This window comes from Gastrolobium bilobum, unplaced genomic scaffold (assembly GCF_033153095.1).
Source record: "Gastrolobium bilobum isolate Gb01-03AN ecotype WA unplaced genomic scaffold, APGP_CSIRO_Gbil_v1 utg162542, whole genome shotgun sequence".
Taxonomy (NCBI): Eukaryota; Viridiplantae; Streptophyta; class Magnoliopsida; order Fabales; family Fabaceae; genus Gastrolobium; species Gastrolobium bilobum.
The window spans coordinates 1-54372 of record NW_026898474.1 but is presented as its reverse complement, the minus strand read 5'-3'; the positions used below and the strand labels follow the sequence as shown (position 1 = coordinate 54372).

Here is a 54372-nt window from a genome sequence, read left to right as displayed (position 1 = left end):
TCAAACCCACTAAACTCCCACCACATAGACCAACAAACCACCATATCCACATTCTCCCCAACACAAAACCAATACAGGTACGGCCTTACTGGTATCCACATTACCAAAAAAATGAGATTGAGAAGCTGGTCACAGAGATGATGAAAGAAGGAATAATACGCCCAAGTAATTCCGCCTATAGCTCACCGGTCATACTAGTAAAAAAGAAAGATGGAACGTGGCGCTTTTGCGTTGATTATAGAGCCTTAAATGCAATCACGGTGCAGGACAAGTTCCCAATTCCTACCATAGACGAATTATTGGACGAACTACATGGAGCATCAATTTTTTCCAAACTCGATCTACGGTCAGGCTACCACCAAATATTCATGGATGCATCTGACGTTCACAAGACAGCCTTCCGCACACACCATGGGCACTACGAATTCCTCGTGATGCCATTTGGGCTATCCAATGCACCATCTACCTTCCAAGCTACTATGAATGAGGTTTTCTCAGCATTTTTAAGGAAATTTGTGGTAATTTTCTTTGATGATATCTTAATATACAGCGCAACACTGAATGCACACAAGGAACACCTACTGACGGTCTTATCCACTCTACGGAAACACTCATTTTTTGCTAAACAGTCTAAATATTTGTTTGCCAAAGAGAAAATCCAGTTTTTAGGCCACATTATATCTGGGAAAGGTTTGTCACCAGACCCGGAAAAAATTAGTTCAATCACAAATTGGACACAACCTAAGAACGTGACTCAGGTACGGGCTTTCCTAGGCTTGGCTGGATATTACAGGCGATTTATAAAACATTTTGCCGCCATAGCTGCTCCTCTATCAGACTTAACCTCTAAAACAGAATTCAAATGGGGAGACAAGGAGTCTGCGGCTTTTGACAAGTTGAAGCTATTACTCACCACAGCACCTATTCTGATTCTACCCGATTTCTCAATTCCATTTATCTTAGAGACAGATGCATCAGGTGTTGGAATCAGAGCAGTATTAATGCAGCATGACAGACCTATTGCGTTCTACAACAGGAAACTATCCCCGGCAATGCAGAAGAAATCAACCTACATACGCGAAATGTTTGCTATTACTAGTGGCGTTGCCAAATGGAGACAATATTTATTAGGAGATACCTTCATCATTCGAACTGACCATAAGAGCTTGTTCCACCTGATGAACCAAGTCGTTCAAACCCCAGAACAGCAACAGTTCCTGTCATAACTTCTGGGTTTCTCATACACCATTGTCTACAAACCGGGAAAAGCCAATGCAGCTGCAGATGCTTTGTCTCGATTTCCAGAAGGAGGCACTGAGTTACCTCACCCCCAATTTGCCACAATCACAGGGCCAACATGCAACATCACACACATTCTGCAGCAGGAATTAAAGCAAGTCACCTACGCTATTACAGTCATCCAGGGCCTTATTACAGAACCAACCAAATGGGAAGCATGGAAAATAAAAAACGATCTGCTTTTTCACAAGTCCAGAATTTATATTCCGGAACAATCCACTCTGAAGGAGAAGCTGCTCCACGAGTTCCATAGCTCCTTGCAAGGGGGACATTCAGAACACGTTCCTACGCATCAACACAGTTTTCACCTGGAAGGGATTGAAGAGAGATGTTAAGAATTTTGTCACACATTGTGAGATCTGCCAGAAAGTGAAACCACAAAACCATTCCCCGTACGGGCTACTGCAACCCATAACACCACCCAACACTATCTGGACCGACCTCAGCATGTAATTTATCACCCATTTGCCTAACTCTAATGGTTTTAGTGTCATTTTTGTTACTGTGGACAGGTTATCGAAAGGAGGACACTTTGTACCCTTACCAGCCAACTTCACAGCAGTACGGGTTGCAAAAGCATTCTGGGAATCTACCGGGAAGCTCCATGGGTTTCCAAAAACCATCATCTCTTATCGGGACCCGGTCTTTCTCAGCAACTTTTGGCGAGCACTGTTTGAACTTCAAGGCACAAACCTGCGTTACAGTTCAGCATATCACCCGCAAACCGACGGTCAAACTGAACGCGTAAACAGGTGTCTAGAGCAGTACCTTAGAGCCTTCGTACACAAGAACCCGAACCACTGGTCACGAATCTTGAGCTTTGCCGAGTTTCATTTCAACACCTCCTTCAACAGATCGACGAGTTATACACCATTCGAAGTCACATTTGGTGTTCCCCCTCCGAACTTGTTAACGTACTGTCTCGGATCAAGCACCTTAGAAGCCATAGACACAGATCTGTCACACAGAAACAAAATAATGGAAAACTTGAAGCAAAATCTAAATCAGACTCAGATAGCAATGAAGGCTTACAGCGACAAAAAACGAAAGCAATGGGAGTTCAAGGAAGGAGATCTGGTTCTACTTAAACTACAACCTTACCGACAGCTCACCGTCCAGAAACGAACCTCTCAGAAGCTCGCACTCCGGTACTACGGTCCATTTGAGGTGCTGCAGCGAATCGGTTCCGTAGCCTACAAACTTCAATTACCAGAGTCTTCAAGGATACACCCGGTGTTTCACGTTTCCCTACTCCGACTGTTTGCTTCGCCAACCTCGTTCAAAGTCCACCCACTTCCACCACACACGAAGGATAACAAACCACTTCATCGTGCGGTAGCTATACTCGGCGAAAGAAAGGTTTGGAAAAAGGGGAAGCTAGTTAAGGAGGTCCTAGTCCAGTGGACCGACGGTGCACCAGAAGATTCATCGTGGGAAGAAGAAATGGCACAAGATAGCGACAAAGACGAAAAGACGAGACAGAGAACGGCTGAGGAAACAAGGCAAAATGACGATGAGTCTTCTTCGTCCAAACTTTTAACGCACGCCTCGGACACAGCAACCAAGGCAATTATGACAAAGCAAGGTCATCATGACACTACACCTGGAGACGCAGCCCAACGGGCAGAAGATAAGCTTGGCTTCCCCACGCGGCACGCTCCCAGTGGACGGCAATCCAATGCAATTCCCATCCATGCGGACATGGATAATTCAAAAGGGGAAAGTGATGTTGTGACCCAGCTCACCAGGACACAACCCAAACGCACGCGGATCAGCCCAAAACACTTGGATGACTACCTCACATGATCCAAGCCCAGCATTGCAAATTGTTCTGGTTTAAATTCCAATAAACATGCAGCTTAACTGTAATTAGGAGATTAGTTATTTCTATCCCTATTTTTAGGATTTGTTATTTCCCTTCGTAATTTTAGGATTGGTTGTTTCAACAACTTTCGTTATTTGAATTCTAGATTAGGATGTGCACTTTCTTTAAATATTGCAAATCAAACCTCAATAAAGATATAGAGTTGTTTGACAATTTTCTTATCTCCCTCTCTTCCCAATCCTCCCGATTCGTTCTTTCTCCTACTACCCCTTCATCCTCCTACAGCAACCTATGTTTGCATGTCATTTGGAACAAAATAGCCTGCCAACATAAACCCACTTCACATGTGGTATTGTGCTTTATCTACTTAAATGGTAAGATTGTCTACTAACCAGAAGACCAGCGTACCCCCTGTTTACGGGTAAAAGGTACCATGCCTTATTCAAAATATTTTAAAAATAGGGTTATTTTTGTAATAGCAACTTTTTTTTCCATCTATATTTTACATACACCTAAACATAGACTTATAAAAGTTACCTAATTTCTCCGTCAAAATTTTATTCAACCAAACAATTTTTTTTACATTTTCTTACCAAACTCACTTTCCAACCATTTTCTTATGTATAACATTTTCCTATTATTAATAAAAATTTTCCTCAACCAAACGCCCCCTTAGATTTTTCTTATTCTCTTTAATAATTTAATGAAAATTCTTAAAATACATTTTTAGTCTATCAAAATAAATCACTATATTTGGTTTTACTCCCTCATTTTTTAAATTTTAGGAAATAATTCTTTTATCTTCTTAAAAAAAAAAAAAATCCTTGCCAGTTAGGAACTTTGGTTGAGAAATTCTTGTGTGAAAACCCTTGTTCTTAGGATTTGTGTCTCAAACCTATAATACTACCTAAGGCACACTGATACCCATTCTCGCTACCTCCACTCCAATATTTCCGTGTAAAGTAAAGACTCAATAATGTCCCATTTCATTCTTCTACACTGTATTGATGTTTTGTTTTTCTTTAAGGGTTGTATAATGTATGTATCCAATATGGGAATTACTTGCGTTATTTATAAGAATTAAATTGGTATGTTACTATGTTATATATGATCATAGAATACCAAAGATATCAAGATATGTTATGTACCTATGGGATCAAGATTGTATTGAGTGATTTCCTTGAAGGATTAGATATTTCTTGCATTCTTTAAGGCCAACTATTAATGAGGCAAATTCAAGAGTTGCAATATATATAAAAGTTAATGGAATACAGAAGGGACTTAGTCATACATAAACATAATTTAATGGTTCTTTTCACTAATTATGAGTACGAGATTAAGGTTTACATTAATTTTAGTAAACCATGCTAATCAAGTCTTAGGTAACATACACCGGTTAAAAATTATATATATAACACATGGTAGGTTTCACTTTGATGCACTAGACATGGTACATGACCTAGAACATTGTTCCTGACCTACCTCGTACTCCGAATTAGTTCACTAGTTAAAGTTTATGGAAATATCGGAGAGAGCAAACTTACTTCAAAGAAATAATTAAAATTGAATTAACTTAAAAAAAAAACTAAACAATGAAGGCTATAGAAACGGTAAAATGACTTCATTTGCTATACTTCAGTCACTCTCTATGGTGTTATTGGGCCCTATACGGAGTTGCGCTCGAACATATCTTAGACTCTTGCTATAAAAATAGATAATATGCATTGCGTAATTAAATAACTAAATATTATTAAATTAGTTATTGAATACTATGTTGGATTTTTCTTCGTCGAGTTATTGAATTTCTTTTTGAAAGGGAATATATCTTCTTGGTGGCGGCTTCAACTTTGGTTGGCCCCTTTTTTCCCGTATATTTTATTGTATAATGTAGAGTCTGTGATAACTAAAAGTTTTGTCATGATGTTGACAAGTTGATCATAAATTCTTTTTCATTTATCGGATTTGATTTTTTATGTTATATAAAAATTGAATTCTCATTTTGTGACTCAATTAGTGGTAGGTTCTACAATTATTAACAAATGAAAAAAAAAAAAAAAACTTTGCACACAAATCAAAGATTCACAATATGAGAATTGAAATTTCATACAATATAAAAAAATGTTTTTCCTTCATTTAATATATAAAATAATTGGTCAATATTTTTTTAACATAAGTTTCTCATGAATCTCTTTGAATAATTAAACAAAAAAGACATGTAGTCATTCACCACTCTCGTTTTGACCAAAACTTTTACGCTCTCACACATTTACAGATGCCGGAGAAGCTTGATTTTTGACGATTTATACTATTAGTTAGACTTCATTGTCAAAAAAAATTTGGGACCGATATTTCGATGAAATTTTCCAAAACTCCCTCATGTTGCTAAAGTAAGTTTTATGTGATTTCCAACAGAATGCAAATCAATAGGATTTGACACATGTTAGTGATGTGAAGGTGATTTTCAATGCTCACATTCGGTATAAGTTATACTTTAATTTTTTAATTATCTGAGTAATTTAATATAAATTAATTAATAATTAAGAATAAATATAAGATTTGTTAAATTTATAACCATGTAATAATAATTTATTCCTATTTATATATATTGTTTTCCTAAAGGTTTTTAGTAACATTTGTCTATAAAATATTTAATATTTTATGCTAGTTTGAAATTCATATCACCAATGAAGATAATCTATGAAGCACCGACACTTCAAAAATCCTGACGTGTCGTGTCCGACACTCTCGGACACTCCGACACTCTCCGACACTCCAACACGCGTTATAGAAATTCAAAAAAAAGTTCAAAGGTTACGTTGCGTTGAGTTTTTAGTTCCAACTATTAGATTCGTTGGATTATTTATTGAGTTTATTGTAAATATTTGGGATATCTTATGTTTCTTTGCAAAATTTATGAATATTATAAATTTAGATTCATTTTTTTGTTAAATTATTGAATATTAAATATAATATATACTACATAAATTAAAAATATTATTTAATATCAAGACATATCCTAACGTGTCAAAATTTAATATTTTTTAGAATTAACGTGTCGAAGTATCATGTCATATCGTGTCACGTATTCTGTGTCAATATCAGACGTATTCTGTGTCAGTATCGGTACTGCATAGGAAATAATGTGTGCCAGTTGTACAAATTTGACTATAGTTGTATAAATTAGACTTTCTGTCTTTTTTTCAAGGCGCCAACGCCCACTGCGTCCTGCCACAGCAAAACTACTTTTCAAAATGTGACACTTGGTCATGTGTAGCATTTCCCCCCTATTATTTTATGTGAGCTCAGTGGGTGGGAGGTTGGCATCATGTAAGGGTTCCAAAACAACAATGTTTGACTGAAAGAAGAGTCTAATTTATAATAGGGAAATATCTTCTCTTGTAATCTTTATTTCGATTTTCGATGTTCTGTCAATTAATTTTTTTTTAAGATGGATTTCATTCCATTTTCTCTCAATAAAAAACTCTAACTTCTCACGTAACATGAAAAGTCACATGTCCTTTATAGTAATTCAAAAATATTATCTTAGAGAGTGTTTGATAGGAGGTGAATTTTTTTTCTAAGAAAATGGGATGAGAAAATTATTTGTCTATGTTTGGTAGAAAATAAAGTAAAAATATGGCTGAAATTTTTTTCGTATCATTTGTTTTTCTATGTAAAATAGTTGGAGAAGATTATCATTAAAGGGGTCGAATTGTTATTTTTTCATATGGTAGGAAAATTTACACACAATATCAGTAAAATTAACTCAACATTCCCGAAAAAAATTTGGCCCTGCCAAACACCTTTTAGTAACTTATCTAGGAAAAAAAAATTCCTCATCATATTTGTTGAGATATATAGACTATAGTCCCACATTGGTTGTGTGGTCAACTAAAGTAGCCTTTATAAGGCCTTGGACACTCTCATCCTATGAGCTAGCTTTTGGGGTATTGTATCCTAAAGTTCTTTACATAGTATTAGAGTCTCACCGTCCACCACTTTAAAGTGGAATTAAAATAAAAAGCACAAAAAGGTAAACCAAAAATTGGGCCTGTGCAATTTTCACGCTTCTAGCCTAAAGGGCTCTTGCGTGAGGGGGCGTGTTGAGATATATAGTCCCACATTGGTTGTGTAGTCAACTAAAGTGGCCTTTATAAGGCCTTGGACACTCTCACCCTTTGAGCTAGCTTTTGGGGTGGTGTATCCCAAGGTTCTTTACAATATTCTCAAAAATTATTTTTTTTGATAAAAAAAATTTCTCCTCTCCCAAATACACCTACAAATAATAGCGAAAGCAACCAACCAATATATCAATAGTTTCTTTTTTCTGATGTGATATAAGATTTTTTTCTCATACTATAGATAACATATAACAATATCATACAATGTCAAATCTTGACTTTTTTTTTATTTTTAAATAAAAAACTAGTGGATTTTATTTTCTGTGTCTATTAAATCAAAAAAAAAAATCTGGAGTCACTACATAAAAAACAAACCCTTTGTGTGTATGTATATATAAAATATTTTTATAGCCATATAAGATAAAGTTATTTACAACTATCTTTTATAATTATGTACTACCGATAGTATTATAATTATAATTATATACTATTGGTAGTACATAGTTATAAAGAGTAGTTGTAAATAACTTTATCTAAAGTGTATATATATATATATATATATATATATATGGCTTTAATATTTTTACCGTAAATGTAGTTAAATTATTACATTCGTTCAAAAAACGATGTTATTTTGGGTTGAAAAATTTAAAAATAATAATGAAAAAGACTATTATAATCCTGAAATAAAATATAATTACAAAAATACATTGATTTTCACCTCAAAACGAAATTATTTTGGGCTCAATGTAGATAACTTATCTACATTGACGATAGAAAAAGTGAACTATATATATATATATACATGTGATATTCTTACTACCAAAAAAAACTTACAACCAACCCAGTACCTATCTAATTACCCATGTATCAATATTTTCTCTCTCTTTATAAACTTTTCAGCATTCTTTATATATAATCCAATGGTGATTATATAAGTAGTAGATTGATAGTGAATTTTTTTGGTAATAAAAATATCCCAGAAATATATATATATATATATATATATATATATATATATATATATATATATATATGGCATGTTATCTTTTCTTTTTTTCTTTTTTTTTTTTGTAAATAAAGAGGGGCTAAGCCCCAGAAACAGAAAGAAATTACAAATCAGAAACTAACAAGCTAGACATATTTCTAGCATCAGCAACTATAAGTTCCATCAACTGAGGAGGAGAATCTTTAAAAATCTTGAAATAGAGATTATTAGTCTGCCCAGCTTTAGCTAACCAATGAGCACATTTGTTGTTTTCTCTCTTGGTATGAACAAGATGAATAGAAATATATGGCATGTTATCTTTACACCAGTATAAGACTAACCGTTGATGGACAGAAATCATCGATTCGTATTTGTAATGTAATTAATGATTAATTAATTTGTATGACTTCTTAAATTATAACCGTTGGATGCACAAAATCAACGGTTGAGATATGGTGTAAGACTTATTAGTCTTGCATCGGTGTAAAATGATCCTGATTATATATATATATATATATATATATATGGTAAAACCTGCAACTGCTTTGCATACAATAATGACACATATATATAGTTATGATTTTTCACATTTAATACTTTCGTCTTTTTGTATGGTTACAATTTCCGTGCTTTTTTGAAGTGTATATATATATATATATAAAAGCATACCAAACTTAGTAGAAGTTCAAGACAGGAACACTAGCACAGGAAGAGTGTCCAAATGGCAGAGGAGAAAGGTAGAGTTTGTGTAACTGGAGGTACAGGATTTCTTGGTTCATGGATAATCAAGAGACTCCTTGAGGATGGATACGCTGTTAATACCACTATTAGATCTGATCCAGGTAACTAAGTATTTTTATTATAAACTTTTTACAAATTTGTATATCTATGACTGTACCAATGTTTAACAAGCTTATTCTTGTGCTCTGCATATTTTGACTTTATCAGAACGTAAGAGAGATGTTAGCTTCCTCACAAATCTACCAGGTGCCTCTCAAAAGCTTCAAATATTCAACGCTGATCTCAGCAACCCAGAAAGTTTCAGTTCAGCAATTGAAGGGTGTGTTGGGATATTCCATACTGCTTCTCCAATTGATTTTGCAGTTAGTGAACCTGAGGAAATAGTGACCAAAAGAACCATTGATGGGGCATTAGGCATTTTAAAAGCATGCCTAAATTCAAAGACAGTTAAGAGAGTTGTTTACACTTCTAGTGCCTCTGCTGTTTGCTGGAATGGCAAAGAAGAAGAAGTATTGGATGAGAGTAGTTGGAGTGATGTAGATATGCTTAGAAGTGTGAAACCATTTGGTTGGTCATATGCAGTTTCCAAGACCTTGGCAGAGAAAGCTGTTCTTGAATTTGGAGAAAAACATGGGTTGGATGTTGTGACTCTAATACCCCCTTTTGTTGTTGGACCCTTCATTTGCCCTAAGCTTCCTGACTCAGTTGAGAAAGCATTGGTTTTGGTATTAGGTAAAAATGCTGCAGCTTATTCTACTTCTTAAATTGAGTTTGATTTGAATCATTCCCTTATACTTTATAATCTGGTAAACTTATTGTTGCTTGTTAGTTATATTTAATAAGTTTATGAACATTTATGATAAAAACAAACAACTATGTATTTAATAATTCATTTTGGGGTACAGTATCCTTGTAGGTGCCATAGCTAGTTCTATATTGTAATTGCGAGATCATGTCATTTTTTGCTAGTCCATTTCAATATAGTCAGTCACCAACATTGTTTTTCAACATTTCAACCGTATTTTGAAGATTAAAACCACAAAAATGTAACCATTGAATTGAAATATTTTGCTCACTAGATCAGTATAGCAGTTTTGCACTTCAAAGTCAGCTTTTATGGACTAGTAATTAATGTATGTCTTCTCATTATATGGACTCTACTGAATGTGGACTACATACCAAACAGCAACATATTCAGATTTATCAATAGTTCAAGTTCCTTTTTAAGTTCTTAGAAAATGAAATTGATGCTGCAGGCAAAAAGGATCAAATTGGTGTCACCCGTTTCCATATGGTACATGGGGATGATGTGGCTAGAGCACATATATTCCTACTTGAGCATCCTAATCCCAAAGGGAGATATAATTGTTCACCATTCATTGTACCTATTGAAGAGATATCTGAACTTCTTTCAGCCAAATACCCAGAATTTCAGATACCAACAGCAGAGTGAGTGCCATTGTCCTTCTACATGTCAAATGCAATATATATATATATATATATATATATATATATATATATATATATATATGATCTTTCTTTGATCTCATTTTATAACTAATATTTGATTTGTTTACTTCTTCTAGTGAGCTGAAGGAAATTAAAGGTGTCAAGTTACCACATTTAAACTCGAAGAAACTGGTGGATGCTGGATTTGAGTTCAAGTATAGCATTGAGGAAATGTTCGACGATGCAATTCAATCCTGCAAGGAAAAGGGTTATCTTTAATCTATCTATGTCATGAAGTTATCAAAACAATAATTTGCCAAAGATGATTGATAGTTTGAACTATTTCATATCGCTAGCAATGGTGGCTCATGACATGTACGCCAGTGTATGTATTAAATTATTCGTAATAAATCAATCATAGAAATATGTTTTTTTTTTCGTTTTCCTGAATACCAAGCCATTTAATATTCAGGATATTTATGAAAATCAAAACAAAGTTGATTTTGCAAATGCCACGTAGATCAGGGGTGGAGTCAGTGAGAAATAATTCTATGGTTCAGGTCCATAGAATTATTAGATGCTCCCACTCATATAGAAAGGGATAAAAAAGGAAAATCAAAATTAGAACAAGGGTAAAATAGAAAAAAAAAAGTTTGATTGTGAGAGGGAACACAAAAAACAACGATGGGACAGAGTCACGGGGTGCTAAGGTGGGCCACCCCTCCCCTTCTAAGATTTGTGCATCAAATAATATGCAGGCAGTGCTTAGAGAGTTAACCGGGTCACTGAGTTGGCCGGATCTCGGCCGGGTCAATTGATCTAAACCGGATTGATTGCAGAATTGATTCAAATGATTGCTCAGATCAGAAATTGCACTGAGTCATCGAAACCAGGATCAATCCCGTCGGTCCGAGCCGATTTTTAAAACACTGATTAATAGGTTTCTAAAATATTCCGATTTACTTCGCATCTTTCTGTGTATTTAATTTGACATGCCTTCTTCTGTAGATTGATCCAATAGCAGAATCATCAAATTTACTTTTGCAATAAAGACCTAAATCAAATTACTTTGGCATACCTTTTTTTTATATTTGATTTTTCTTCATTCATAAAAAAAAAAAAAAATCATGGCTCCGCTGCACTGGTATAAATGCAGAAGTTTATATGCCTTCAGTGACAACGCGAAATTATCAATTTAAGAAAATAACGTACAATTTGTATTAAATTAGTTTGAATCCTTTGCTGCCATATGCCAAATTAATAAATCAAAACTCTGGCGATATCCTCCGGACGACTCCTTTTTGTTGTGTTTTTTATTTTTGTCTTTGACTAAAGCATTTTATATAGGCATATTTTGACAATTGACGGTGATAACAATTAAAAAATCTTCTTAATAAAGTTTCAACACGGTAATAAATGAAATTTAATCTAAAACCATAAAGATTAAAGTTTAAATTAAAAAAGGCAAATATTTTATTACAAAAAAAAAAAAAGGCAAATATTTTAAAAGGACAAACGTACTAAAAGACATTTAATTTCAAGAACTATATTATGGGTTTAAATTATGAGTTTTATTAATCTCATGTTAAAGGAGATAGTTATCTCATGTCATAGAGATAAATTTGTGGGCTCTACCACTTGAAAAGAAAAAGAAAAAGGTGGCACAGTTATCGAAGGGTGTGTAAGAGAGAAAACTTGTCTCATGTAACATGAGAATAGTTTTTCCCTTAAATTATCTCATCTGATCTCAAAATAACGTTCTTAGTAAGGGTTTAATTTCAAGAACTTCAATACTATCGAAGTATAGATGAAATTTTTCTTTATGTGATAGAGGAAATACTTAACCCTCAATTTAAATAAATAAAAACTTTTAAGGATTGAAATAATAAAAATAATAATTTTTTTGATAAATTAACCATAATTATTTTTCGAGACAAGTCGACTCCATAAATTTCAATGTTTGAGCCGGCTATGAGTTAATAACATATTTTATTCGGTAATGGTTTATAAATGTGTTAAAAAATACGGAAGATAACGTATAAATTTTAATTTTATGTTCATTACAATATTTAATTTTGCTAAAAGAAAAGTGAAATTAGAAAGAAAAAACAAAGCAAAAGCAAAAACTCAACAAAACCAGGCCATTTAGTCTATTAAAATAGGGCCTTTTGAGACTATTCGGCCCATGGAGTCAGTAACCTTCACCTTTCTTCTACTGGTTGGCTGTTGAAATTCCCTTTATTATATGGTTTCGTATTCTAAAACCAGTTTTGCCAACACCCAAGGGTAGCTCAGTTGGCAGCTGAGCTTCCAAAGGATTGCTTGGTGCAGAGATCAAATCATGCCTCAAGTAATTTCTTGGAAAATTTTTGGGGCCAGAGGATAAGCCAAAAAATCTTCGGTTGAGGGATTAGTCTCGTCCTTTCTCCGGTTGCGAAGCTTAGTGCACCCACCCTTACAATGAAGGGCTAGCCCAAACGGGCCGTACCCCGAGGGCATGGTGCCCGGAGAAGGTTGGATGGGGATACCTCCTGGCAATGTACCAAAAAAAAAAAAAAAACCAGTTTTGCCATTTTCATCACATTCTAATGAAGCTCAACCCCAAAACTCTGCACAATAACTCTCATAAATTCCATTTTTAATATTATAACTATGTATTTTTTGAAGCACATAGTTATAATGTGATAAATGGACAAAATATTATATCTGGTATATATATATATATATATATATATATATATATATATATATATATATATGGGGCAGGGTTCTTTGACACCGGTGTCAAATTTAAAGTTTGACACCTCATCTGAGAGCCGTTAGATCAAAAAATATCAACGACTTTGATTTGTAAGCATGTGGCACCATTGATCTTTTTTGATCTAACGACTCACAGGTGAGGTGTCAAACTTTAGATTTGACACTGGTGCCAAAGGATCTTATCCATATATATATATATATATATATATATATATATATAGAGAGAGAGTTTTATGTCTCTCCTTTCATAGGAGAGACTGTTCATTTTCTGGTTAATAGAAAAAACAGTGGGTCCGTTATTTGTAAAAAAGAAAAAAAAAATTCGTATATATATATAGAGTTTTATGTCTCTCCTTTCATAGGAGAGACTGTTCATTTTTCTGTTAATAGAAAAAACAGTGGGCCCATTATTTGTAAAAAAGAAAAAAAAAGCAAACACAAAATTCAAAGTGTCAATGGGAGAGTTAAAAAATTTCTGTAGCAGAAAAGAATTTAAACCCATATATATATATATATATAAATATATATATATATATATATATTGTTGTTGTGTGTATAATTTAATGGCAATTCATTTTTGGGAAAAATGTTTGTTCTTTTCAAGGATGATCATTTTAGTTAAAATTAGTATTTTTTTATTTAAAATTTAAATTAAAAAAATCTAACTTTCACCCTCTCCTTCTCTCACTTAAAATACCACATATTTATATGTCATTTAAAAGGACAAACACCAATCTCTTTATTTTTATTTTATTTTTTCATTCCCCTTTATTCATATTTTACTTTTTGGTTTTAATGTTTCTAAAGTGAATGTAGATAAGTTATCTACATTTGCTTCCAAAATGACGTCGTTTTGGGTTAAAAAATTATAATGAAAAAGACTATTATACCCCTGAAATAAAATATAATTATAAAAATACCTTGATTTCTATCTCAAAACGACGTCGTTTTGAGCTCAACGTAGATAACTTATCTACATTGATGGTAGAAAAAACGAACCTTTACTTTTTTTTTTTCAATAAGGTGTTCGGTAACGTGAGCCCAAAAGTTCGAGGCCCAATCTCTATCTTCTTCTCTTTGTATAAAGGTGAACTCTCTATCTCTCTTTGCCGCAAAGGTTACAAACCCTAAAAGAACATTCTTCTTCTCCCGCTTTTTGAGTTGCTCCTTCAAATTTGTTGTCGACAAGGAGCATTACGCATGAAGTTCAAGAGGTGTTATCGCACAACACCTTAGGTATCTATCATTCTCTCTCATTCTGCTACAACTTTCTAGTATCGTCCTTGTATCTCTCGCACTAAAATTTTATTTTTGATGTTGATTTTCTTTCAATGGTAAATGATAATTGATGCTGATATATTTGTTGAAGAGTTTAGAATTATGGGCTTATTACATTATTGTAACATATCATTCGCGTATTTTACTATTAAGAAGTTGATTGTTGTAGCCCTAAATTTGGTAAACAAATCAGTGTCTCAACGATTTTGAAGAACTCAAAATATACCAAATTGTAAAATAAGTGTTTCATGTTATTATTTTCTTTGGTATCTTTACATTCCTTGTTCAAGTTTTGTCTATAATTTTTAATATTTTTATTTCTTGATTGTATATTACAGGATTTGTGTGTTTGTGAAAAGAATTAAGGTTTAAGGTGGATTTTATCATCATTGAAATACTAAAAAAAAGATCCATTTATTATATCACGAACTCTCACAAAAGTGATAATTAATCCAAACATACAAGAAGCTATTATTTTTAGGGAATATGCTTGTGTGCAATATGAGTTTTCAAATATATTGCAAAATATAATGTAGTTTTTGCTTGAGATTTATTTTGTTTATAACCACGTAAAAATTTTATTGTTGTCTAGAATAAATCTTATTTACTTTTGGATGAGATACTATCCAACTATTTGCATTGGGTGAAGTGGTTGGAATTGTAAACAAGGCCTTTTGATTGATATTATTGCATATTTGCCTTCGTTCAACCACATTCAACAATGATTAATATGTACAAATTCTATAACTTATAGCCTTATTTGTTGATCATGATAAATCTTAGTGCTTGATTTTCATGGCCTTGTTTCAGGTGTTTCATTATTGTTCAAACTATGGGGATGATGAGTCATTGGTAGTTTTTTCTCGCAAACATTTGTACCATCCTGAGTGCATCAATATTTAACGAAGCAATTATAGTTGTCTTGAAGCCTGGACCAGCACTCCATTATATATGGGTGTTGCTTTGCCATTTGATCTTGAATATTCTTTGTTTTCAAGATTGTTTGATTCTAAAGTTGGCATTGTGCTAATATTTTTTTTCCTCAGAGACAAGTTGGGGGACAAGTCTGAGCCTCCAATTAACTAAGAGGTTGCTGAGTCTAAATGATGTAGAAAGTTAATTCACACAAAGGGTGCAGTACATCATATCTCTTGCTAGTGACACTTGATCAAATTCTTAGCTGATCCGTAAGAGAATACAGAGAATCGTGAAGTGGCAATAAGACTCTTACGTTCTTGTCGTTTCTACCAAAGTCGTTTCTACCAAAGTCACAGGGATATTTGGACAAGACGCAAGAATTATTGTCTATATTCAACATGGTACCTGAAGATATAACAAATATCACATTCTTGCGTCTTTCCCCAATATCATTGTGATAATGATAGAAATGTGAACTTAAGAGTCTTATTGTCATTGCTTGGTTCTGTGCATTCTCTTGCGAATCAACTAGAAATTTGATCAAGTGGCGTGAACCGGAGATATGATACAGTGTGCCGTTTGTGTGAACTGACTTTCTAACCTATTTAGATTCAACAATCTCTTGAGGTAATTGGGGGCTTAGACTTGTCCAACAACCAGTCTCTCAAAAAAATAGGAGCACGATGCCAACTTTAGGGACAAATAAATTTGAAAAATAAAGGTTTTCAAGATTATATACCAAAGCAGCATATATAATGGACTACTTGGTCCAGGCTTTAACACAACCACACACTTCTTGGTCCATGAGAGGTTTTCATTCTTCCCAATTTATCATAAATGGTTGTATAATTTCCTATGATTGGCTCGTTTAACATGGTAAGATTCAATCTAGACAACCATACCAAATTTGTATTTATCTTTTTTTCACATGATATTCTTTTTTAGATAAAATTATGTGCTAAATTATTTATGTGCTTCACTTGAAGAGAAATAAAGTAAGATATTCAAATTTTATGTTCATTCAGTTAATGTCTTATAGATATAATTACTCACTCATTGTTCCTATGGGAGAGATATATGAACTTTTTTCAGCCAAATATCCAGAATTTCCCATACTAACAGTAAAATGAGTTCTTTTGTCCTTCTCCATGTAAAATGCATATTATCTCCTTTTAATCTCATTGTATAATTAATATTTAAATTGTTTTCTTCTTTTATTTTATTTTTGGTATCCTGGTTGTGGTCAAGCCCCAAGCCAGGCTAAGAAGAAGCAATACAACGAGAAATCGGTGGATGCTCTGGAATTATGTTCAAATTTCTCCATGTAAAATAGCCTTGAGAAAATGTTCGAGGATGCAATTCAATGCTGCAAGGAAAAAGATTATCTTTTAATTTATTTATGTCATGAAGTTATCAAAACTATAATTTGTCAAATATGATTGATAGTTTAAACTATTTCCATATTTCTAGCAATGATGAAATGCATCCAGAGGTGAATGAGCACAAAAAGAAGATTAATGACCACTATATAAAGATTTAAGACCTATCAATGAAGATGCAGACAGAGTTTGAAAGGGTTGAGAAGGAAATTATGCATGTCTATAGGTGTGCTAGGGTGTTTGCTGGATCCATTGTTGTTGTGTAATATGTATTTATCTTGCTAGTTGGCTGGAGTGAAATAAAAAATGTGGTTCTGCTGAGAATTGCCTAAACCTTTAACCATTACATGTTGTATTTTTTTGGACTGTAAAGATTTCTAATGGAAGGACCAATGTTGTAATGTAATGAGATGTTATTCATGCAATGTAATAATATGATTTATGTACTTGAACTTTAGTTTTTTTGGCACAATGCATAGTATAAAGTTGAATGACATGAAAAAAAAAATGCAAAACACTTTATGAACACTAAACTGAGACTATGATGGAGGGAATTATGCAGAAGGGGAAATGACCAGTTGGTTTGCTAACACCTTTTGTGGCATTGGTGTAACCTCATGGTTAACAGAGACTAAAATGGACCCTGATAAATTTGCTAAGGACTAATATGGCTCAAAGTTGAAGTAATCAAGGACTAAAAAGGTCCTCGATAAAAAATGTTGAGGACCTATAAGGGATATTATGTACTGATGGAGCCTAAGTTCAGTTATGCTACACATGACCCCAAAGTGACACAGCAAACAAAATTATGGTAACCAGTATTGACAGAAACAAGAAAGTGCATCAGTACAAGTACTAATGACAAATGATATGTTTCCCAATTTAAAAAATCCACATCCAAAAAAGAGCAATGACATCAAACATATAGTAACAAGACATTTTCCATTAATTTCATCACATCGTAGATACAATTCCAAAAAATCCAACTGACATAATTCCATTAAGACCAACACAATAGTGCTCCAAAAAAACAAAGTGTTCCTACTTAATATGGCCATAACCAGAGGCATACAAAAAAAAGCCAACTGACACATTTCAACAGGGCCATAACCAAACTATTTCCAAAAAAGTGATCTAATTACAATTCCAATCACTTCCTATATCAGAGCCATAAAAAAAAGGCCTAATGTCAGTGATTACAGAGTATTTCAATCATTCATGTGGGGCTAGTCTTGGTGGCCTGAACCCTGGTGTAGACATGAAGGTCATGAATCTAGCCCTGGTGCCAGTACTTGTTGCAGTTGCTGTCTCATTGGTCACAACCTCAGCAGGATTGCATGGAGGTGGGCTGCTGCCTCTTGATGCTCTTGAACTTGGTTCAGCTTCAATTGTTGCATGCTGCTGCTTGTCTCTGGTACAGGGCATCCTTGAGTCATGAATATTTCTTCAACTGTCCTTGACTGAACTTCAACATTAACCGGTTTAGTCTTTGAATTTGAACGACCAGCAGGTCCCTTACATGTCTTGGGGTAATGATCAGTCTCACCACACTTGGAACATTAAACTGTGTAAGTCTTTCTAAGCTTCTTATTAGTCTTCATAAGCTCTTCAGTGGGATCCTTCTTGCGATGCTTTTTTGGATGTCCAATAGGCCATTTCAAGCGTGGAGGAAGTGGTTTTGGGGCATCACAAGCATGCCAATACTGTTGGGAATTGACTGGGTTGAGTGTGTGTTCATAAGTGGCATGCAAAGCATCCACTGTCAGCCATTGGTGAACATGATTTTCTACAGGTTCATTCTTTGTGCAATGGCAGCAATAGCATGTTCACATGGCAATCCAATCAGCTGCCAAACATCACAACTACAAGATTGTTGAGTTAAATTCACCCCAACACGTTGACCTTTTCCAGAGACTTCATACACATCTTGGACCAAGTTTCCAGTCCATGTTGGTGTCCAAGAATTGCTTGCAACCTTCAACTGGTCCAGCCTCTTCTGCTGTGCAGGTGCAATCTTGCCCCTAAATGTTTGCAGAATCCTCTTGTGTGCTGCCATCCTTCGCATTATGTAACACCTCAATTCCTCACATAAAGTCATTATAGGTTTGGACCTATAATTCACCATCTTTGAATTCCACACCTCAGCCATGTTATTTGTAATATTGTCACATTTAGGCCAGTGATTGTAGTATGCCTTAACCCAACAAGAAGGATATATGTTGTCAAGATACTTCCAAGCTGGTTCGCTCACCTTCTCAAATTAGGGAACAATGGTGCATCTAGCACATTCCCACATAATTCCTCTTGTCTCTTTATCCTTCCATTGCTTGATGAAGTTCTTCCAGACATGTGTGACACAGAACCTGTGATGTAAACCTAGCATAATTTCCTTCAAAGCTGGGACAAGTCCCTGTATGCGAATATGAAACAGATTGTTATAATACAATCCGGACACAACAATTTCAAATAAATAAATGAATTCATAAGCCATAAAGTGATACCTTTTGTTGATCTGATATGAAGTTCCAACCATAAACCCCTTGATCCCCTAAGTCTTCCTGTAATAAGGTAAAAAACCACTTCCAATTATCCTTTGTCTCATTATCAACCACGGTATAGGCAATCACATAAAATTGCTTGTTTGCATCCTCACCCACAACACTCAATAATTGACCCCCATAGTAGCCCTTCAAAAAGCAATCGTCCAACCCAATTAAAGGCCTGCAACTAGCTTTGAAGCCCTTCTTACAAGCACCAAGGCAAATGTACATTCTGTCAAATATTGGCAGTGCTTGTGGAATAGGTTGAGGGGTCACTTGCATTGTGCAAGTGGATCCAGGGTTGCTCCTTAATAGCTCTGCAAGATATTCCCTTAGTCCTCCATATTGTTCCTTCTCACAACCTTCAATGGTTCCTTTTGCTTTTTTCAAAGCCTTGCTTACTTTCTTTAGATTCAAGTGAACATTGTATTTCTCCTTCATGTGCTCAAATGCCTCTGACTTGGACATATTGGGCTGTGACAATATCCTCTTCTCTAATTTCTTGGCCACCCAATCTCGAGTAGCCCTTTTATTTTGGAAGACTCTGCAACATGTATGAGTCTCATTACATGTTTTTATTTGGAATGTGCTTAGCTTGGTGTTCCCAGCGTAATACACCATCCATTCACAGTCTTCAATGCAGAAAAATGTTTTTGAAGAATGTTTAAAGTGCAGAAAATTAAAACGTTCAATCTAAAAGTTAATTAGTTACTTTTAATGTTGAAGAATTCGATCCCCGACAACGAAGCCAAAAACTTGTTGCGACTTGGCAAGTGCAGCGGTCGTAAAGTAATAAAGTGTACCGGAGTACGAGATCGTTCCCATGAGGATCAGAATCTTCAAGCACTAGTTCGCTAATTGCGTTTTAGTTGGAAAATCAAAAATTTAGATGAAGAGAGTTGTAATTGAAGAACTTGAAAATTAAAGAAAAGTAATAGCATTCAATCAAAGAAAATTCAAAATTAAAAAGAATGAATGAAAAGATAATGATCGATTAAAGAATTTAAAAACAAGCATAGTTAAGGTTTCTACTTCCCCCAATATCCTCAATAAGTTATGAATCAAACAGTCAAGAATCTGTTTCTTAATATATTGCTAATCAATTCTTTCTAAGTTAATTATGGCTCAATTCCTTGTTACCCTAAATCTAAGTGATCTTGAAAGAACTCTAGTTCCCCGATTATTCCCCAAGAAAACATGCATTAAGATCAAGAATTTCAAGATTGCATAATTACCCTATGTCTATCCCTAGATCACAAGGATTATGATAAATTATCAAGTCAGGGTTCATGCACCAACATCCCTATTGTCATACAATTCCCCAAAATCATTCTATAAGGAACAAACTCATAGAAAGCAATAAATACAGATAATTTATTCAATTATAAAAAGAACAGGATTCAGAGACAATTTAATTCATAAACATAAAGATTTAATTAAGTTCCATATATCCCTAACTACATAAAAGACTACTCTAGCATACTGAATTGAAAAACAACAATAAATAAAAAAGAACCCCAAGCCTCCATTGGTGTGATGTTGACTTGGTTCCTCAGTGTTCCAGCGCTCCGCAATAGGATTCCTCCTTCAGTCTTGGTGTAATGCTCTGGACTTGTGAATTCTTGGGTGCTTGAGAGTGCTGTTGTGCGCTTGAGTGCCCTGATGTGCCCAGTTTGGCTGTTTTTCCTGCTTCCAAATGCTTGAGCGTCCTTGTGTGCGCTTGAGCGTGCTATTCTGGTCCTTAACTTGTAAGATTTTGGCTTCCCTTGGTCCATATTGAGCCGCTACTTCTTCGTCATGATATCTTTAGCACTTTTAGCACCATTTCTTGTGATTTTACCTTCAAAACGCAAATATTATCAAAACGTCAGCTCAATTTCCTATCTTATGCTTTATATGTTGTAAAACCTTGAATTTCATGTATTCTACTACATAACTCTTGTATAATTTAGCCTAAAAACATGGTAAACCAAAGGTTCATCAAACATTCCCAGATTTGAATATTGCTGTCCTCAACAATCAATCAAAATAAAACTAAGGGATTAGGGAGTAGGAATCTCAAAAGCATGGAATTTGACAGGAAGGATTCATCAGAGACATGATTACAGAGCATTCAGACTCTAGAAATTAATGCATCAATCAACAAGATTCATAATTCATCAGTTAAAAGCTGTAACAAAATTTCATAAGATCAAGAATAAAGAGAATTTACTGAAACACTCCTTCACTAGGAATTCATTTCATTCACACTCAACTGTTTAGAGGGTTGGTGTTTCACTCGTTTCCCACTGAATCAACACTACCATAGGCTTGATTATATTCTCGCTCTCTATAGTATTGTGACATATCTCATAGATCAAGAGGTTTCTCTTAGGGTTATAACTTGGCCTGGCTAAAGGAAGGAAAATTTTGAGAAGGAGCTGCAAGATTAAAATTCAGATTTCTAAGAGGAACTTATGCACTTGTTTACTTTTTGTAAACACTTTCTTTCTTCTTTTCGGTCTATTCTTTTTCTTTTTCTTTTGAACTTTCTCTTGTTTGTCGTTCTCTTCCTCAGAACAATTTTTCTTTCTTTCTTTCTTTCTTTTCACTTTGCTTCCTGAGGATTTTTTCCTTTTCTTTATTTCTTTCTTTCTCATTCCACTCAACCTTACTTCCTTGACTTTTGCCTTTTTCCCTGTTCTTTCACAATTTATATCATTAACAACTAACATTTTTTCTCAATTTAATCTGAAATTTCAATCTCAATTAAGGTGAGGAGAGTATGTGGAAAGTGGCTTAATCATCTTTATGGGTTTTCAAAGAATAAACAGGTCTAGGCTCAAAGGGGTTAAACTAAGGAATATCAGCAAGAGTTGGCTATTTGGCCATCTAGTTTAAAGGAAGAACATGCCCCAATCATATCTATAAAATATATCACATACTAATTCAAGCAAGAAACAAAGCAAGTTCTAGAGTCTTTCATACAGTGGGATGCACACTCAATAAAATTTTTCTGTATAGGCTCAAAACCTCACGACTATGAATGCACAGTAATTCCCCTATTTTTTATCTTAAAAAAAATTCATCACTAAAGAGAGAATATTGAATGAATCATGAAAATCATTACATTGATGCTCATTATGAAAATATTCAAATAAGTGCATCATCATGCTCTGAATCAATTATTGATAAAAAATTTCCACCATTTTTCCATTTAAAAGCACCGAGAAAAGTTTAAAATTTTCACAAAAATAGTGGCTTGGGGTTTTTCAAAACAAACTAAATATTAAAAAATCAATTCAAAAAGAATTAAGCTAAAGAAAAGGAGAAAAGATTTGAGATAGTTCCCTGTTTTAGCCGGATGTTCTGTGTATGCTCATGAAGTTCCTCCAGCTTACTCAATTGTGCTTAGATAAATTGCGCGTTCCCCATTCCCAGATTTAAATGTTGCTGTCCTCAGCAACAAATTTAAATCTAAAAAGAAAATGCGTTAAGAAATAAAAACAACCAGTCGCTCTCTTGTTGTTTGTTCTATTTTCTTCACCTGTAAAATTCACTTAATGATAGCAATTAGTCTCAACACCTTCTCCTATCTTTTTGTATTTTTCTTAATTGAAAATTTTTTAATTAAAACTAAAAATAGTAAAATGGTGGGTTGCCTCCCCTTAACTCTCTTTTTACGTCACGAGCCTGACGTACCTGATCTACTTCATGGTGGCTCAAAGCATGATCTTGGTGATGACCAAGCTCCATCATTCAGAAATTATGTCCTACCATAATGCTCTTATGCATATGGATGAGGTAAAGTAGTCTCAGGACTTTTGAATTTGGTATTTATATGCTTTCCCTTGCTCCTCGGCTTTTCCATCTTAACTTTTGGCTTAATTTCTTGAGAAGACTCCTCATTGTGTTTTTCTTCACCTTTCTTTTCACTAATAAAGTAGACTTAATCTTCCGGTTGAGCTACGGATGAGGGGACTTCTTTGTCAAAGAACTTGAAAGTTGCCTGCTCTCCGTCTACCCGTAATATCAGCTCGCCCTTAAGTACATCAATTAGTGCTCCTGAAGTTGCCAAGAAGGGTCTTCCGAAGATCATTGGAATTGTGGCATCTTCCTCAATTTCAAGGATGAAAAAATCAACAGGAATGAAGAACTTGTCAACCTTAACCAATATATCTTCAATGATGCCATAAGCTTGCTTTGAAGAACGGTCAGCTAGTTGCACTATCGTCTTTGTAGGCTTCACTTCAGTAATCCCCAGCTTCTTCATCATGGAGAGTGGCATGACATTGATGCTAGCTCCAAGATCATATAAAACATTGTCCACTTCCACTTTGCCTATAATGCATGGAATGCTGAAGCTCCCTGGATCCTTGACTTTGATAGGTAACTTCTTTTGGATGATAGCATTACATTCCTCCGTCAGATTCACCGTCTCACATTCCTGCAACTTACGCTTCCTTGATAATAGATCATTCATGAACCTTGCATAGTTGGGCATGTTCTCTAAGGCTTCAGCAAAAGGAATGTTGATCTGCAACCTCCTGAATATGTCTAGAAACTGTGAATACTGCTGCTTCTGAATCTCTTTCTTTAATCTCTGAGGATAAGGGATTCAAGCATATGGGGAGAGATCCAATGGCTTGTTCTGTCTTTCTAGAGTTTTCTTCTTCTCCTACTTGAATAGTTTCTTTTCAGCTTTTTCAGGATTGCTTTTGTCAACTTCAATTGTATCATGTTCCTTTTCTTCCTTCTCTTCTTCAACTGATGCTTCTCCATCCTTCTTCTTTTCTTCGGGCTGCTCCTCTATAGGATGAATCACTGTCCCACTCCTAGTGGCGATAGCATTGCAATGCTCCCTTGGATTGACAACTGTGTTGCTTGGAAAAGTACCCGGAGCTCTCTCGGAAAATTGCTTCGACAACTGGCCAATCTGAATTTCCAAATTTCTTATGGAAGCTTCTTGATTTCATGAAAGCAGATGTGTCCTCTCTGAAAGCATTTGCACCTTGAATATAATTAGAAGTGGTCTTGCATAGTTGTGCAAAAGCTTTCTCTCACTCAGAAGTGTCACTTTGTTGTGGGGCATGTGGTTGCACTGGAAGGGGAAGATTGAGCTGATGGTTGGATTTATGACTCAACCCTGGATGTTGATTCTGATCCTTCCACCATTGATTGTAGTCATTCCCATACTGGTTCCTCCCTAGATCATTCTGGTTCTTCTGATCATACCAGAGTCCGTTTACTTCAGCAGTTTCAGGTGCTCTCATGAAGTCGCAGTCTTCAGTAGCATGAGCTTCTGCACAAATACCACATTAAATATTAGAATTATTAACAGAAGAAACTTGAGAAAGATTAAATTTTTTATTAAGAGCATCTAATTGTTCTTGTTGTTTCTTGTGCATTTGTAGCATTTGTTCATTTTGGACTAAGAGTGCATCATAGCCTTCAAGCTTCATAATTCCTGCTCTTCTTGGTGCAACTGGGACAGGGGCATTGTCACATTCTTGAGACGCTAAGGATTCCAACAATTCTAGTGCTTCCTCTGGAGTTTTTATTTTCAAGGAGCCCCCTGCAGCAACATTTACCAGTGTTCTTGTGTTGGGTGTCATTCCTTGGAAAAAGATTCTTGCTTTCTCCCATGCTTCAATTCCATGTTGAGGACACTTCCTGAGTAATCTTTTGAATTGTTCCCAAGCCTCGTACAGAGATTCGCTTTCTTTTTGTTCAAAAGAGGTGATTTCCGCTTTGAGTCTTGCCATCTTTGAAACTGAGAAAAATCTGGCCAGGAATTTTCTTGCTAAGTCATCCCAACTAGTTATGCTTCCTTCAGGTTGAGACTGCAGCCAAGCTCTTGCATCATCCTTCAATGAGCATGGAAATAATCTGAGCAAGATAGCGTCACGAGAAACTCCATTCACTTTTAATGTGTCACAGTAAAGTAAGAAATCTTCAAGATGACTATAGGGGTTCTCTGCGCTTCCTCCAGCAAACTGATCTTTTTGAATCAGTTGCAACAATGCCGACTTTAGCTCGAAGTTGTTAGCTTCTATGGTCGGTCTAACAATGCTCGCTGTCTGTGGAACTCGGGCCGGAGTCATATAATCTCCTAAGGTCCTTGGAGCGAGTTGATTGTTTTCTGCCATCGGTTCCTCCTTAGATTCCGTTGAACTTGAGGTTTCTTTTGCTTCCTTTGCTTTCTTTGCCTTTGCGTCCTTTCTAAGTTTCCTTTCGATCTTTTCTATCTCAGGATCAAACTTGCAAGATTTGCGGGTTAAGAGTACCTCGCATAAACTAAGATTGAAAAAATGTGCAGAAAATTAAAAACAGGAAAATAAAAATAAAAATAAACAAAGAATGCAGAAAATTTAAATATGCAGAAAATTGATGCAGAATTTTTAATGCAGAAAAATGTTTTTGAAGAATGTTTAAAGTACAGAAAATTAAAATGTCCAATCTAAAAGTTAATTAGTTACTTCTAATGTTGAAGAATTCGAACCCCGGCAACGGCGCCAAAAACTTGTTGCGACTCGGCAAGTGCACTGGTCGTAAAGTAATAAAGTGTACCGGAGTACGAGATCGTTCCCACGAGGATCATAATCTTCAAGCACTAGTTCGCTAATTGCGTTTTAGTTGGACAATCAAGAATTTAGATGAAGAGAGTTGTAATTGAAGAACTTGAAAATTAAAGAAAAGTAATAGCATTCAATCAAAGAAAATTCAGAATTAAAAAGAATGAATGAAAAGATAATGATTGATTAAAGAATTTAAAAACAAGCGTAGTTACGGTTTCGACTTCCTCCAACATCCTCAATATGTTATGAATTGAACAGTCAAGAATCCGTTTCTTAATATATTGCCAATCAATTCTTTATAAGTTAATTAGGGCTCAATTCCTTGTTACCCTAAATCTACGTGATCTTGAAAGAACTCTAGTTTCCCGATTATTCCCCAAGAAAACATGCATTAAGATCAAGAATTTCAAGATTGCATAATTACTCTATGTCTATCCCTAGATCACAAGGATTATGATAAATTATCAAGTCAGGGTTCATGCACCAGCATCCCTATTGTCATACAATTCCCCAAAATCATTCTATAAGGAACAAACTCATAGAAAGCAATAAATATAGATAATTTATTCAATTATAAAAAGAACAGGATTCAGAGATAATTTAATTCATAAACATAAAGATTCAATTGGGTTCCATCTATCCCTAACTACATAAAAGACTACTCTAGCATACTGAATTGAAAAACAACAATAAATAAAAGAGAACCCCAAGCCTCCATTGGTGTGATGTTGACTTGGTTCCTCAGTGTTCCAGCGCTCTGCAACAGGATTCCTCCTTCAGTCTTGGTGTAATGCTCTGGACTTGTGAATTCTTGGGCGCTTGAGCGTGCTGTTGTGCGCTTGAGCGCCCTGATGTGCCCAGTTTGGCTTTTTTTCCTGCTTCCAAACGCTCGAGCGTCCTTGTGTGCGCTTGAGCGTGCTATTCTGGTCCTTAACTTGTAAGATTTTGGCTTCCCTTGGTCCATATTGAGCCGCTACTTCTTCGTCATGATTTCTTTAACACTTTTAGCACCATTTCTTGTGGTTTTACCTTCAATACGCAAATATTATCAAAACGTCAGCTCAATTTCCTATCTTATGCTTTATATGTCGTAAAACCTTGAATTTCATGCATTCTACTACACAACTTTTGTATAATGGGATATGATATTATGACACTCAAGTTATGTTACACCCATATGACACCCAGTCAATCTCACCGTTAGATCGCTTATGTTGATCCAACAGTTATATTTATTTCCATCTTTGTATGGTCATGATTTCCCAAATTTAATATTTTATATTTATTTCTACCTTTGTATGGTTATGATTTCTCATATTTAATGCTTTCACTTTAAATTTGGGAAATCATGACCATACAAAGATGGAAATAAATATAACCGTTGGATCAACATAAGCGATCTAACGGTGAGATTGACTGGGTGTCACATGGATGTAACATAACTTGCGTGTCACAATATCCTATCCCTTGTATAATTTAGCCTAAAAATATGGTAAACCAAAGATTTATCAACGTGTGATCCAGCTATATATGTACCATCATGTGTACCCAAAAATAATAATTGTCTCTATAACATTATATAATAATTGTTATGCAACATAATACTTGTTTTTCTCATAAATGTAACACTAAACAAGTCCAACAAAAAAAAGGAGGATGAAATCATGACCTCTACACAAAGAAACTTTAAGGGAGAAAAATAAGTGATTTTAGAGAAAATTTACAGGATACTCCTTCACAAAAATTCTAAAGGAGTGAAATAATATAGTTTATTTTGAAAATGTTATTTGTATCGGTTAGATGTATAAAAATTTACGTTTATACTAATTAATTTTGAAAAAATAATTTTTTTTAACAAGTTAACAATTTTGAAAGGACATACTTATTAATATGTTGATAATTTCAAAAACTAACTTCCATAAATAAATTTTTTTAATTAAGGATTAAAATAATACAAATAACACATTTTTAAATTAAACATTATATTGTTAATAAATGTGTTAAAAATTAATAAGGAAGTTAAAGTATAAATTTTATTTTATATTTATTACAACTTTTAAATTCGGCAATGGAATGTTGTGACTTGTGAAGATGAAACCACATAATACACGGCCTCAAACGTCCGGATGATTAAACAAGAATGAAATGTTACGAAGGTAAATATGAATGCAGTGAATAAATAATTAATAATTAAATTTGGGAGGAGAAAAAGTCAGGCATTGATAAAGATCAAGGTAAATGAGTTTATGTTTGGAGAAGTATATATTGAAACTTACATCAATATAATGTACATTCAATCTTAAATTCATTATTATATGGTTCAAAAAATTAAATAAAAAAAGAAAAATGATTAGAAAAAGACTTGTTTCCAAGTCAATATACCATATTATTTTGATCACGGTTTCCATTGTAAAATGGTTATATCAACTCATATAATGTTTGGGAGGTAAATAAAATGACTTCAGCATTGGCATGATTCATATAGTAATCAAATAAATACTAATTAAAAAAGTATTAAAATAAAAAGAATAGTAAAATATACTTACGTGATTCCTAGGTTAAAAAATTAATAATTATAAAACTAACAGTGAATAAACATGTCACAATTTAGACTAACTATAACTAGGATAGATACCGATAGCATAATACAACTCCCATGTTGTGTTCAAGTTAGATACATCAATTTACATTAGGTCAAGTCATCCTATCCAAAAAACAAAATACAAGTCAAATAGTTAATAATTTTTTTTTTATATATAAAAATTGATGTCGGTAGGCCAAATAATTGTAAATATTTTTGAATAATTAGATGCAATCAACTTGTAGTAAATTCACCATGAATTGGGTATCGTGAGAAAATTGCACAAGTAGGAAAACAAAAGTTGGAATTTCCACAATTTTCCAATGTCAAATAGGTTGAAATTTCTTGATGGAAAAAACTTAAGTCGCATCACTTCATATTTTTTTTTTAAAAAATAATTAATCTAACACTCCAAATATAAAATACTTATTTAGAAAGGATTGTTTTATCAAAATATATTGATATTGTTATTAACTTATAAATAAAAGATTCTTATTAATTTAAAAGTATTATACTATTAAAAACATAAAATAAGATCGTATAATTAGGGACGTTAACGAGCCGAGCCGAGCCGAACTTTGGTCTTAACGGGTCGAGCCTGTGTTCAAATGTGTCAGACTGGCCTTAGCCTGTTACCTGTTACGAATATAATATCAGCCTGTGGCCTGACTCATTTACAAAAAATAAAAGCCTTGTTTAGTCTGTTTAAAAAAAATAATACAACAAAAATTTATCCAAACAAAATATACAATCAACAGCACTAGTAATTCCATAAATATTCATAAATTTAATGTATATCCAAATAGCATAATATAAAAAAAAATCATTTAAAAAGTCTGTTTAATTAATAAAATGGGATGAAATGAATTGAGAAGAGAGAGAGGGCTATCTCAAGTAGTATAATAAATAAATAAATAAATAAATAAATAATATATTAGGCAAGCCTGAGCTAAGGCCGAGCTTTTGAATTGGAGCCTGTGGTCTTTTTATTAAACGAGCTTTTATACAAGTCCAAACCTGGGTTCAACAATCAATTTTAGACATGTAAGCTCAGGCCTTCACGAGCCGAGCCAAAAGCCCCTGACTCGTTTAGCACCCCTACGTATAATTATATGTCATTACACATTAAACGTAAAAAATTATTAAATTAGATTGAAACTATTGTTTTGAGGGACTATTTGGTGGGTGAGATGATAGTTTTTGACAATGATATATAATCCCTCGTTGAAACTCTTACAAAAGAAGAGCCTCTACGACTCTGTTCACCAAATATAATAGACATGTTTAATCATAAAATAGTCAACTAGTACAAGATGCATGTTACTTCCAGATTCTAAACAAGTATAAATAACACAACAATCAATAAAATTCAAATAAAAAATAAATTACAAAATATTTGATAGGTAATGTTGATCCCTTTGTATCATCTTGTGTGCTACATGTATTGTGACTTATATGCATTAACTAATGCCATTTGGTTAGTTCCTTTTATGTATCTCCCAACTCCAACTTCTATTATCATCACCACCACCATATCCTTGATGGTATTCATCATTCAAAAATCCTCTTATACTTAAACCATGGTATCCATGTTTGAAAAGGGAAAGTCCATCAAGATTCTAGCATGCTGGCATGTTCTCTTCATGTTTCTTTGCTTCCTTCTAACACTGTCTGCCTCAACTGTTACTGTGAATGATCAAGTTACAACTGAAGATAGTGAAGCAAATGCTTTGTTAAAGTGGAAACACAGCCTTGAAAATCACAGCCAAGCTCTCTTATCAACTTGGGCAGGTACTAATAGTCCATGCAAATGGGAAGCAATTCAGTGTGACAAATCCAAGTCAGTCTCAACCATTAATCTTGCAAATTATGGACTGAAAGGTACACTCTTCTCTCTCAGTTTCTCCTCATTCCCCAACCTCCTCAGCCTAAATATCTACAACAACTCATTTTATGGAACCATACCCCCACAAGTTGGTAACATGTCCAAAGTTAATGTTCTGAACTTCTCTATAAATTCTTTTCACGGTTCTATTCCTAAAGAAATATGGACATTGAGGAGTTTGCATAGGCTTGATCTTTCCTTATGCCAACTAAATGGAGATATTCCTAATTCCATAGCAAACTTGTCCAACTTATCATATCTAGATTTGTCAAACAACAAATTTTCTGGCTACATTCCTCCTGAGGTTGGAAAATTGAACAACTTGGAGTATCTAGTTATTGGAGCTAATAAATTTTTTGGTTCCATTCCCCAAGAAATTGGAATGTTGACAAACCTTCAGCTCATTGATTTTTCATTGAACTCTCTCTCTGGTACCATCCCCAAAACAATTGGTAACATGAGCAATTTAAATCAACTTTACCTTCCTAATAACATCTTGTCTGGGCCAATTCCACTCTCCTTATGGAACATGTCTAACTTGTCATTGGCCTACATTAATCATAATAATCTTTCTGGATCAATTCCTGTTTCCATAGAAAACATGATTAATTTGGAACAACTTGCCCTTGATTACAACCAGCTTTCTGGATCCATTCCTTCCTCAGTTGGAAACTTGACAAAGCTCACTGTATTATACTTGGGGTTTAATAATTTTGCTGGATCAATTCCTGCTTCTATAGGAAACCTGAACAATTTGGATGCCCTCAATCTCCCAGGAAACAATCTATGTGGATCCATTCCTGCCAGTATTGGGAATTTGACAAGGCTCACTGTCCTTCAATTGGCCACCAACAAACTTAATGGTAGCATTCCAAAGGAGTTAAATAACTTTACCAACTGGAGTTCTTTTATAATATCTGAGAATGATCTCATTGGCCATTTGCCATCCCAAATCTGCTTTGGTGGGTCACTACAGGTCTTTGCTGCTAATAACAACCATTTAAGGGGTCCTGTACCAAGAAGCTTGAAGAACTGCTCTAGTATTGTTAGACTCAGGCTTGAGGGAAACCAAATGGAAGGAGATATAGCACAAGATTTTGGTGTATATCCAAATTTGAAGTATATTGATCTGAGTGACAACAAATTTTATGGCCACATTTCAACAAACTGGGGGAAGTGCATGAATCTTGATAGCTTCATGATATCCAACAATAATCTATCTGGTGGTATACCAGTAGAACTTGTTGGTGCAACCAAACTAGGAAGGCTTCACCTTTCATCCAATCACTTGACAGGAAAGGTTCCAAAGGAACTCTGGAATTTGAAAAGTTTAGTTGAACTCAAGATCAGCAACAATCATTTTTCAGGAAACATTCCCAGAGAAATAGGATTGCTACAGAATCTTCAACACTTGGATCTAGCAGGAAACCAGTTGAGTGGCACAATACCAAACCAAGTTGTGAGCTTATCCAATTTACTTGAGTTGAATTTGAGCAACAATAAAATAAATGGAAGCATTCCCTCTGAATTTGGCCAATTACAACCTCTTGAATCTGTTGATCTTAGTGGGAATTTATTGAGTGGAACAATACCAACAGTGCTTGGAGATTTGAAGCACTTGCAATGGTTGAATCTCTCACGCAATAATCTTTCTGGCACCATTCCATCCAGTTTTAACAGCATGTCAAGCTTGATTTCTGTCAACATATCATACAACCAGTTAGAAGGGCCACTTCCTGAAAATCAAGCCTTTCTTAAGGCTCCAATTGAATCATTAAAAAATAACAAAGGCTTGTGTGGAAATGTCACAGGCTTGGTTCTTTGCCCAACCAACCACAGTGGAAAGAGCAACAAAGTCATCCTATTGGTATTCCCTATTTTGGGAGCAATAATACTAATGTTTTGTGGGGTGGGAATTTCAATGTATATTCTTTGTAGAAGTAAAAGAAAGGAAGAAAGCCACTCTAGAGAAGTAGTACCCTTTTCCATATGGAGTTATGATGGGAAAATAATGTTTGAAAATATCATTGAAGCTACAGAGAATTTTCATGACAAATATCTAATTGGAATGGGAAGTCAAGGATATGTTTACAAGGCTATGTTACCAGCAGGCCTTGTTGTTGCTGTGAAAAAATTTCATTCGGTGACAGATGAGGAAGAGTCAAATTTCAGTTTAAAGGCTTTTAAAAGTGAGATTCAAACCTTGACAGAAATCAAACACAGGAACATTGTAAAGCTTCATGGTTTTTGTACTCATTTACGGTTCTCATTTTTGGTGTATGAGTTCTTGGAAGGGGGTAGCTTGGATCAAGTACTAATCAATGACACACAAGCAATTGCATTTGAGTGGAAAAAGAGGGTGAATGTTGTTAAAGGAGTGGCCAATGCTTTATCCTATATGCATCATGATTGTTCACCTCCTATAGTTCATCGTGACATATCAAGCAAGAATGTTCTTCTAGATCTTGAATATGAAGCTCATGTCTCTGACTTTGGGACTGCTAAGTTTCTGAAGCCTAGTTCAAGTAGTTGGACCCCATTTGCTGGTACCTTTGGATATGCTGCTCCAGGTTAGAATTTAGAAGTTAATTTTTACTTATTATTTTACTACATACTCCCTTGCTAAAATTAAAAATGTGTTACTCATGTGACATTAAAAAGAATGAAGTAAATGCAGTAAGTGAATCATATATTTATAGTTTTAGTTGATGCTTCATTCAGTACTACTAATAATTTATTATGAAGAAATGGAAATGATCACATTATTTTTATTTTACACCACTTTTTTTATTTTTATTTTTTCAAGAATGTTTCCACTTATTTGGATGAGACTAATTTCTTTTGTGGCATAAAGCACGAAGGTTTTGGCCACTAATTCCAAAGTGCTTCATCAAGGAATCAAACTAGAAACCTAAGCGAAACATATTGGGACTAGTGGCAAAAACCTTTGCGCTCTACTCTACGAAAGGAATTAGTCTCATCTAAACGAGTGGGGACACCCTGAAAAAAAAAAAAAATGATTTGCAAATATCAGAATTCATTTAAAAAATACAAGCATACTATATTTGATTTAATATTTGAAAGCCAAATTGCTTTATGCATAATATAACATTCAAATCTTTTAATTTTTTCTGCAGAGCTGGCCCAGACAATGGAAGTGACTGAGAAATGTGATGTTTATAGTTTTGGAGTACTTGCTTTGGAAATCATTATGGGAAAGCATCCAGGAGATCTTATTTCTTCATTTATGTCACCATCTACATCACCAATGGCTAATGATTTGCTATTGATTGATGTCATAGATCAAAGGCCTCCTCAACCTTTGGAACCAATTGATGGTGAGGTGATATTGATTACAAGGTTGGCATTTGCTTGCTTGAGTGAAAGTCCACGTTCTCGACCAAGCATGGATCAAGTATCTAAGGCACTTGTTATAGGAAAATCACCTTTAGTGGACCAGTTTCCCATGATTAGACTAGGACAACTATACTGAATCATATATAGTATTCAAGTGTTTTGCTTTGTTTTATTCTTTTGTGTAATGATTAACCTTGAATGCTGCAACATATTCTTCATCACTGTTATCCTTAGTTTACATGTCTCTATTACTCATGGCTTTGGATCCATTTTTTGAAGGGTCATTTTTCTTTACTTCCTGCAACTTTATTGGTTTTTCAGCATCTAGTGGCTTGACTTCATTGTCTTCCCTTTGACAATACATAATGACATATCTTCTAACACAACATTTTCTTAGAAGAAGCTTTATAGGCTCTTAACTTCTGCAATAGTCACAATAGCTTTTCAATTGGATAAAAATCTTCTCGTTCTTCACCTGAACACTCATCATCTAGTGCTTCAAAGCCTTCTGGATGCTCTTCCACTGATTCATGGCTGAATTTTTTTTTGGAACATATTAAGATATGCTGCAAGATCTTTAAGTGCACGATTTTTTTCTCATCTTTGTCATCAGGTTTAGAAAGCATCCATGTTAGAAAAGTTTGTAAAACAGAAAGAAAGAAAAAAACAATTTGGACTCATAAAACTCATAACAAGTGTTTTTTGAACAAGGTTGGGATTGAATGTATGAAGGGCAACAAGGAGAAGGGTTGAGGTGATGAAAAATCCGGAGAGAAAAGAGAGGAGCTTTAGGAGGTAAAGGGAGAAGAAGATTATAGTATTTAAAGTATAGAAATAAAAGAAGCAAGAGAATCAGTATTCGAAATAGAGTTAGTTTATAATGTAATCCAATTTTATATCTCAAGTTAACATGTTGCAAATCTTTGAGGTCTTAGTCCTTTCTGGTTTGAAAATTTGTGGCCTCATCATTGTTCCACATGTTTTACAATCAATTTGGTTGGAGGGAAGATTGTAGTGTTGACTCTGTTGAGAATTCAGAAATAAGACAAATTCATGATGAAGTTTATGACTTATTTACAATAAAGATTAGCTGAAGCAGTGGAACAAAGGGTTTTTGGATTGTTAGACCTAAGAAACTAGTGAATTTGCGGGAAATAGTAATTGAAAGTGGTTTATCAGATGATTGATATATTAGATTAGTTTCTTTTAATAATGATTTGGAGTAGGTAATACCAAAAAAGAAATATATTGGAGCTACAAATTATATGGGCTAAAGTTAATGTGTAGGCCAACTTTAGTTTCTTCCTTCAATTAGATCGTGGAAAAGGATGAAGAGTTTGATTAAGTAGTTGGAGGAGGAGGAAAGAAGGGTTGTTATGGACTCTTGGTCTATTACAGTAAAGGTCACTTATAGGTGCAGGGAATTGAAGTGTGGGTGATAAAAGTCCCACGTTAGAAAGGAATGAGCTAATTATACTACATATAAATGAAAGGATCCATAAATTTAATATTTTAAAGTTTTTGGTTGAAATATGGTATTAGAATCCCTTATTATGGGTTTATACAACTATAAACGAGGGAGTAATGCTCCATTAGTGTGGTGATTGTGAAATTATGAATGAAGGATAATTGCATTACTAGTTCTCAGTTACATAATTCAAAATTCAAGTCATCCATTTTACAACACTTTTCATTTTTTTCTTAATGCCAAGTCACTTAATCTTGAGGTTACTTATGAAAATCAAAATTGTTCGATCATAAAAGGATCGAGGTGTCCAATTAGAGATTGATAAGTTTCTCTGAGATGAAGGGGCTCACTCTGGCACCTATGGAAGAGATATCTTTGAGGATAACAGATCATTGTATACTATAAGAAGAGGCATAATCAGAGCGTAGGGGTGTGTGCACAACAGTGTTATAAGAACCGGATCGGATCGGCCGGTTCGAACCGGAAACCGGTAAACCGGTCATGTGACCGGTTCGGGTAGACTAACGGATCAGACATGCAAACAAACCAGTGTGACCCGGTGAGAACCATCCGGTTTTACTAAAATCGGTGACTCGCCGGGTCAAAAATAGACAACAGAAGGGAAGGGAAAGTGTCAGAGAAAATGGAACTTTGGCCACCAGGGATGGTGGAAATGACTTGGCGGGCAATGGAGTCCACCATGAAAGGCCACATTGCGGTACAGATGTCTTGCTAGATCTCCTGGTTTGTGCGGAGGCAAGCATTGCAGTGACGAGTGTAACACCCCGTTCTAGAATCGGTTTGTTAACATCTCATTATGATATTAAGCGCAGTTACAATCACATTGGGTAAATTAGAAATCTGAGTAAATTTTTCTTTTCAAACAAGTCGAATTTCAAATAACCAATTGCATGACCATAACCATATTACTTTGCGGAATAATTAAACTAAGCTTAACATCATATTCTCATTTTATTAGACCACATGTCGTTAAATGTCTACATCTCTTTTGTTATCAATTAATTCTATACTACGTTTATAGTTCTCACCTCCTACTATGTTATAGATCTCCTTGTTAGCTTCGAGTGGGTTCAAACCGCGCTCAAATCGGAGCTCTATAGTTCAAGTTATTCTAATTTTACTAAACTATGTTCATGCTATTTTCGGGATGAGCGCTTGAGCGTTTTAGCGCCCAAAGGCAGAAAGTTTAGCCTTCTGCAGGTCTCCAGAGCGTGTTAGCGCCCAACTTGAGCGTTTTAGCGCTCAAGGGCAGAAAGTTTAGCGTTCTGCAGGTCTCCATAACGTGTTAGCGCCCAACTTGAGCGTTTTAGCGCCCAAGGGCAGAAACTGGGCAAAACATGCCCTCCCCTGTTTTCATATGACTTCATGGGATATTTCCTCCCACTTTCACCACTTTCTTAACACCTAATAGACATTATACAACTTCAATACATGATTCTTTCAAGGTACTCATTTATCATAGAAACATGCATACCCTTTCATCATATACATATACCCAACAATTACAACATTACATCATTGCAACATGTCTTAATTACAAATCATGGGACTTAGCTACAAAACACTATGATCAACCCCTTGGCTCTCATCAACAAAAGAGGTACCAAAAGAGATGAGCATAGGCTAAGTCCATCAAAATAGAAGATGACATACATATAGCAATTGGCTTTCAAATGCAAATCCTATACATGGTATTACTACATGTCATGTATAATCCAAAAGAATGCATCATCTTCATGCATCTACTAATCCAAATATGGCCACTTGCCACCGGAGACTCCTACAACATCTTTACCTGAAAGGGGGTCCCCACAACACGGGGTGAGATATACGAATATATCACAGTAAACCAGGGGTCCTTGGAGCATCTCTCCACCCCATAGTTCAATCACAGGGTAATAGTAATAACAATAATAATGCAATAAATACATATTCATGCAGTGTGTAACAAACATCTCCAGGAGAAATCCCTCGAGCTCTCAAGTTGTCCTAAGGATACTCAGATGCAAATAGTCCTACTGGCCAGCTAAACTACCAAGTATGATTTACGCATCGTCATGCAACATACCAACATAGGGAAACACCATCCTATGCCATACCAAAGCATACACATACGTATAACAAAGCATTAAACTATTTCATTGCATTTATAAACACTATCACAACCACTACCCAATCAGGGCTTGGTGGAACAATCAAGAGAATTACACCCAAGGTCCGAAGGCTTACCTCAAAGCTTCAGTTCAACCTTTGTTCACCAACAAGTTTTGCCACCAATTACAATAATCACTTTTACAAACAACCACCTACACAAGGTGTAATGCAATCAACATATTGCATTCAAGAATATCTTATAATTATCAACCAAACTATCCAATTCGTACCACAACAAAAGCATGGACTTACCTATTCCAATGAGCTAATCAAGCTCCATAGCTTGCTCCAATGGTTGGTCACTCAAGATTGGTCCAAATGCCTCAATCCTAGACATAACATGGACCCACCATCAATATTCAACCAAACCAAACCATTGATTTCTAATGCATGAAAGTCCAACATCAAGCATTAAACCTTGCAATTTTCAAAGCATAAAAATGACTAACGAAGCTCATTTTCACCGATTAAATGTCATTACTAACATTTTTCATAACATTCACCAAGTCTCAATCCTCCTAGAACATAGCCAATCTATCAACATTTTCATAAAACCCTAAACACTATTCATCATCTTCTCCAATCATGCAATTTCCATGAAAGTAAGGTTCAAGGAGTAGAATCTTACCACCAATGGTTGCACAATCAAGGAGTGATGGTTCCTCAAGCTTCCAAGGAGCCAAATGTTCCCCAAACCCCTTCAACCTTCAAAGGGTCAGATTTTTGAGAGAGAAAATCTCACAACACAAAGATCCCCACAACAAACCTAGCTTGGATTCAAGAAGAGAGAAGGATTTAGAGTGGTTTAGGCTTTTGAATGGATGATTTTGGTCAAGGTTTGCAACATCTAGGGCTTTCCGCTCACCTTTCTCTCTTCTCCCTCTCTTCTCCTTCTTTTCTTCCCTTCTTTTCTTTCTTCTTCTGTCGACGGGAATGGGAGGGACAATGGGTCTTTTTTTTTTTTTTTTAAATCACTTAACATTAGTTAAGTTGTTTTGAACGGGTATCAGCTCATCTATCTATTTAACTCCATTAATTACCAAACTTTACCCAAAAGTCTGGAATATTTTTCTAGGAATATTTTCACTTTTATTTTTATATTTTGGGTACTTTTGCCTATACCCATTTATACCCTTTAATTCTCACTGAGTACACCTTTTACCTCAAAAGTGACCCTAATTGATTTAATTAGGCACTATACTTAATTTTACTTACTAATTCATGCTTAATTATTTAATCACGTTTAATTTACTAATTAATTAGGATAAAGCTATTATAACGAGACGAGCGAGGGAGTTTAACAATGGTGAAGAAGGAGTTTAACGATGGTAAAGGAGAAGAACATAAGATAAACAAACATAGCGTGAAAAGAAGGAAGCATGTGAGATGTGAAATGAGTTTGTATAGGATTGCATTTATTATTTTGTCTTGGAAAGTGAAATATACAGGATTGCATTTATGATCTTGTCTTGAATGAATAGTTTGTTAAGTGATAGTTGTCAGATTGTATTTGAATTTATGATCTTGTCTTGAATAAATAGTTTGTTAAGTGATAGTTGTCAGATTGTATTTGAATTTTGAATCGTGATGTGTTTTTTTAACACGAAACATGATATTTATTATTAATAAAGTTAAAATATTTTTAACTTATATTATTTTTATTAGTATTTAAATATATTTATAACTTTTTTAATATAAATTATAAATTTACATATATTCACCGAATCATGCGGTTGAACCAGTGATCCAATACTTCAACCAGGTCAATAACCGAGCCAATTTTAACAACATTAGTGCATAATGACAGCTAAGAGATAGAAAGAGTAAAATAATATGTACCTGTAAGCTTAATCTCTTATTTATAGAGAGTTACCTAATGATAGTGAAATTCTAGACCTCTTGCGAATAGTGGGGTCTCAATGCCTAATCCATGAGGATATGATAAGATTAATATCTTCACGAAATTCTTACCTTACTTCCCTTTTGATTATCTTTTCATACTGGGATCTTGGGATATGGGGTCATAAGTTAGTTCCATAACAAAAATAAAGTTAATTTTGCAAGCATATGTAGAAATTTATATGCCTTAGTAACATAAAATACAAAGTTATGAATTTAAGGCAATGGCGTACAATTTGTATTAAATTTGTTTTAATCCTTTGCAGCCATATGCCAAATCAATAAATCAAAGATATGGCAATACCCTACTCCTATTTTGCTTTTTTTTTTTTTGTCTTTCACTAAAGCATTTATATAGGCATTTTTTTGAAATTGAAAGTTATAACAATTAAAAAAACTTCTTAATAAAGATTCGGCACGGTGTACTTAAAAAAATTAAAGTGTTTTTTAAATAGCAATTATTGCAAAAGTACAAACTTTTTAAATAGCAATTATTTCTAAGGATTAATAATAAAAGTAACATTTTTTCCGAGACTTCTCGATTCACTCGGAACAAATCTCTCCGTATGAAGTTTATAAGATGGTTCTTTTTTTCTTGGAAATCATAAGATAGTTCATTTGAACTCGAGACTATTGATAAATGTCAAATAATCCCATACAACTTAACCCACATTGCTTGAGGGTGAAAATAACATGTTTTTAAATCAAACTATATAATTAGTAACGGTTCATAAATGTTAAAAATTAGGGAAGATAATTTTACATAAAAAAAATGAAAGTTGAAAGAAAAAAACTAAACAAAACCGGGCCGTTAGGTCTATAAAAATAGGGCCTTTTGAGTCTATTCGGCCCATATATAGAGTCAATAACCTTCACCTATCTTAGCAATGGTTTCATTTCATCTGCTTCAAAACCCATCCTTATATTCCCCAAAGAAGCCCTTCTTTTAGTTTTGCCATTTTCATGGTATTCTAATGAAGCGTTCCACGAGCAACAATTTCCATGTTTTTATTTCTCTTCAACTTAGGTCGAACTTTTATTATAAAATCTTTTATGGGCCTTTTTTTTTTTTTTTCTGCGTGGAGAGACTTTTAAATTTGGTCATGAGTGTTAGGGTGATACGCGGCTGAACTGTTTAAACAAGCATGCAGTGTTGTGAAGATAATCCAGACACTGATTAATAAATTACAACCGTTTAACATAAGTAATTAATAATTAACTTAACAATTAATTTACTTATAAAATGTGAATTTAACCAACCTACGTTATGTAATATTATCTTAACGATCTAGCATTTCACATTTTAGATAAATCAAGTAAATTAATAATTAACAATTAATTTACTTATAAAATGTGAATTTAACAACCTATATTATGTAATATTATCTTAACGATCTAGCATTTCAAATTTTAGATAAATCAAATACTTATATCTATGTTATACAATAATTGATATTGACTTATATTTTATAAATTATATTATACAATAAAATAAAGTTATTTGATGTAATAATAAGGATTCTAATAAGTCGAATAACTATTAGGCTAGGGTGCTTGGGTCTTTGATGGAGCTAGTGCTATGAGATGAAACTCCTGCGAAGTGTATACCTGAGTAGCGCAATGTATTTCAGGATGAGAGATCTTACTCTGGTTCTTGTCATTGATTGGAGAAACTGAGGGAGGTACCCATAAGGCATTACAACGCTTAAGTCAGTAGATATCTTATGTGGTTAAGTCTGAATAGATAGATGATCATATATGCACTTAGTGCTTTTGTTTACATAGCAGTTGAGTGTCCTGGTTGTGCCGCCTTGGTGTGGTGGTGCTCATTCTTATTGGTGGACAATAATGACTTTTGCAGTTGATTCCGTGTGTGCGATGCCTAATGTCAGGTTATACCATGTAGGTGTAGCCATAAGCATATGCCTTTCCTCTAACCATTGGCCATAAAGGGTAAGTAGAGTTCTGAGTAGTTGATTTCATATAGCCACAATTAACTGAGCAGCTAATTTCGTGTCTGAGTGTTTGCGGGATTGCCAAGGTACGCGGGATGTCCCTGTTTCCTTCTCCTAGAAGTAACAGTCATTGGGCTTCCTTGGCGTTTCACTGGTTGGGCCTATAATCCCGCGTGGGAAAGGTCCAAACTTGTAACCCCCCAAGCTCGTTGCTTATGTCGATAGAATGAGGAGCGAGATGTCTCAATGTGCAGGATCACTTCTTTGTGGGGTTATGCCATGTAAACTGAACACATAATCTTCTAGTAGGTTGGTAATTATCTCTTCATTGCTTGGGAAACGGTTGATTAGACTCTTAAGCATCAATTTTAATCATAATGGGAAAACAACCTTTTAAGAAGAAGGGACAATCCAGCAGGGAACATGGCATATGTCGCGAGATGTCTTGGGCCTCATCAAAGCATAGTCATATTGGTTATAGTCCTTAGTGATTCCGAAATAGAACAACCTATTACTGCACCCCCTCATCCTGCGCCTTTTCTTGAGCCTACCCTTCCCGTGTCTCATTACCTTCCCTTAAGAGTTATTTATTTGGATATTGTGTTCCTAGCAATCTCGGCATTAATGAATCCTCCAATGATTCTTCTTCTGATAACGAATCCACTTCTTCCTCTCTCAGGTTTGCAATGACTCATGGAAAAAAGTTAATTGCAAAGGTTGTTGCCAATAAGATACCTATGTGGGATGCAGAGAATTTTTCCCATGTGGCAAATGAGGTTTTAGAGATACCTTCCCTTGTTACTTCCGATGAACAATTAAAAGAAGTGAAGACTCTGTTTCATCTAAATCTAGACTAGAAGCGTGATCATGAGTGAAAGGTTTTCCTTGTTGGTGAGGATGAAAGGGTTTGTTCATCTCACGTGGATGAAAATTTTCAGCATTTTTTAATGATATACTCCCTTTATTTCTCATCTTCCTTTTTCTTCTTTTGCTATAGAGGTCCTCAATCATTTAAGGGTTGTTTGTTCTCAGCTTCACCCGAACTCGTAGAGTTTCATTAGAATATTAGAACTTCTCTGTAAAATGTATAGTAGGAATTGTTCCCTTAAGTCTTTTTTCACTATGTTTCTTCGAATAAATGGGTATCGTTTCGCTAAGTTCCAGAGTACCATTTTTGTAAACCTTACACTAATAGAAATCTTTACTAGAAGGATGGATATTTCAAAATCTATCCCGCATTGGATAAAAACAAAAGACATTTTTCTTCCTTTTCTTAGGTGTCAATATGAACCCTATTTTTCCTTTATGCTGGTCCAGAGATTTCCATGATCATGAGGGTCATTCTTTTAATTTTTGTTTCCAAGACTTATTCCATACAAAGAGGAAAACTGTTATGGGATTGGTCGATCTAGCCAGAGTGCTAATGATGATGGTATTATGAACACTACAATCATCCTTACTGAGTATGCTGATGATGAGATCAAATTTTGTCTTGGTAGGAGTTATGATAATTTAAACATTTGACCTTACTTTACATTAGTTTGTGGATCTGACACTTGTTTGTTCCCTTTTTCTGCAGACAGCCTGGTGGATCCAACCAAGTAGCCAAATCCACAGGCTTGTCTTCTTCTGTTATGTCATTCGTTCTCATCATAACTTCATCCCGAATTAAATAGAGATAGTGAACCCCACCCAAGTTGACTCCGTCTAGATTAAGAAGAAGAACTTGTTATCCAAGCACTTTCATGAGCCTTCGAAGCTGTGACCCACCAAAACTGATATTTTTCAACATCTTGTTTCAGAGAGGTGGTAGATTCCTTGAGGGATTTTACTTTGGTCTTCACCCTCTCCACCTCCTTGGCCAGGGCATCTCGCTGAGAGAAAGCATCATCCCATTCTTTAATAGCGTTATCACGCTGTTTTTTTTTGCATCATCTTGGGCTTTCTCAATAACTTTTCTTTTGTTCTTCTCTTTTTTCTTCGCCTCATCAGTAGCAAGTTTACAAGCGGCAACCCTCTCTACATTGGCCTTGGCTAAGTCATGATTAGCTTTGATCCAACGATGTAGTCAGGCCCAAGAGGCCTAATAACTATTACTTCCAGGAGAAGGAAGCGTGGCCACCCCGCATACTTTGGCAATCCTACAAACACTTTGACACACAACATCAGCTGCTCAGAACTTTACTATCCTTTAATGACCAATGGTCAGAGGTCAGTTCATGCTTATGGCTACACCTACAGGGTATAGCCCAACATTAGGCATCCAGCACACGAGATCTCCTACAAAGGCCAGTCTTTCCCACCAATAAAATGAACATCGCCACACTAAAGCAGCAAAACTAAGACGCTCAACTACTATATAAATAGAAACATTAAGCTTATGTACGATCATTTATCCATTCAAACTTGACCACATAAGATATCTACTTGCTTGAGCATCGGAGTGTCTTGTAGGTACCTCTCTCAGTCTCTCCAATCAATACCAAGAACAGTAAGACCTCTCATCTCAGAGTGCATCTCACTGCTCAGGTATATATCTCGTAGCACCAACTTCATCAAAGACCTAGGCACCCAGCGGATTGAGCTCAACCGTATGTGATTCAGCCCAATAAATTATTGAATTGATCAGATTCCAATATTTTTTTATTGGGATATTGAAAGCAAAAATTCAAATAAATATAAAATGTAAATGATAAAGTGATCGAGTAAGACAGTGACATATTAACACAAGAAATCAAACAAGAAAAATATGTAATACATCTAAAGAAAAATTGTAAAGGAAGCAATTGAAAATGGAAAAATTAAATATATAAAAAACAGTGTCACAAGAAATAAAATTATATTTTATGACGGACAAAAACAAAATTTAAAGTAAGAAACAAGTTTCCAAATTAATACCATATTATTTTAATCCCAGTTCCCATTATAAAAATGGTTATATCAACACATAATAAATAGGAGGTAAATGAAATGATTTGAGCATTTGCATGACTCATAGTAATCAAATAAATATTAACTAAAAAATTCTCTTTAATCGCATTCTTAGGTTAAAAAATATTTAATTGTAAAATTAATAGCAAATAAAAAGTCACAACTAACGCTAATTACGATAGATAAAGATAGCAGAACAACTCTAATGTTTACTAGCCTAAGTTATAGACTTTTCACCTACTTGAAATATCACTAGAATTGCATTCAAAGTTCCAACCAAAATTAAACATACTTCCATCTTATTTAACCATACATTGGCCGAAAATGGACTTAAAAAAATTATCATGAAAAGCTACATAAAGTCTAAGCTTTCTCACCTTATATTCACTTAGAATAACACTAAGAATAACTTCCAAGCGTCAAATATAATTTAGTACTCTTCCAAAACCATTTTTCAAGTGAGGGCCGAATTGATGCATTGATGGTTTCAGCCACAATCTAAGCTTTCCAATGACTTTACTTGGTGGCTTTCAACTCTACAACATACAATGAACCATTTCCAATATCAAACTCACATCAAATAGCCATGACCATCAACATTCAAAATCACCATAACCTAGATATTGAACTCCAAGAATCAATGGTTCAAAGTTAATTTTCTTACCATAGTTGTACTCCAAATCACCAAAGAACCATTCTTCAAGCATCAAAACATGAAAACGCCTCATCTAAGCCTCTTGGACAACACCATGTCAAAGAAGAGAAGAGAACAAATCTTTAAATCTAAGGCTTTTCAATGAAAACAAAAACTAGGGTTTTGCGAGTGAAGTAAAGAGCTTCAACTTTCATCAAAGGAATGTGTTTTATTGAGTGGAGGATGGAGTTTCAAGCTTGTTGTTTTCTTCCATGGAGGTCACAATGGTGGGCTGCTATTTGGGGGCTGCACGATGATGAGAAGAAGATGAAATAACATCTTCTAAGTTTCAAGTCATATTAATAAAGTCTTGGTCAAAGTCAAAGTTTCAACTTATTACAAATTGCAACTTAGTCCTTCAATCTTCTAACATTTATAACTTAATTTCTAAAAGATCTAACTTAAAATAATATCATTTATATCATTTTGAACCCATGAAATTTCATGAATTTTCATATTATGTTATTAATTTTAAGTTTAGAGCAACTTTTGCTTATTTTCAAGTTGATCCCTAAACTTTTTCGTAATTACACTTTGACCCCTATACTTTTCATAATTCTATTTTGGCCCCTAAATGACTTGAATGACAAGAATTGTATTCTTAATCATGTAATCTCATAATTGTCTTCCAATTATCATGCTAATCTCTTCCAATAATTACATAATTCTATGCAGAATTCCAATTAACACGACTAAACAATGTGGGTTACTATAGGTGACCTCCTGGGAAGTTTTTCAAAAAGTGTGTGAGTGAGAACAAAGCACGCTGAAAAGTCTTGAGTTGGTTTGTGGGGAAAGTCATTGATCATGCAAGTGGTCAGGCATGACAAGTGGTATCAGAGCAGGGGCCTTTTTTTCAGTACGGTGTAGTTCGAGGACAAACCAAGCGAAAACTGGTGAGCATGTAACATCTCGGGTGTTGACGAATGTAACATCCCGTGTGCACCCGACGTATTAAACATACATATGGCAGTAGCGCAACTAATTAAATGTGGAAGCTAACTTTTTCTTTTCAATTATGACGTCATTATTATTAACCAAGTTGATTACTTAATCTTTTTTTTCAAAATAATGCCTGTATGTAAATTGCAATAAAAGCTAACTGAATAACCTCATTAAATAAATGTGTATCTAGTCACGGAACTATAACACGTAGACTGGACAATATCCTGATACATTATACAACTCAAGTCTAAAAGCATAACATAAATCAATGTGGCATAAACAACCCCTATGCTCACCAAATCAGGCAACAAAGCCAAACAATGTCACAAATCAATAGTCATATCGTAACATCAAGGCATGTATAAATCCAAAAGCGATAACAGGTAGACATGCATATATTAACTCAGCTCCGACCTCTTGTCGCTAGAGGTATCAACCTCCGAGGTACCTGAACCTGAAAATGTGCCCCGAACGTGGGGTGAGATCTCTAAAAAGACATGAGGTCTTCAAGGATCTTTCCACCCCAAACTCACTTACATGTGCAATATAAGTTCTAAAACAGTAAACAATATAAGTTCCAAAATCTGTGCAATGCAGCAAATAATTATGTAATGTGTGTCAGAATCCTACTGGCCAGAGAAAATGCAGGAATTACATACGTCTACAACCCACAATAGTACAAGACGCTACTTGTACCCACCTACAAAATCACCATTTTGTATAACGTTACATACTCAGGCTTACCGTCTAGGTGGAACACTACATACATATCATAAGGTACTTGCACTTAACAGTTCAATAAATAGCATTTCAATAAAAGCACATCATGTATATAAATCATCCTTCCATGAGGTATGGTGGAACCAACAATGGGAAAAACCGAGGACACAAAAGCTTACCTCTCAAGCAATCAATCCTAAGTCAACGGTCCACAACCGCCCACGGTCCACAAACAGCACTCTCACGGTCTATTTAAACTAGCAATCATATCAACATTCATAACCTAATAGTTTATGACATAATGACAATGTTTCCTTTTTCGTTTAATGACCGTAGGCTTCTCTCAAAGCCATAAGCCTTTAATATTATCGGTTCTGACTTAATTAAATTATTTCAGAGGTTCATAACAATCATTTAAGGGTCTAGAAACTCAATCACGCTTCTGTTTGGGTAAAATAGCTCAAAACATGATTTTTCTTAGAATATCCCGATATTCCTCGAGGACATATCCGGATATTCACAGACCCAATATCCAGATATTCATATCCGGATATCACCAACCAAATATCTAGATATTTTGTGACATAATGTAGTTTTACATTTTCGCGAAGATATCCCTTCAAGGTTCCATTTTTAACACTTCCAAACGTCCAAACATGCATTTTTAGACACATTTAAGCAAATGTTTAAGTTGGTTACCTACTCATCTCATGTTACATGTCAAGACTTCACTTTTAACAAAGAAAACTCATGAACAAGGTTCAAGAACATACCCCAAGGCTCAAAACAGAATAAAAGGGTGCTCTTGGAGCTCTCAAAGTAGCTCCAAAAATCTGACTTCACCAAGCCACAAAAATGAGCAACAAGATTGGCCCTTTCTTCACCAAGCTCACCACTTGGAGCTTCAACAACCAAGAAAATGTTTCCCTCTTCACTTAACCAAGAAGTCAGCCCCTAAACCACCACTAACCAGAGACCAAACACTCAGAAAAAGGCACCTTTCTCCCTCACCAATCACACACCCAAGTGTTTACCACATTGGAGGAAGAATCAAAGAGAAAGGTTGGGTTTTTGTTGAGTTTTCATGAAGAAGAAGAAGGTGGCAGCTTGGAGACTCAAGGCTTCTGAAATGAACTCACGTAGGAGGCCAGTATCAGCCTAGGGTTTAGTGCCAAACACTATTTATAGGCGGTTTAAGTTTAATCACATTGTATTAGCACTAATAGCTACGCTTATCATTTTAATCCCAAACTTTGGATTCTGGACCTAGCCATTTTTCTAGGATTTTTTTTATTTTTATTATAATTTGCGCAGCACTTTGCCGGTACGCGCTTTTACGTAGCCGATATCAGTCCTGATGTCAGTTCTCATTATTTCGACTCCAAACTTGATATATTAGTCCTAGATATTATTCTAGTAATATATACATACTTTTTATAATTTTCCAGGATACTTCAGCGGTACGCACTTATACCGTGAAGCAGAATCAATATTTGCACTTTTCATCAGAAAAATGACTTTCAACATTACTAACCACTTACTATAATTATTTAAGCCCTCTCATAATTATTCAAGGTCAATTATGAAATTTGTCTCTTAACTCATTATTAAATTAATTAATTTCCTAATTTAACGGTGCAGGTTCTTACAACGAGGGCGCAGAGCGATCGCCAGTGCAAAAAGAATGAGACACGGATAAGGAGCGACTCCTGGCAGGCTTCCAGGTGGAGGGGTACATGAATGAATCGAATCAACATCTGAACAAGAGGGATCCATAGGCTAAGCAGGTATGAGACTGTATAGTTGGGGATAACTTAAAGGAAATAATAGGTAGTACCTATAATAACAAGATCATCTACTTTTTAGTAGCCCATAACTTAAGAACTCCATAATTAAGCGTGCTTGACTTGAAGCAATTTTGGGATAAGTGACCTCCTAGGAAGTTTCTCAGGAAGTGTATGAGTGAGGACAAAGCACATTGAGAAGTCTTGTGTTGGTTTGTGGGGATAGTCATTCTTGCAAGTGGTCGGGCTGTTTGTGGGGGCAGTCATTGATCTTGTAAGTGACTAGGCATTACAAAATCTTAACAGTTGATTTCCATAAATCTAACGGTTGCAATTTGTTGAAAATACATAATTAATTAATTAATATGGCCTAATGAATTACAATCGTGTTCCGGAAGTGTGAGGAGGGAAATGAAGTAAACTAGAGCAGAAATGGAAAGCAGGAAAGTAGACGGACTACTATATGAAATAAATGACTGAAATTAAAATGCAGAAATTAAAACATAAAATAAATTTAAAGTGAACGCTGGGGTAATTCCACTAGCGTGAGGGGATGAGAAGAGAAGAATTGATTTTACATCAGCAGATATAGAAACATATTTTATTCAAACATAAGGAAACATAACGATTACAGTTACAGATTGAAAGAGAAAACAGAGAAGAAGAGAAAACTCAGAAGTACCTCGCAGTCTCTCTCTCTAGACTATCTCTCTAAACTCAGCAAATAAAAAGGATGCCTTCAACAATCTGAAGAAATCCTATATATAGACTAAAAAACACTATTTCTACAGTACAGGTCATGAAACCGGAACTGTTTCAACAGTGCAAGTTTGAGTGCACAGTAACTGCCGACACTTTTGAGATTTTTGACTACAGTGTCTGCCGACACTTCTGATTGCGTCACTGATTGCGTCATTTCTGCTGACGTCATGCTTATGTCATTCTGACATCAGCTACTTCAACAATCTTCTGCCAAGTCTAAGGCAAAACAGTCATCTTCATTTTGGTAGAAGTCATCTGCTGAAGAGGAGATGGATGGAGAAGGTGAACCAGTTTTCTGTTTAGAATTTCCAGTTTCTTCTTCTTTAAGGAGTTGGAGGATGCTCTGCAAATTTTTTGCAAAGCTTTCTTTGCTGGTTGAAGCAGATAGTGCTGCTGTAATTTTGGCCTTCTGATTCAAGAAAGTACAATTTTCTGGATCAGCTGGTTTAATATATTTTGGATGTTGTTTAAACCAAAGCTTGACATTTTCTGGGCAAGCTCTAGATGCATCAAATTTCGTCCACCATTTAACAAATGCTTGTCGTTTAAGTATTGGGAGTTTGGTGCCAAATCTATCTCCATAATGATACTGCCATGAAAATATCCACGCCAGAGAAAATCTAGAGAAAAAGTGCAGATCTATTGGAAACGGATCTGTCAGTTTGTCAAATTTTTCTGAAAATATTGTTAATCCTTCAAACACCATAGGTGGAAGGATATCAAGGATTGGTCCAAAATAATCCCACCATTTGATAAACCATTGAGGGAATTTATATTGAACATTTTGTTTAAAATAAATTAACCAAGAGTGTTTATTTTCTTTATTTTGCATAAAGAATACATTAGTCCAGGCTAATTCATAATCCCAGTAATTATAACCGATTGGATCATAAGGTTGGGAAAATTTAGTAACTTTGTTTGGGTTTCCATATTCTGATGGAGTAATTACTTTCAGAATCTGGATAGTTGAGTGAGTTATAAACTCGGGGTCTTTTGGACTTCTATAATGTTTGATTGAAATAGAGTTTGAATCAAGTAAAACAAACTCATAGAAATTTTGGGATTTATTTGAAGAAAGGGGTTTGAAATGAAATTGATTGCCTTTGAAGTCTTTGGGAAAGATCTTCGCAGGTACTTTGGTTGGCTTATTATCCCAGTAGGCTGGTTCCATCTGAATAACTTCTAGGAAATTGTTTTTTGGGATATATGGTGTTTGAGCTTTTGATTTTTGGGTAAAGATTGGTTTGGGTTGAATTTCTAGGGCCCTGTTTGGACGGTTAGAAATCTGCTTATTTTTTAAGTTATCAATCAAAACAGAAAGACTTTCTTCCTGTTCATCTTCAGAGGCTATTTTAGCCCAGGTTTTCTTTGGTAGATGAGTCAAACCTTGGTCTTGGAAGGCTTGAAGGGTTTGGATTGGCATAGCATAATCTGCTTTGGTTTGTTTAGAAGAGGAAGTATCCTCAACTCTTTGGGTGGATGACCCAGTTTGGGGTTGGGTTGATGACCCAGATTGTTCTTGGGTCGGAGACCCAGACTTTTCTGATTTTTTAGCTAACCCAGCAAGGATTAGCTTTCCTTTCCTCTCTTTAGAAGAGGTTGATTTTACCGATTTCGGCATTTCAGGACACTGTTTACCTTGCCTGCAGAAATTCACGAGTGAGATAATCAGGGAGAGAGTTTGAGGTGCCTTTGAGATATTCAATTTCAAAATCAAAAACACTTAAGATTGCTTGCCATCTAGCAAAAATTTGTTTAGATGCTAAATTCTTTACATCTTTTTGTAAAATGTCCTTTGCAGATTTGCAATCAACACGGATTAAAAACTTTTGATTTAGTAAATCAGATTGAAATTTTGAAATGCATAAAACAATTGCTAAAACTTCTTTTTTGACAGTGGAATATTTTTGTTGTGCTGAATTCCAATGCTTTGAAGTGTATGCAATGATATGTTCTTTGTCTGAGACTCTCTGTTTAAGAATGCCACCATAACCTATGTCTGAGGCATCAGTTTCAACAATTTTGAAAGCCTGAGGATTGGGAAGATAAAGACAAGGAAGTTCCTTTACCTTAGCTTTGACATGTTTGACTACGTCAGTATGAACATCAGTCCAGGGAGGAGGGTCTTTCTTAAGACGATTATGGAGAGGCTTGATTAGATTATTAAGCTGAGGAAAGAAGTCAGCTACATAATTTAAACAACCAAGAAATCTTTGTAATTGAGTTTTATCAATAATTTGATTGGGAAATTTGTCAGCAAATTCAATAGCTCTACAAATTGGAGTAATAGTCCCTTGATAAATAGTATGACCGAGGAACCTGATTTTTGTTTGAAAAAGATTGATCTTTGATTTAGAAAGAGCTAAACCACTTTTCTTAATTACATCTACAAAAATATGAAGATGTTTAAAGTGTTGATCAATAGATTGAGAAAAGACAAGAACATCATCAATGTAGACGATAGTGAAAGTTGAGTATGGATTGAAGATATCATTCATGATTCTCTGAAATTCAGAGGGAGCATTCTTCAGTCCAAAAGGCATTACCTTCCATTCGTATTGACCAAACGGAACAGTAAAAGCTGTCTTGTAACATTCATTGTCATTGAGCTGGATTTGCCAAAACCCAGATTTCATGTCAAATTTAGAAAAGATTTTTGCTGAATACAAACGATTGAGAAGATCTTTTTTATTTGGAATCGGATACCGAATCCATTGAAGAGCTTGATTAAGAGGTTTGTAATTGGTAACTAAACGTGGAGTTCCACGCTCAATCTCAGATTGCTTATTGACATAGAAGGCAGAACAAGACCAAGGACTCTTGCTCTTCCTGATGAGACCTTTAGCAAGGAGATCAGCAATTTCTTTTTGACAAAAGGCAAGAAGTTCACCACTCATTTGAATTGGACGAGCTTTGGTTGGGATTTGCCTTTCATTAAAATCCTTTTCATAGGGAAGATCTACGATATGTTTTTTCCTTTGCCAAAAAGCATTCGGAAGATCAGAACAGATTGTATTTTGGATTTGTTCAAGCAAAACTTTGATCTTTTGTTGAACTTCAGGCTGCTTTAACTGATTTTCAATATTCTTAAAAGAAATTTCTTCTTTAAGGAAATTGATTTGTTTTTGTTTGTAATGGATAAAATTCAAATCTCTTATGATGGGTTTCTTAAGAAATTTAAAAACAATTGGTTTGTCCAAATGATAAGTAATTATACCTTCATCTGTGATAGTTAGAGGAAAAAAAGATTTGATGAACGGAGTTCCAAGAATAACTCCATTTTTGAGGTTTTTAACAAGGAGAAACGGTGTTTCAACTTTTAAATTATCATTTTCAATGATTGCTTTCGGAAGTTTATAATTAACCTGAAGTTTTGAACCACTAGCAGTACTAAGCCGTTCAGAAGTCTTTTCAAAATATTTAGTAGGAATTAGACCTTCTTGAATGCAGTTTGAATCTGCCCCTGTGTCAAACAGAGCTTCAATTTCAAGGTCAAAATTACCTACATTGAGTTTGATTGGGATATAGAATTTTTGAATTGTTAATTGATTAATTAATCCTAAAAATTCTTCGTCTTTAAGATTTTTATCTTCATCTGGTTTAGACAGAGTATTTTCCATACTCGTTCCCGTTGATTCTTCATTTTGTAATTGAAGAAGGATGTTCTGATGAGTTTGTTGTTGTTCTTTGATTTGTTTAACTTCAGTTTTGAGAATATTGATCTCATACTGAAGATCTTGGACAGTTATAGGTTTGACAGTAATACTCTTTTCTAGTTTTTTAAGGGTATCTTTAAGATTAAACTTATTAGGAACCAACAACTCTTTAGATTTAGAAGAACTGGTTTCCAAGGATGATTTTAATTTTGCTAAGTAAGCTTTCTTTTCATGGGGATCACTGATTGAATCTATGACCTCGAACAAAAGATCTTGTTCTTTAGTCAAGACATTAATTTCTTGCGAGGATTGTGAGTCCTCACTAGAGGATAGATCATCTTCATGAATTTGGTTTAAATCTTCTGAGGATTCTTTTCCAGATTCTTCATCCGAGGATTGGATTAGAAGATTATTGATTTGTTCTTCAATAGAAGGATCAAGGTTTAGGTTATTTAGTTTTTTCTTAAGCCTACAATATTTACTAATATGTCCAGGTTTACCACAGCTGTAGCAAATAGTTGGCTTAATTGGTTTGGATGTATTTTGTGATTTATTTGTTTCAGTATTTGGCTTAGGATTTTCATTTTTAAACCTTTTATTGTAATTGGGTTTCTTACGAAAATTCCTAAAAGTTTTAACCTGTTTTTGTTCCTGTTTTTTAGGTTTTGTAGTACAAGGCAGACCAAATTGTTCACAAAATGATCCTAGATCTTTACGATTTTGAGTTTTTTCTTTTGCAAGTTGACGTTGGATTTTATCATCTTGACAGATTTTTAAAGCTACCTTTTGGATATAAGCAACTAATTGTCCATAACTTAATTGCTCATAAGGGATATCTCCAGTTAGAGATTGATGACGGATTTTATCCCTAACTTTGTCTCCTAAAGATTTTGGAAGACCAGCTAAGAATTTTTCTTTCCAGAAAGGTTGTTGACTATCATCACGAGTGTAAACCCTAGTTAGGAAGGTATCTTTATACCAGCGAAAGTCACCTAAGGTTCTACATTTAAGATTGGATAGGAGTTCAGCAGAACGATCTTTCCATAAGGATGGATCACCAATGAAATGTTGGATAATGGTGAAGATTAATTGATTAACAGCATCTGGAATAGTTTTTCCATCAGAGACTATAGGAATGCCATCAGGATCAACTTTAATGGCATTAAGAACAGAATTTTTTTCATCTTCAGAAAGATAATTATCCCACCAACCTTTGAGTTGACCAGAGAAGCCAGAGACAATAATATTGACTATAATTGCTTCAGAACAATTATGAGAAGTTTGATAGGCAGTTGCAACCATAGTCATATGGTGCATTATATTGAGTATGTTATACTCTGATTGACCATCTATGTTCCATTCATAGACGTTGTTACCATTAAAACTTTTGAAACTTGTATTCTTTTCTTCAAGTAGAAGATCAGGAGCAGTTGCTTTTTGGTAATAAAGTTTGGAAGGGTTTCTCCAATTATTAATACCAGTTATAGGATTAATTTTAATTTCAGATTTGTTATCTGACTCAGGAGATTCATCATAATGATTCAGAGTATTGATAGTTTTTGACCGAGTGTTATGTTTATGAGACTGTTGAGTCTCTTGATCAGAATGTTGTGGGGTATCAGGAATGGTTAATGTACTTAACTTCTCATCAATTTTTTTAAGAAATTCATCCTGAGACTGAGATTGAGCAGGTTTTAACTTTGCA

At 34.8% G+C, this 54372-nt stretch overlaps 3 protein-coding genes and 1 non-coding gene across 4 annotated transcripts; 3 read left to right on the top strand and 1 right to left on the bottom strand.

Annotated features, from left to right (window-relative positions):
* Positions 1 to 8933: 8933 nt before the first annotated feature.
* LOC133316557 (vestitone reductase) lies at positions 8934 to 10800 on the top strand. The gene is made up of 4 exons (XM_061518317.1): positions 8934 to 9075; positions 9182 to 9706; positions 10231 to 10423; positions 10561 to 10800. The coding sequence occupies exons 1-4, from the start codon at positions 8955 to 8957 to the stop codon at positions 10700 to 10702; spliced, it is 981 nt and encodes a 326-aa protein (XP_061374301.1). The 5' UTR covers positions 8934 to 8954; the 3' UTR covers positions 10703 to 10800.
* A 12426-nt stretch (positions 10801 to 23226) lies between these two features.
* Positions 23227 to 23781, bottom strand: LOC133316559 (uncharacterized). The gene has a single exon (XM_061518319.1). It carries the CDS (start codon positions 23779 to 23781, stop codon positions 23227 to 23229), a length of 555 nt encoding a protein of 184 aa, XP_061374303.1.
* Positions 23782 to 24929: 1148 nt separating this feature from the next.
* On the top strand, positions 24930 to 25036 carry LOC133316560 (small nucleolar RNA R71). The gene has a single exon (XR_009752227.1). It is a non-coding gene; the product is annotated as a small nucleolar RNA R71 (small nucleolar RNA).
* Positions 25037 to 30016: 4980 nt separating this feature from the next.
* LOC133316558 (MDIS1-interacting receptor like kinase 2-like) lies at positions 30017 to 33814 on the top strand. Its single transcript, XM_061518318.1, has 2 exons — positions 30017 to 32891; positions 33459 to 33814. Exons 1-2 carry the CDS (start codon positions 30017 to 30019, stop codon positions 33812 to 33814), a joined length of 3231 nt encoding a protein of 1076 aa, XP_061374302.1.
* The last annotated feature ends 20558 nt before the right edge of the window (positions 33815 to 54372 follow it).

Bases quoted from the DNA above. Each gene is read 5' to 3' on its own strand.
- LOC133316557 (XM_061518317.1), top strand. From the start codon at position 8,955: ATGGCAGAGGAGAAAGGTAGAGTTTGTGTAACTGGAGGTACAGGATTT. The intron at 9,076-9,181 runs GTAACTAAGTAT...TGACTTTATCAG, and splicing joins CACTATTAGATCTGATCCAG to AACGTAAGAGAGATGTTAGC. The intron at 9,707-10,230 runs GTAAAAATGCTG...TTGATGCTGCAG, and splicing joins AGCATTGGTTTTGGTATTAG to GCAAAAAGGATCAAATTGGT.
- LOC133316559 (XM_061518319.1), bottom strand. From the start codon at position 23,781: ATGCCCAACTATGCAAGGTTCATGAATGATCTATTATCAAGGAAGCGT.
- LOC133316558 (XM_061518318.1), top strand. From the start codon at position 30,017: ATGGTATCCATGTTTGAAAAGGGAAAGTCCATCAAGATTCTAGCATGC. The intron at 32,892-33,458 runs GTTAGAATTTAG...TTTTTTCTGCAG, and splicing joins CTTTGGATATGCTGCTCCAG to AGCTGGCCCAGACAATGGAA.